General features: G+C 47.8%; 1 protein-coding gene across 1 annotated transcript; it reads right to left on the reverse strand.

The window, feature by feature from the left end:
- Positions 1 to 15,927: 15,927 nt before the first annotated feature.
- On the reverse strand, positions 15,928 to 58,814 carry NDUFA10 (NADH:ubiquinone oxidoreductase subunit A10). Its single transcript, XM_075430649.1, has 10 exons — positions 58,672 to 58,814; positions 57,400 to 57,568; positions 56,595 to 56,810; positions 55,742 to 55,828; positions 52,083 to 52,204; positions 49,413 to 49,492; positions 45,231 to 45,285; positions 38,703 to 38,788; positions 30,304 to 30,412; positions 15,928 to 16,385 (listed from the first exon to the last, which is right to left on the reverse strand). Exons 1-10 carry the CDS (start codon positions 58,753 to 58,755, stop codon positions 16,317 to 16,319), a joined length of 1,077 nt encoding a protein of 358 aa, XP_075286764.1. The 5' UTR covers positions 58,756 to 58,814; the 3' UTR covers positions 15,928 to 16,316.
- Between the last annotated feature and the right edge of the window lie 8,872 nt (positions 58,815 to 67,686).

Consider the following 67,686-nt stretch of genomic DNA (forward strand, 5'->3'; position numbering starts at 1 on the left):
ATGAAACAGAGCAAAACTCCCAGCTCCCACCCCACGCAGACAGAGCCTTGCAGCTTCCCTGGACTAGCAATTAAGAAACAAATCAGCCCTGTTTGCTTCCACAGGGGTGAGAAGCACCTCCAAAGCTGGCAGCAATTTCTGTTCCTTCAGACAACGTTCTCCCAGGGAGCAGCGCACAGGGATGGGGCACAGGGAGGGAAGAGCGACCGCTCCATCCGCTCTCCTCCCGGTTCATGGGGTGGATCGCATGCCACGGCGAGATCCTGCCCGCTGCGTTCCTTCTGTTTCAGGGCTGACCGGTTCTCACCAAGACACTGCCCGTGGGCACCTGCTCTCCTCCACCCAGGGTGGGCATAGGGGGCTGGTTTGGGGAGGGTTGTGGAGGTGCTGAAGTCAACTGCAGCACAGATCTGGTCTCTGAAGTACGTCGGTCAGAGCTATTTTGGCAGGATCCTTGTAGCACAAACTATGGAGGAACAGGTTGCTTTCAACATTGCTCTACAGCTGTGACAAGGAGGATTTCATTCCTACTGTGATCACAAAAGCGTTAGCGAGCTGCAAGATAAAAAAGAAAAATCAAGCAAACATAAAACAAATCCCTAAAGATCAAAAGCATTGAAGAGTTTTACTGGGATGCTTCTAAGGGAAAAAACCCCACGAAACCAAGAAAACCCTCACAAGCGGACCACTACATAAACACAAACCCCACCTTCCTGAGCAAACCGAGACCCACACAGGCTCCCAACGCTTAGAGCGCAACACTGTTTGCCAGGCTTTACCCCGAAAGACGAAGATGTCTTCTTCCCAGCCCTCATTTTCAGGAGGGCATTGGGCTGTTTCTTCGCCCCAGCTCCTTCAGCAGGAAGGGGAGATGGGCCGCGTGACAGCCACACCAAGCCATTTGCTCCTCACGCTTATAGAGGAGCAGTGCAACGCGTTGCCTGCTCCCTGCCCTCTGTGCTCTTTCTGTTCAGAGCCACGAGTTTCAACACGTTTGGGTCCTGGAGCTCCAACGGGAGAGCAGGGCTGGGACACAGCCCAGAGGCAATGAAAGCGTCCAGCAGCATCACTTCCCTGCTCAGCATCTCCAGTGCACGAGTCCTCTCCCAAGCTAAATCTCGCTGCCAGCATCTGCTCCTGCAAATGCTGCAGCCAGGCTGCGCAGCATGGCCTCAGCTCCTTGGGGCTCTCTCCTTTGCTCCTCCTCATCTTGGCCATGTCTTCGTGCAAGGAGTAAGCTCCATAGCCCAGCCAGTGCAGCACTGACCTCCAGTGACACTGAGGAGACACTCTTCTGTCCCCACAACTTGGGGGGGGGAGGGGGGGGGCGGGCACAGACATGGCCACAGACTGCCACGAAGGATGGATGTCCTTGTGTAGCATGTCCCAGCTAAATTGGTGGGGCCATTGCCACATCTGGGTGGCACTGCCAGGCCCTGGATGGGGAACAGGGTCCCCATCACCGTGGTCTGGTGTGTCCCCCAGCCTCCCTGCCACCGATCCATTCCTCACAGCTCGGCTGGAGCATTTCTCCTCCTGATGCCCAGGGGCCTGTCAACATCCAAGGGATAGAGAAATTTATGAGCCATATGTTGCTCCTCCAATTAATCGTGCTGTGGTCCCGTTTCACTGCAAGGCAGGCTTCCCTTTCTGCTCAGGCATGTCAGCAGTGGCTCTGGAAGGGATTTCCTCCTGGATACCCTCTGCTGAGCAGCCACTGCGTCCCCAGCCCACCCTGCCCTGTGCTCCTGGCTGAAGGATGCCTGCACATGTGGACGCAGTGCCCAGGGACGCTTAGACCCTCAAGCAATTGCCACAGCCCTTGCTAAGCAGCCAGGGACAGCGTCAGGGGACGCAGCATCCTTTAAGCTGTAGGAGATGAGCACAGGCACTGGAGCGGGATAGAGCATCTCAGCTGGGGCAGCCATCTCAGCAGCAGGGAGCAGCTATGGGGACACACCAAAGAACGGGGCCAGGACGTGCATGGAGCAGGCTGTGTGCCCCACAGAGCATCCACGCTGCAGGGCTCTGCTGGGGTGCTCAGGGGCTGGTGCCTCGCTATGCCTGGGGAGCACTGCTGGACCTCGGGGGCATCAGCAGAGTGCTCGGGCTTCCAGCTGGGTGAACAGATACAACGCAGTGCGAAGCAGAAAGGACAGAGCAGCCTGGGCTACAGAGGAGGAACGGGCTGAGGAGGCAATGAGCATAATACCAGCCCCACCACCCCTAGCCCTTGCTCTGCCGCTGGTTCCCAGGGACTTTCGCAGCACTCACACTCACGCGAGGGTAGAGGCAGGATGGGGTCACTGCTACGCGAGTCCAGCAACACAAAGAGGACTTCAGAGCTCTCCTCGCTAGAGCTGACTGGCTTCCCTCCTCCCTCCAAGTGGGTCTTCTCTGTGGCTCTGTCTCCATCTTGCTCTTGGGCCATCTCCTGGATCAAGCTTGTTGCACAAAGCCAGAGTAATTGCCCTGCCTTGGAGGGCTCTTCTGAAAATCAGCGCATTCAAGAAAATGTGTCTTTGAGGTCCTCTGGTGCCCAGCATTTGGGGCCATCCTGGTCCCAGGGACAGAGCTTGTATTCACGCTCTGCAAACAACAGGGCATTCAGCAGAAATGAAGAGACAGTAAATTCAGAAGTGATGAAAAAAAAAAAAGCATCTTTTCACATAATTTGCCTTGGGGAACTCAATGTCATATGATGTGGCCAAGGGCAGGGACTTGTAGGATCAAACAACTGCTGAGCTGACCCTGGGTATTTCTGTTATTCACACCAAAAAATAAGCTACATACAAATGGGGAAAGCCTGCTGAGTGAACCACACGCAAGCACCAACATCACTCGGGCTGTTTTGCCCATGCAGCACCATGCTGGAGAAGACTTCCCAAAGAGAAACTACTTTTTGTGGGAACAGGTCCTGGGAACAGCCTGGATGTGGGCTGCAGGACTTCTTGCAGCTTTCCCTGAGGTTGCCGTTACCAGCTGATGCCACCCTAGCCGAGTCAGAAAAATCCTTTCCTAGTGACAGTGGCAACCAGTGCTCCCACCACAAGGATGGGTATCAGGACTTGCCCCTTCCAGCCACTCCTGGAAGATTTTCCTTGAACCCAGCTTGATTCCTTGAATCCCTGTACCTTTGCCGGGAAGATCTTGGCTGCTCGTCTCTGTACCTGCCCTACAAGGAGCTACAGCCAGCGTTCAATCGAGGTGCCGGGCTCGGGTGTAAGGGCACCTGCAACTCCAGCCCACGTCCCAGGGTCTCTGGATGGCACCACCAGCTGTGGCTTGAGGCTGTGGCCTGGTTTGGTCTCTCCCTTTACTGCAGATGGTCCAGTAAATGGGTCTACAGCAGTAACGCGGTTCATGATTAAAAACGGCACTGGAGGAGGTGTGAAAAAACGTGAAGATGGGAATACACAGAGTCAGGATAAAATCTGGGCTTAGAAAGACCAACTTTCTTCCCAGCCCCATTTTATGTCAAGGGTTTGACCTTTTGCTTGAGGTGCAATGATTTCTGAGATCCTAAAACATACCCAGATTCTTTAATAAAGTACAGTTGGCGAGAGGGACAGAAGCTTACACTGGGAACTTGTGGAAAAAAATAAGCCACATGTCTTTTCCCTTTTAAACTGCAGAGGGAGAATGCAGGGAAAGGTTTAGATGAGAGGCTCGGCCCTGGAAGAGCTACTGCATTGAAACGTAACCTGCAAAAAAATCCTACGCCAATAAAAGCCCCCAAATCCCTTCAATTATCGCAGCTTTCCCATCAGTACTTACAGTAGGTTGACCGTTCCCTCGGGTGCCAGTGCCGCAGACGCTGGGGACCCGGGAGCACAGCCTGGAGAGGACTGGGGACGCTGCCGGCGCTTTCCTCGCTGGGTCGAGCCGTCCCGCAGCGAGCCCTTTGCGAGCTGCGTTACCTCGGCTCCCCGGCACTGCAGAGGAGCCGGGGAAGCAAGAGCCCAGGGGAGGTCATGCAAACCAGCTCTGCATCACTTCAGGTTGGGGTTGTTTTTTTCTTTTTTTAAAGCTGGTCAGATAAATGTTTTGAGAAGACATATTAAAGCCGTGACTGCTTTCTCCAGGGAACTATCAGGATGATTTTATTTGGCCAGAGCACGGTAACAGGGTCAGGCTGTCAGCTTCTATTAAGATTTGGATGTGCGTCACTGAATGGAAAGTGCTTGGCTATATTGCTTCTCATTAGATTCCTTTATGATAAATCTAAGCATTAACTTACTACACTTGGCTGATCTGAAGGTTATGTGCCTGGCTCTGCAGCCACCCCAGCGGGCTGCAAACCAAATGCCTTCCCCCGGGAAGGGCAGCTTCACCACCACGGTGCCCGCTCCGCAGCGGCGAAGGTCTCTGCAAAGCTCACGACACTGGCATGGCCTCTCCCGCCATCCCCATTTCCCTGTCCCCCCCATCACCCAGGGGAATGTTTTTGGGTAACTAAGGGGTACTCACTTGCTTAACAGCTCGGCCACACGCCACCGGTCCACACCTCCTTCCACAGCCCCTCACACACGGGGCACGGGGCTGGGCTTCAGCACTGCTCCAAGGGCATCGCCGAAACCAGAGGTGAAAGCCTCCCCCTTTTTCTAAGCCAGGCTGAGCAGATCACTCTTGCACACAGAGCAAGCTCCTTGTGACCCCTCCTACAGCACATCCAGGCACTGAAACCCCACCACAGCCAGTACCTGCAGGTGTAAATGGGGTTGCTGGGGACCCACACTGGGACTGACCCATGCCAGCACAGCGAGCGCGTGCTGCTGCGCGAGAAAAAGACGAGACCAGGATGCCATAATCTAATCTGGTGGCTTTCTCCCCAGGAATTTGGGCCAAAGGTCTGCCTCTCACACTTTGATATGCCCAAATCAGGGACTCGCATCCTCCATCTTCACTTAAAGTCACAGAGCAGCTCTTGAAACTCCTCTGACCACCTCCTTGGTGGGCAAATGGATGGGCAGAGAAGTCCAGACCAGCCACAGTTCTTCCCTCCTCCTCTCCTGAGGGCACCCCAAAGGACAGCCAGCCGAGGACATGGGAGCACGCTGCAAACCTCTGATCAGAGCCAAGGGTGACTCAGCTCCCCCAGGGACAGGCAAGGGACCAAGCCATGAGGCTGCCGGAGTGACCGTGCCACCACCACTGGGCAAACGCGTAGGACCCACTCAGCAGCTCCCCAGCCCTCAGCTCCCACAGCAGGAACGGGGGCCTACAACGCACCCCCAGATAACATTCCAGAGCTGGGAAGCTTGCTCTCCATGCCTTTTGATTGCATTTTTATTTTCTGGCCAAGGCAGGGGGCCCCCTCTCCCTCTGCAGTTCCTCTGGATGCGGAGCTTAATCCGCTCAGGCCAGTTCCAAGCGTCTCTGCCTTGCATCCCATCAGCAACAAGGGCTTCGCACGAGCACTTCCCCTCCTCATTTGTTTTTATGATCTCATGAATTTATCAAAGACAATTAAGCCGCCCCTGGTTGAGGCATCCCAGACAGACTGCTGGAGTCCTCCTGCCCTTCCAGAGCAGCTTCTCCAGGTCGGGAAGGGCTCCTCGACGCAGGGCTTGGTCCCGTCAGCCCGGGCAGACCCTCTGCCTGGAAATGCAGCAGCAGCATGGCCGCAAGCCGCCGGGTCTGTCACCGGAGCCCGCGCCACACTCCCCACCCTGGGATGCACAGGACACCAGGCTGCACCACCACCAAGGTCCCCGCTGGCTAGAGATCAAAGATGCAAATACAAACAAGCACTAAGTGCATTCTGGAAGGTGTTTCGGGAGCTGCAGCAGGAGGGGTCCTGCTGGCAAACGCAGAGCTGTATTTCGAGCCATTCATTATCGCCCGTCTCAAAAAGACATCGGTGGCTCCCGCACACGATCAGATCTCCAGGTCCTCGCTGAATCCCAGCGCCAGCCAGCCGCCTTCTAACACGCACAGCTACAAGACAAGCCAGTTAGCTGAAGTTTCCCCTCCCAACAAACTAGGTAAAACTTAAACGGGATTAACCGTGCGCCCCTGGGAAGGCCTGGGGACAGCAGGACGCGCCCGCAGCCTGCGAGGTGGCCGCAGGGGCCCGGAGGTGACACGCAGCATGGGGCACGCGCTCCTCCGGCTGCAGCAGACCAAGGAGGAGCGAGTCCTCCCCACCCACAAGCCCACCATCTCTGGGTGCATCAGGATATATCTGGGCAGAGAAGACACCCAGGGTGGATCTGAAGGCTCTCCTGGGATGCTGCGGTAGTTTCCCATGCCTGGGGCTCTCCCTTTTAGGGGTTAATTACAGTCACAGCTAACAACCTCTGTCTTTGTTTACACTGGAGGCTGGCACACCCCCAGTCACTGGGAACGGGGCGGGTTTGGGCCACTATCACATCTAAAACCACACACAGAGCTGCAGCCACAGACAGAAGGAGCAGCCTCCCTGCTCCTGCTGGGCTGCTCCCCTCCCAGACAACAAAAGGGCTGGTAAGCAGTTCAAAGTTCTCCCCAGTACAAAAACCGTCTTTGAGGGTAATTTCTTTCAGCTCGAAAGCAGCTGAAGTTAATTACACAGCAACGAAATATCACACTTTAGTATTACTTAACTCCCCTTGGCCAGGCTGCCCTGAAGTGCTGCTCTGCTTGAGATCCGGACCCAGGCGCTTTCTGATCTCCAGATAACGTCCTGGTCAAACAGGGGAGAGGCAGGTAATGGGATGCAAGACCCACCAGCGCCCGGGAGAAGGGGCGATGGAGCACGTGGGGACACCCACCGTGCGCTCCCTTCGAGCTGGGTGGTGGCTGGGTGCACCCCCAACCCACTGTCGGGTCTTCCAGCCCCTCGTGCTTTCCCCGGGGGGACCCAAGCAGCCTCCAGCCTCACGCTTTGATCTCAACTCCTGCTTGGAATTCAGGCATCTCCTTGAAACTACCGCAAAGGGCGCTCACACAGGTGGATGCTCTGCGTGGTCTGTGAGTAATGCTGCCGTCTGGCCCGGCGGTCGTCCTGGGAAGTCCCCTGGCCATACCCGGTGTGCCTGCCAGCTCTTGGCCAGATGAGCTCTTTACTCACCCATTTCTTGAGCAACAACTTGAGCGCCCTGGCCAAGGGCATTGCAAGTGTCTCCCTCCATTCTCTGCAGGCCCAGGAAACTCTGCTGAGAAGGATGGAGAGCAGAATTTTTGCCCTGTCTGAAGCTTGAGCTGGGGCACGGTCTGCAAGGCAGGCGAGTGCCTGGGGGCTGGCAGTTGCCCTGCTCGCTAGTCACCCCAGAGAAGATGCTCTGTGCCCCTCTTGCCCTGATGCCACTTGGGCACTTTGTCCTGTCACCCTGCTTGGAGATGACATGGAAAAAGGCAACTGGGAACACCAGGCTTGTGGACAGGACACAGAGGCCAAAGCACTTGCAGAGAGAACCTGTGCTCCCCAGGCAAGAGACAGGGCTGGCCCAAGGATCCCCACAGCTGCCACATGATACAGGGCACCGCAAAGCCAGGAGGATGGGAAACCCCAGGGTTGTTCTTAGTGTCAGCAGCCAAAGTGGAGTTGAAGCAGTTAAGTGCCCTTCCTATGCGCTCAGAGCCTTGGCTGCCCCAGCCCACCCCACAGCAGTCCACAGGCCCCAGTCTGAAGCTCAGCTCCCCCCAGGCAGGCTGAAGCCCCCTGCTCGCATCCTCCAGTGCTGCACAGAGGAACAGGCTGCATTGCCACCTAATGGGATGTGCTGGGAAAGCTATATGCATCCTCCTGGAAACCAGCAAGACCTGCGTGCTGGAGGCTCTGCAAGCAGAAGAGATGCTTACCCAGCTCCCCTGCCCCGGCAGAGACCTTCTGGTCAGGCTGCCTCTGGCACTGTAACATAAAACAGAGCAGGGGGCACAAATCAAAGGGGATGGGAGGATGCGAGCGGGTTTGTGTACTCAGAGCTGTGCCAGGGAACACCAGCGAGAGGCAACCGGCTTGTGACCCAGCGGTATCACAACCCAGATCTGAGCGCACAGGCAAAAGGTTTATTGGGTAGCAAAGTCGTTTTCCCCTCGCCGCCTCCACAGCTCGTAAAAGCTCCTGCCAGCAGAGCAGGTTTAATATTCAGCTCTTCGAGGGAGCAGATACGCTGTCCAGTTAAACATGCCTCCTTGCCAAAATGCTGCATGCAGACAGGCACCGAGGGGAAAAAACAAGACCTGCAGGGACTCCAGCAACAGATGTTGAGTCCGTGGCGTGGCTAGAAGGGGGGACAGCTGGGCCGTGAAAGCGCAGGGCCACTCAGGCAGACACTGATGCACTGATGTCTCCGCTGCAATCCCAGATTGGCTGCGTGGCTCCAGGCAACTCGCTTCATCCGCCTCCATCTCCCCGCGCCCAAGAAAACCAGTGCCGCAGGAGGCTGGGAAGCAGCCCTCCCGCTGCATCTCCCAGCAAGGAGCTCAGCGAGCCCACCGTGTCTCAAAGCAAGAGAGCCGCCAAAACGCTTCCTGGGAAGAGCCTGCACCGCTCGCCTTCAGCAGCGTTACTGCACGAACGCCTCGTGAGCCGGAGCCTGGGGTGCAGAGCCTGCTCTCCTGCCTGCAGAAACCACTGCCTGCCCCCTCTGCCTCCCACTAGAGACCTGCACTGGAAATAGCTGGGCTGTGCTTCACCCGACTTCAGCGTCCCGAAAGGAACCAGAAGGTTGCGAGGGAGCAGACCCAGGACTCGCCAATCTGACCATGCTTTGCACAGGGAACACTTGGGGCTACCCATGGAACTGGCAGCAGGGTCTGAAGCCGCCAGCAAGATCTGGGAGCTGCTCTTCTCAGAGATGCATAGTGGCACTTGCAGGTCAGCAGAGAGCTGTCAGGCACACTGGCGCAGGTGAGGAAGCCATACTCACAAAACTGAACATACCATCTCCACCCTGCTGCTCTCCATCACCACCTGGAGAGCAGCACAGCTCTGATCTGCCCCAACACAGCAACAACTTCTCATGGTCCTTCCCGGGGAATTGTTGCAGACAGCGAGGATCCCATCTCTTGAACTAATACACTGGACAAGGTCACCTGAAAGCGATGCTTGAGCTGAATGCCCTGCTCATCTCCCTAATCCTGCCTGGGGACTGGTGGCTGGTCTGTATCACCAACTTACAACCCAGCACAACCCACACTGTGATAAGCAAGCAGCAATTAGAGCATCAGCTTTGATGCCTCACTCCAGTTTAGTCCCTTGCCTCCCTTCTGCTCTGTCAAGCCACGCCATCTTTCTCACACGTACTCAGAGCAAGCACCCTAGGGAGAAGTCAGCAGGGATTTATGAGACCTGTGACTGTGGTGGCTTTGGTTTCCCATTCTCTTTGAAGCACAGCCCCTGCCCACACCAACCTGACTTCCAGGACCACCTCAGCTGGCAGGGCAAGCCTGGCTCATCCACCTCACCTCCCAGAGAGCACTGCACAACGGAGGGAGCAGGCAGAGTCAGTCAGGGCTGAGCAAAGGTTAAAGCTGTGCCACAGTTTTGGCCGTAACCTTACCATACACAACAGGCCAGAAGTCCAAAACCCAGCTAACACAGGCTCCAAGCCCACACCTCACTTTCACCCTGTCCTACCGAGGCAAGTCAGGCCTCAGTCAACCTCCCAAAGGATGCCATAACCGCTTATTATAACCTTTGAGATCTCTCTTCCTCCCAGTTCCCAGCAATGACCCCAGCAACAGGCAGCTCTCAGAACAGAAGGCCAAAACCATGTCTACGTATCAATGTTAACCCTCAAAGGAAAACAGACCAGTTGAATAGCTGCTGCGTTAAGTGTTGTGACCAGGACTGTTTATTCCAGGAGTAGGAAACAGCTTCTGCAGCAGACAGGGCTTATATGAAGGCAAAGGCAGGACAGACAGACTCTGTACTCCTGTCTCGGCCACAGAGCTCAGCAAGGGCCTGAATTTTACCTGCATCCAAAGATAAAAGCAGCAAAGGATTTCATCAGGTTCCTTCTTTCCTCCTCCTTCAGTGGTTTGGGTCTCTCCTGTAAGCAGGCAGAAACCAGAACCCGAAAGCAGCAAATGGAGTCTCTCTCACGATGGCAAATCCCACCCTGCTCAATGGTGGCTCACACCAATTTCTGAACACCGTCACACCTCTTACAAGATGACAAAAAAATCTACTTTGTCGCTCAAAACACCCAGAGCTGACAGCAGGCACCAACAAATGGGCACAAACTGGGGGCTGACATAGGCCACGCCAGGGCCTAACAGGTCATGGCTGCTGTATCTCAGCGCTGTTTTGTGTACTTTTTTTTGCAAGCATCAACTTTTATACAACAGAAACTCTACTGTGAACTTTATACGCAAGAATTTGATTCCCAAAGAGGAAACAAGGTTCCACACAAAGGAGCAATCTGTCTGGACCAGTCTTCTTGTAAGCAAGAGGAGGAACCAGAAAAGAGCAAACCTGTACATCAGTGGCTCGATAAATTCTGCTTACACCCCATTTGGCGATACGCAGAGTGGCATCGCCGCGCTCTCCTGGCACCCTGACGCAGCACAACCCCGTGCCCCCAAGCGCTGGTTCTCCGTTTTCTGCCAGAGCCCCACGAGCGCTGAAAGGAGGACGCCTGCAGCAGCGAGATAAGGAGCCCAGAGAAACCAAAACCCGTGCTGTGCCACAGCTTTCAGCCCGCTGCTGGGAGAAGCACGCTCCCACTCGGCGTTGCCCACAGCCCCACGCCCAGCCAGACACACCAGCGATCCCCGGCCGCACACCCGCGTTTCCCTGCCTCACGCCGGAGATGGAGCCGAGCGCTGGGAACGCTCTCCCGCGGGCGCAGCAGCCCGCACGCCAGCTGGCAGACGCAGCCTTTCTCCCCCACGCCAGCACCACTGTCTGGGATTGTGTCTCCAGGCCATGCTCCGTGAACTGCTGATCCACGAGCAGGTGGAGGAATGAGGCGTGGTGTCTGCCTCTCCCGCAGGGAACCGCAGCGGCTGCCACAGACTCAGTGCCCAGCTATCTTTGAAGACACTTGGTATACACTAAGCTAATAGAGACGAAGTTTTCTCAGGCAGGCAAGATCTAGGTATCATTTGTACCTGGAGTTTTTCTTTGGGAGGGTGGAAAACATCAGCAAGAATCAAACAGTCAGGAGTGGTCCCATCAGATAGAAGCAGCTAGGCTGGGCTCCAGCACCTGCAGAAGAATTACACAGCACCAGCAGGCAACGTGCTTGTTTTGATCTCGCTCTGAACACTTATTTGGCAAATTAAGACTTAAAGCTGGGAACCAGAGCAGAACCTGCAAGTCTCATGCCATCCTGCCACCTGCGATGCTCACGCGATGATGCTATCTGAGCAGCAGCTACATAAAGAACACTGCCCTCGTACCAGGGTTTAAAAGGTCAGAGCAAATTAAGTGCTTCTGAGTGACTACGAGGGGAAAGTTTCCCCTTCTCAGGAAAGCTCTCTAGCACAAGCTCCTTTCTCTAGCATGACAGGACAGCATCTCCAACCCAGGACACCAAAGCTGGAGCAAAGCCGTCTCCTCTGTGGCCAGGCTTTGCTCATCACTGCAGTGAGACTGAGACATAGAATCATAGGTTGGAAAAGGCCTCAAAGATCATCAAGTCCAACTGTCACCCCAACACCACCGTGCCTGCTAAACCATGTCCCAGAGTGCCACATCTACACGATTTTTCAACACTTCCAGCGACAGTGACTCAATCACTTCTCTGGGCAGCCTGTTCCAACGCCTGACAATGGCGCCTTCTCACCAGTGCAGCAGAAAGACAAGCTGGGACCACAGAGCTGCACCTTTCTCCCAGGGAAACCTAGATCCTACCTCGCTTCAGGCCTAAGGAAAGCATCAGAGAACACAATTTTGAACATCTATCCCATCTTTCAACCAGTGTTTTCTAAAACACTCATTTCGCACATGAGCTAAGCAGGGTCATGGGAAGCAACGCTGTCAGATGGGCTCAGTTTTGACCAACAAGGATGGGAGATCTCAGGGCCATGCACCTCCAGGAAGCTTGCCCAAGATCACATGAACATATGGCAGAGTCCTTTGGACCTCCTTTTCCTCCAAGACCTCCCGGAATGCAGATAGCTTTTGAGCTTCTCCATAAATGCTCAGCTTACACTCACCCTGAGCAGGTACACTTCTGGAGAGCAGCCTGTCAGGTTGCGGTGTGCCATGCCATCCCATCCCCGCTCTGCTTTGGTTGCTTCCATTAACTTTTGCACAAATGATTCATTTCGCCCCGTCTTCTGTAAACAGCATTCAAAGCCAGCTGGAATTTGCTGTGCACCTGTATTACACTCACTCAGCAAGCTCCTCCACAGAAGGGATTCATCTCAAGCTTTGCCTGTGGCAGGGGTACAGCAGTGCGCATCCTTCTCTTTCACTGCAGCAGCTCTTTCCTTTCACAGAACTGAAGCAGCATGGTTAACATCTGAACATCACCACTATTAAAACATGAAAGTTACACCTTGAAGGAGGAAGGGGAAGAAGAAACTCACTGGATCTCTTAATTGCAGCCCTGGGCCAAACCTCCCTGCTGAAGAGCCCAAGGTGGGTAGGGGCAAGTGAGGAGTCAACACCTCAAGCTGAAGTGCAAAGCACAAGGAGGCTCAGACACACACAGGTATCTTCAGCAGAGACTGATCTTACCACACCCCGGACAGTTTCAGTTGTCCCCCAGCTGACGAGGAAGCTATTAACGGACACACTGCGAAAGCACAAACACTCACCAGTCAACCACAGCAAAGGCCAGAGGGGATGGGTATGAGACCAAATCTGAAACGCGGTAAGCCGAGTTTTTAGAGTGGGACAGGTGTTGGCACAAAAATCACAGGCACTTGAGGCTGAGAGGCAAGCTTCACCACCTCATCTGAGGCTGCAGCGCGTCCAGCATTCGTTTTGCTGGCCTCTCTCTTCATCCCTCTTGTGCAACCAAAAAGTGAACCCAAGGGGGAGTTAGCTGCTGGACTACTGGACAAGCCAACCGCAGACATCAGCAAGACGGTGTAAATATGGTCGATGGCTGTACGTGAAACACCGCCATTCCCAGTGAATCCGTCTCTAAAGTAGGCAGAATCGAGCACGGGACATGACAGGCAAGAGGCAAACTTCCCCATGCATTAACATAGGCAATGGGAACTCAGGGTAAGAGGACAGACTGCAGATATCACATGCGCACCTACGCAGAAGTGTGGAGAGGACTTGAGCCATTTTATCTGTTCCAATCCAATACAGAACTGGAGATAGATTCATCCAATTGGCACAGCATAGTCTTCAAAAGCCAAAATCTTTACAGCTGGTTTGCTAAGAGACTTTTTTGAGGTGTTGGGAGTGGGAAGGAGGCAAGAGAAAAACACAGCTAACGCTCCTTCCTACAGCGGGGGGAGAGAAAGTTATTTCCTTCACAGATTTAGTTTATAAACAGTTTTACTTTTAGAGCAGAGTTAAAACCAGGATAAAAAAGTATGCTCAAGATGCATTTTGTCATACCACACTGCTTGCCAGTGAAGCCAACATTGCTCTTCCGGACTGGAATTAAACTCCTTTACATCCAAAGCTCAGCCCAGCTCTCAGCAGACAGCAGTTTCACCAGCACCACACACAGCAAAAGGCCTTTCGAGGAGATCCAACCACAGGTTGCATGACATTGCCAGGTGAGTTACAGCACCTGGACAACACAACCATACTGAGATGGAGGACAGCTGTAAAAATAGATCTGGACTACTCCAAAGGGCACCTAAAGCCACAGCAGATGTTCTTTTCATCTCCGCACTCATTACTCACTGCTGCAAGATGGCACTCTGGACAGGTAAAGAGAAGCAAACACTAATGGTTCAAGATCTCATTGCATAGGAGAAGACAACAGTGGCTTGGGCTGGCCGGTCCTCAGGCATGAGCGCACCAAGATACACCTTCCTGGGGGAGTCACGGATGAGGAAACACACTGCTGAGCTGCAACACGCACAGGTCCAGCACCCTGACAACCAGCCTCTGGAAGGTGAAAACGCACAGAGATCTTGCAATGGTTCAAAAAAAGAAACCGCGCAGCTCTGCAGGACTACCTATACCAGTGCTGCTGCATTTCACCCAATTCCGAGGCACAGTGCTGGCCTTGCACCCCAGCACTTGCTTGTCATGGTGAAGCCACCAGCCACGTCAGAGCAGGGTGGCACAGCAGCAAAGTCCTCTTGTGACCAGAGATGAACCTCTAAAGCCATAAAACATGGAAACAAAGAGCTAAGAGATCAGTGAGAAGAGCCACATTTCTATCTATTTTGGTGGATTGAGAACTGGCTGAATGGCAGAACTCAGAGGGTTGTTATCAGCGGCGCTGAGTCTAGTTGGAGGCTGGTAACTAGTGGTGTCCCCCAGGGGTCAGTACCGGGCCCAGCCTTGTTGAACTTCTTCATCAACAACCTGGATGAAGAGTTAGAACGTACCCTCAGCAAGTTTGCTGATGACACCAAACTGGGAGGTGTGGTAGACACACCGGAAGGCTGTGCTGCCATTCAGCGTGACCTGGACAGGCTGGAGAGTTGGGCAGAGAGGAACCTGATGAGGTTCAACAAGGGCAAATGCAGGGTCCTGCACCTGGGGAGGAACAACCCCATGCATCAGTACAGGCTTGGGGCAGACCTGCTGGAGAGCAGCTCTGCGGAGAGGGACCTGAGTGTCCTAGTGGATAACAGGGTGACCATGAGCCAGCAGTGTGCCCTGGCTGCCAAGAAGGCCAGTGGGATCCTGGGGTGCATCAAGAGGAGTGTAGCCAGCAGGTCAAGGGAGGTTCTCCTCCACCTCTACTCAGCCCTACCGAGGCCCCATCTGGAGTACTCTGTCCAGTTCTGGGCTCCCCAGTTCAAGAAAGATGAGGAGCTACTGGAGAGAGTCCAGCCGAGGGCTACAAGGATGATGAGGGGACTGGAACATCTCTCCTATGAGGAGAGGCTGAGGGAGCTGGGCTTGTTCAGCCTGGAGAAGAGAAGGCTGAGAGGGGACCTTATAAATGCCTACAAATATCTGAAGGGTGGGTGTCAGGAGGATGGGGCCAAGCTCTTTTCAGTGGTGCCCAGTGAGAGGACAAGGGGCAACGGGCACAAACTGAAGCAGAGGAAGTTCCGTCTGAACATGAGGAAGAACTTCTTCCCTCTAAGGGTGACGGAGCACTGGAACAGGCTGCCCAGGGAGGTGGTGGAGTCTCCTTCTCTGGAGATATTCAAGACCCGCCTGGACAAGGTCCTCTACAACCTACTGTAGGTGACCCTGCTTCGGCAGGAGGGTTGGACCAGATGACCCACAGAGGTCCCTTCCAACCCCTACCATTCTGTGATCCCACTGCTCATTCATTTCAGTATCTAACCAGGCCCCTAAGGCTCTTGTTAAAGAAGTTTCATACTGGTTTTGATACGGGAAGGAGCATGGGCAAGACTGGGCTGCTTAATTCAAAGGCATTGCCCTGAATACTGGAATGCCTGGCAGCACTTTCATTCAGTGATCGAAGCAGTTAGTCCCTTGCTGGAAATGCAGAACTACTGCAGACTATATCTGGACAGCACTGCTTGAACCAGTGCCAAGGTGCCTCATTTGTGTGACTAATACCAAATGAATCGTTTCTTTTAAAAAAGAACCCCAACTTGGACTTTCAGGGACTTGCAAAAATAATGATTATATTTGTCTTTGATACACAAACATTTTCTTCTGTAGTGCCCATTCAAGGGAAGAAGCTATGAGTACTACTGCTGGCAATTATTTTTAGTATTTTTTTATGCTTCTAAGCACAGATATTTTGCTGTTTAAACTGAGATCAACACTTGTTTCCTCTCAGTGAACTTTTTTATGCTTGCTTGGACGCCAATGTCCAGTAAGAGGCTTTCAGAACATGATGCAAGCGCTTTTTTTAGCATGAGCACTCTTCTAATGAAACTAATAAAACACCATGCACGCCAGAGCAAGAAATTAACTTTGAGAGAGCCAGGAGGATACAGGTTTAATTTCTCTTGATTCAGCAAAACCACAATAATCCTGTGTAATAATGTGCCACAGTCTTGATGAAGAGAAAGTTTAGCATTGATCTTAAGTCTGCCCCTGTAGTACCAAATCACTTTGCTACCACATGTTGACTATCAAACATCCAAAGACAAAGCACCCTGAATTCACCAGGGAAGAACAGACCAGAATAAAGTGATTTGCCTTCTATGAGTCTATTCTCATATGCTGTAGCTGGAAGATGACTTAACCAGCATTTTCCTCATGCTACACAACTGACGTGGAGCAGGCACGCTGAACTTGGCTGCTTCTTCACTCAAGTTCTGTGGTCCATCACGGTCAGGGCTCCAAGGGGAGGCAGATTTCACTTCAGCCAGATCCACTTGTCACCAACATCAGCATTGTAGCCTTGCCTAAAATTGCGACCAGGAAGCTAGAGAAAGCAGAAAGTTTAGTCAGAAACATTTATCTTTTCACTCTACAGAAATTTTTACATTGTTCACAAAGTGCCTTGTGGTATCTGCAGCAGTACAATGTGAAATTTTTTTTTTTTTTTTACAACATAATGATTGATTTGCACTCATAGAAAAATCAGTCCCTCTGAGAAATTTGAGCTGTGCAGCTCAAGGGGAGCCCCCACAAAAACCACTATGCCATAGTATATATAAAAAATAGGCCAATACATCAACAGCACAAGAGTATATTCCACCTGGATTCATCCAGTTCTTCTCCCCTACACATCCATCTGCCCAGTTTTAGTAAGAACTGACCCCTCTAATCACAGCATGTAGCAGAGGAATTGAATCAGCCAGTAGAATCTCCTTCCAAAACAGGCACACATTATTAAATACATGGAATATTTCACACATGAAATACTGAGTTAATTACTACATTAAACCGTTCAAATAAAATTGCATATTTAGCTTTCCAGAGCTGAACTTAACTTCATTAAAGCAAAAGCAGTATCTGCCTGTCCTCAAAAGCAAAGCCAGAAACCACTACTTGCTGGAAAAAATGAAGCTTCTCAAAGTCCACACCGGTACCCTGGGACCTAAGCAACAGCCTTCACGTGCTGCCTCTGAACCTTGCTGACCTCTCAGGCTGCAACTCTTCTGCACAGATCCTTACTGCTGCTGGGAGCAGCCTCCGCCGAGGCAGCTCGGACACGCAGGCTAGCCTGACCGACCCTTCTGTACCTGTGGTTCCTTGATCAGGGCTCGGGAAACAACAGTGGTGCCACACAAAGTCATGGCTCTGTACAGTTCGTTGCACACCACTGTACATGGGAGAGCAGAGGGCTGGGGACAGCAGCAGGCAGCCTTTCCTTCTGATGGCATCTCAAGAGCTTGGGCTAGCTGTACAGGCCACAACAGAAAACAAGGAGCGGTTCGAGCCTTGCGAACCGGGGAACGCACTGTAGGGGCAAAGGCTGGATGGACTGGAGTCTACAGCTACATCAGATGTAGTAGGAACGCTGGAGGGTCTGTACCTTCACCAGGGAGGGAAAGCAAGCTATTACAGAGAGCAAATGGAGATGAACAGCAGTTGTGTCTAGACCTAGAGCCGAGTTTGTGAGACCACGTGCAAGACTGAAGCGCACAACACCCTTCCTGGTAGTGCAATCTAACCAGCCCAGATGCCCCACAACCAAAGCCTCACGTGAGGGTTCAGGAAGGAGAGATCCTGCACAGCTGTGCATTGGGACACAAAGCCAAGCCTGGCCCTCTCCACCTGCTGCCACATGCAGCCACATTGCAAAAGCACTCAGGCAAGCATTACAGATGCAAAAATTCATTGGCCAAGCCGTTCTGCTTTCAGCTTTAAAGATTTGGGAAAAGAGGCTGTTTAAATAGCAGCCATTTTAAGTAATTACAGAGGCAGCGCACAGGACTACAAGAGAAAGCCTGCCAGTACGGTTAAAATAGCAAACTCCCCTTACACAGCACACGTGCTCTCTCTGCGGGCGAGGAAAGCGCTCCTCCAGGCAAAGCAGGCTGCACCAGGTCAGGAGAAGCACGTCTATGTGACAGAAGACTCACCACAAGCGTGCCAACAACGCTGTCATCAAATCCGACTCCTACCAACTTGCTTTGCAAAAGCAACACAATTTTTTAGTGCAGTTTCAGCCTGAATAAACAAACCAGGCTCTGTACCCGCTAGATAACTAAGCCACAGGAACAAAACCTGCCAGTGACAGCATCAGTGCATAAAGTAGCTACTTTAGCCATTACTCTGAACTGAGTCATCCTATGGAGGAATCGGCTGAAGCTACATTTCAGCCTCTGAGTCTCAGGTGCTAAAGCAGTCCCCTTCAGTAAGCACAGACCGTGACCTGAAATGCCAGAGACGGTTAGGTTCCAGCTCCAAAAGCAGAGTCTACCTCCTGAACCTCTCTTCCTATCTCCAGGAATGAGAGAGAGGCAGAACACAGCATTCATCTTTGAGATACAACACTGGAACGAGAAAAACCAGCTATTTAATTCAGGATGAAGCCTGTTGTTTTGAGAAAGGGAGGAGTATTTGGCTTTATTTTTTTGAAGGTCAGAAAATAAGACACTTCTTTCCCTAAAACATCAAGCTAACAGAAGACTTCTACCTCCTTCATGAGACATTCCCCACCCTGCGTTGCCATTCATGATTGGTTTTTGTAAAGTTTTTCATTTGAAGTTGTCTTTAATGTCTTGTCTAAATATCAGAAGAAACCATGCAGTCCTGTGAAGAGTCACTCCTGCTGAGCAAAGAGGAGAGGTGAGACGAAAATAAATGATTACTATCTCTGCCCTGCAAATTTACAGTGGTGAGCTAGGGAGGACATCAGACCTGCTGTGACCAGCCTGCATCTATTAATTCTAGCACAAAACCAGCTCTCCCTGGTCCTCTCCAGGCAGCACATAATTGGCCCTTTGATACTTCAAGAGATTCCCAGATAACTAGATTATTAAAGCAACAGGAGCTCTCTGGGAAAATATAGAAGTTTACAGTTTCATTTCTGGGTAAATCTGCCCTCTAAAAGATACAATATCAGTCCCAACAGAATTCAAATTCATTGTCCAAAACAAATTCCCCATGTGCCTTTGGTTAAAGGCATGCAACACATGAAAGCGAATTCTATAAAAAGTATTCATTCATACTCCATTGTTCACAGTGGGCCTTGGCAAAAGCAGTCAAGTTTCGGGATATGTTACAGCCAGGCTTTCAAAATAGCCCCCCAAAAATGGGAAGGGAAGGCAGAGTAAACAAATCCCATATTACATAGCAAGCAGAATAATGCAAATTTATGTTCTGTGCACTATCTGCACCAGGTACAGGTAAGATGACTGCCTGACAACAGGCTCTTCAAAGCCCACTTACCACAGCCGCATCTGAAGAAAAAAAAGGTGCACAACTAGGAACAAGGTAGGTCTATCCCAGAGGGGAGGACACTGGTGATCTTCTAGCACTTCTTGAGCATTTGGAAAAACACCGGAACAGGAGTCATTCCTGTTCTCACGGTCTTCTGCCTCCCCCCCAGCTCCTCGCATGCCCACCTCCTACCAGAAAAAGCATTTGCTCAACGTCATGAGGAGCCTGGATTAAAACAGCCAAACAAAACGCGTTGCAGCGATGCTGCACAGCATACCTGAATGGCCTCAACAGCATGACACCAACAAGGAAAGGTCCTACAGTACACATCCTCTCATCTCTCTGCTGCACAGCCCAAGCCAGCTCTGCAGCTTTGCTGGATCCTTCCACAAGCTCCATCACCCCCTCGCCCAGCGAGACGCTAGTCACTCCCTCGGCTGGGTTAGTTCTCGGTGACCCCGCAGCTCAGTCAGCCAAACACCGACCAGACCCTGCAAACAAGAGAGGAAGGGAAGATCTGGGGATGCAGGGCAGGTGGTAGGATCTCTTTTTTTGGCGCCAACAAATGGTTAAGTCAGCACTCCAAACTGCACCCAGCCGAAGTTCCCAGCCTGTTCTGGCCACAGCTGCTTAGCCAGCACAAGGGCAGGGATGGGAACACGCAGCCAGCCCTGAGGCTGCTGGCATTGCCGCCAGAAGAGGTAAACCGTCCAGCCTAGAAAAGAGATGATGGAAGGGAGATAGGACAAAGCTCTCTAACTTGCCAGTAGCTGGGAGAACACAGAGAGGGACTGAATATTTATCATCTCTTCCAGTACAAGATACAGGCGCCATCAAATGAAGCCAACGGCTTGAAGGACTCCTTGCTGAAGAATAGATACTGCTGACAGAAAATTTAGAGGGTCTCGATGGGAAAACAGGCAAGTACCTGGCAGTGACTTCCATCTTCCACAAGACTTGTGCATTATGAGTAAGTTTCCCAGTCAGAACAATAACGAAAATCAGCAAGGCCACATCATTTGCAAGTGGCTGGCATAGTCACAGGAACGCTCCACATGTGTTACCTTCAAATCACACTTGAGTAAGACCAAAGAAAAGGTGTGACTTAATGGCCACATTAAAAATAATAGTAGCACATTCTATCACTGATTAATTATTAACAACACGTTTCCATAGGCAAGTAAAAGGAGTAGCATACAGGGTCAAATACTCACGGACCCCCCTGCCTTCGAGAGCCCTGGCCCACGGGATTCCTCCCAGTAGCTCCTTGAAGAGGGCAAAGTCAGCCCTCCTGAGGTCCAGGGTTTTGATCCTGCTTATCGCCCTGCTTCCTCCACGCAGGATCCTGAACTTGACCATTTCATGGTCACTGCAGCCGAGTCTACCTCCGACCTTCACATCCTCCACCAGTCCCTCCTTGTTTGCTTATAAATATCTGCAGGGTGGGTGTCAGAAGGATGGGGCCAGACTCTTTTCAGTGGTGCCCAGTGACAGGACAAGGGGCAATGGGCACAAACTAAAGCAGAGGAAGTTCCGTCTGAACATGAGGAAGAACTTCTTCCCTCTGAGGGTGACGGAGCCCTGGAACAGGCTGCCCAGGGAGGCTGTGGGGTCTCCTTCTCTGGAGATATTCAAGACCCGCCTGGACGCGGTCCTGTGCAGCCTGCTGTAGGTGACCCTGCTTCAGCAGGAGGGTTGGACCAGATGACCCACAGAGGTCCCTTCCAACCCCTACTATTCTGTGATTCTGAAATAAATCCCTTTGAGCCCTCTGAGGTCCTTCCCCAGCATCAGCCCAAATAGACCTGTGGAGCCACCGACAGGTTTGCCCAGCACCAATGGCAGAGAGAGCAGTTGACCATCACACCAAAGCTTAACCATGTTGCCCAGGACAAGCAAGAAAAGCCCTGCTGTTATCACAGTAGCCATCTAGACACTTTACAACACAAGAATTAAGTCTCTGCTCTCAAGAGCTGAGGACTGAAGCGGCACTGGCCAAGCAAACGGGATCAGAGATCCCATGAGACAAGTCCAACAGCTCACACGCGTCCCCACAGCAGGAGGTAAACGCAATCTCCTGCAAGGTCACTGCCAAGTAACAGATTCTTCCTCTCCGTGGAAATGGATGAGACAAAATCAAGCCTTAGTCTGCTGCATTACACTGTGCAGAACTTAGAAGCTGGCAGCAAGGATTATCTCAAGAAGTGTGCGATAAAATCCACCACACAGAGCATGAAACTAATGAAACAAGCTGTACCCAACAGCAGAGCACGCTCAAAAGAATGAAACTGCTCAACTTTAAAAGAGCACCAGTAAAAAGATGAAAACAAGATCATCTCATCAGTTAAATTAAGAACCCTGCCACAGACGTGTCTGTCAAAACTATAAACATGATGAAAAGCCCTATAAAGTGGTATGGGCTGCAGAGTAGCAACAAACAGCTTCAGCCAGCTGTTTGCTATACACTGCGGCTGCACTTCATAGCTCCTCAAAATAATTTCGAGCCAGACATGTACAGGTAGAGCTCTGGAGATTTTTAACAATCCAAGAAGGTCTACATCCATCAGTTTAGAGTCTGCCTTGTTTTCCAATGTTTCAGGAGCAAAAATAATTACCATTTTTTCCCCTTCTATTCCCGTGCTGCTTTCTAATGGCTGGACTTCACAGCTAAAATAGATCTATAAATAGCACGTTTTGAGCAGCGCTGATCAAAGAGCACTTAAAATCAGAGTCATTACTCCGCAAGCATGCGCTCATTCATCAATACCCAAACCTTTTCATTTAGTGGCTGTTTATAACAAGCACAATAATAGCACCTTCCATCACTGCTGTTAGTGAAGACTGCTGCTTTTTCCAGTAGAAATCTTGACTTCCAGAAGTTTATTGTCAATGTTTGTCGTTGGCAGACAGCTAAAATCTGAGAGAATCTAAAAACATGTAGCTTCAAATATTGGCTGTATTCTGGAAGGGTTTGGTTGCTATGTTCCAGAGCAACACATAAGAGAGGAGGGAGGTACATTTCCCCCCAAACACACACCAGGGTGGATATGGTTTGGTTTCCAAAGGACTGGCATAGACAGATGTTTGTTTACAGCTCGACTCCTGCCATTCTTCACTCAAAGTCCGTAATGCTGTTAACCTTTATTATACCCCAAGTAAAGGCTTTACTGACTTGAGGTTAAAACAATTCCAATTTGCTGAAATTGTTCAATGAATGTTGTCCTACCCTTCATTCATTCATCAGACAGACAAGACAGTAGAAATCTTTTGGAAAGAGAAGCGTCCGTAAGGAGGACACAGCATACTTCTTCAAAGCTGAAGTAGTTTATTTCAAACAACATAACCGAGTTTAAGCATGAATCTGATTTTGTAAAAACTGATGTGACTCACAACTGGAACATCTACAAACACCATAAACAATCTAATGTGTATCTCTAGCCTTGCTGTTGCAGGACAGCCAAGAATAAAAAAGCAGAGTACAGCTATGTATATTTTGTTGCAGCTCTTTTCCACAGTGCCTACCTGCCCTAGTGACTATTCTCCATAGCGGCAGAATAATATCTACTTTAGTTTTTCCTCAGCAACGAACACGTTAGAAATGCCTGTTATCCACTACAGAGTGCAAACCTACCATAGGAAAAAGCCAAGTACCTATATCCAAGCTGGATAAAGTGTTTCAGTAGCTGTAGACGTGCTTTTCTAACCGGACAGGTAAAATACAAAAAGCCTCTTATGATAGCTCTCTATCTTACATTACCCAAAATAGCAGCAGGTCTTAGCAATACCAGTTCAATATCAAAAAGCCCAAAGGCACTCATCAGCAGAAAAATCCTATCAGGAAACAAGGACGCTAACATAGTAATGCCATCCCAACCAGAATGGAACCACCACACCTGAACAGTTAAACACCCCAAACTGACACTATTTCACAGTTTAGCCAGAAATAGACCCAAGGATCCTTCTTACAGATTTGCCAAAACCATTTCCTGATTTAGAGCACGATTTTCAATACAAGATACCATGAAGAAACTGTCCTCTGCGGGTTGGAATTTTTTTAAATTAAAGTTTCCTTGGAGTTGCAGAAGAGCAGAGTGGGAGCAGTTCCCTTGCAACTTTTCTCCGTTTTGCTTAATCACTAACAAAAGATCTTCATCCATGCTATCTTCCTTGGGGGGTTATTTTTATTTTTTTATTTAGGAGAGGTCTACCCTGCAGATGACATCCCTACACGGGTATGGGATTGAGAAGGGTTTGGGAGAGGGAGGATGTACTCCCACAAAAACATTTGTGTTTCCTTTCATAGGGGTCCATGGCAGACTCAAGTTTGAAATGGATTACTTCAATGCCAGTGGGATTTTACTGTCTTTTTGATTTACACAGGCACCCAGTGCCTGGGAAAGCATGGTTTGTCACCTGAAGCAAAACAGATGCAAGTACCAAGACCTAGATTTGAGACACTCCCAAGGTCTCTCAGATTCCTTCCCCCCCATATCTGGGATAGATATCCCTGCCAATTGCCCGTGATATTTTTCAAGGGAAGCAGGGTAGAGAAGATATGTATTTCTGAAGTAGAAGAGGGGCTGAACAAATCTCTAATGCTCTTGCCATACGTGCAAGATTTGCAAGAGTGGAGGAGGAGTGGGGAGACTGAAAGATAAGCAGATCACATGCCTATTCCCACTTCTTTCCAGGTACTCTTCAGGAACAACTTTCCCATTACTTGGTTTTAGTTATTCTTCAGGTTTTTCTGGCCTTACCGATATTTAGTTAGGCAACATCTTGTTACTTGAGAAAGGGCTAAAAATATTTTTGCAGATATAAAGCAGAAAAACCTTAAATTAAGCCTTTTCCTAATTTATTGTGTGTCTGTTTTCATTCCTTCCTGTACTCAAGAGCAGACAAGGCTGGGCATTACAGCTGTCAAACACCTCCATTAAAATAAGAATTAGGAAGGGAAAACTTGATCCTAAAGAAAAACTCCATCAAGCCAAGAAAAAATGTCAGGAGAAAGAAAACAGAAGATTGTATCAGAGAGACGCTATGGTAACAGTCACAAACACAGAGAACAAAGATATCCTAACCTCCCCACTTCTGCAAGGCAAGAGTACTATGGAAGACAACTCATGGCTTAGAAAAGGCTTATTGCAGCAGCTGTACTTTGTATGTAGGCGTGGGTAATGTCCTCTGTGCATACAAGTAGAATTGGTCAAAGGGTTTTTTTAGAAGCTTGTAGCTTTTCTTGTAACCCAAACTCTGCAGTCAAAGGCCAAGATGTTGAGGACCCCACCACGCAGCATCACCACGTTAAACCTCAATGCATCATTTTGACAGAAACACTCCCTGTTGCCAATCCAGACTGGCTTCATGAAAGCTTAAGTATTCCTTTTGCAGTTCAGAGTATTTCAAATGTAGGATTTGTGTGTAAGTCAGGAGTACTCTGCACCCTCAGAGGAGATGGGAAAGCTAAAGGATTTCCAAGTTCCCTTATTTGCCAGCAGCCATTTTCAGCCCCCTGCAGCCAGAGCTGCCAGCCAGGGTCAGGGCTGCACTTCACATGCAACCTTGGCCAGTCAAACCTGGAGAAAGTCTTCTCTTAATGTTCCCCCTTTTGGGCTAGCTATGGTCTTCACATTGTAAACACATGTTCTTACAATATTCACGGGGTTTTTTGGGTTGTGAGGCTGAGTTGACTGATGTGGCAGGCTTACCCTCCCATCACTCAAAAGCTCACTGTGTTACAGTTGTTATCCTGCAGCTATCTAAACTAACCAGAGGCAAGGCAGACATCCCACACTTCAGGATTTACCCTCCCAAGGCTGCATCCTTACAAAACAAAGAGGGGAAACAGAGCCTGGGGCAAAAGCGTGGGACTCCCCACACCTCCGATCTGTTGCCTCTTCTCTACTTGCTGCTACAGAAGACTACAAGGGATTGCAAGTCACACACTCCCCTTTAGTAGGGCAGAAGGGAGGAAGATGAGGAGAAAGATACAGGGATGCAGCTGACAAGGCAGCCAAGCTGGTGCAGCTGCTGTGGAAAGGCAGCCACGCCATCCCAGTCACGCTGCTGCTACTTCCCCTTCCACAGCTCCGGTATTCACCTAACCCCAGCAACCCAGTCAGTCTGGCAATCTAGCCTAAGACTAGTGCAGGAATGAAGAAAAAAATAAATCCTTGCTAGGTTAACAAGCTGAAGGGACGTGCCAGAGAATTATGGGAGCTGGATTGCACCTTGTAGCAGTAGTTAGGTCTGACTAGCTCAAGCTTTCCTTGCCTCCTGGTCAGCACACTCTTATTCCAAAAGCAGTCTTCCACCAAGGGAAAAGGGCAGGGAAAAAAGAAAACGAGAGCCTTCTCTTACCTTTCAGGGTCATATTTATTTAACTTTCTTGATCAGTTAAGTGTTAGACAGAAAAAAATCTGAGCCACCAATTTTGTCTCTCCTTAATATGGAGCTGCACTGACAAGGATGGACAAAGCAGAATCATTACTAATGCCAAGAAAATCCCTGCTTTCCTCACATTGCAAATGTGGTACACATGGAAAGTCTGTCTCACTGCAGAAAGTGATATTGAACAATTAGATCGTTCAAAGGAAGACAATGACCACCATCCAGGAAAGAAGCCAAGGAATGGAGGTTGAAGTGTGCCAGGATCAGCAAATAGCCAGTGCACGGTGGGGAAAAGCAGTAATAAGGTAAAGCATGGAAGGGAAATATGTGGCTCACCACTTCCATGCAAGAGCAGAAGGACACTTCAGACTGAAAGATGACCACTAAAACTGATCTAAGAAAGCCTTACACACAGGCACATGCAGCCACTGGAGCTAGATGTCACATTGGGACAGGAAGCGTCTTTGAAAGCAGTTCAAGAGTGGAGAATGAATTCTTCAAAGAAATCATCACAACTGTCTGCTTCAAGGGTAAGGTACACAGCCCTGACTTCCTTTTTTCTAACTGTGTAAGTTTGGCTAAAAAAAGATACAACGTTTTGATATGGGATTTGCCTTAGTATAAATGGAACTTCTAGGTGCCTAGGCCTGTCTTGTCTGAAGAAGAATCTGTGTGCCAAAGCATTTGGTTATTTTAATATACACACATACTTACAGAATCTTAGCAAAGTCTAAAGAGGATAGGATACCCCTCCCACTGTGCAATCTTACACCCCGGAGAAAAGATAGCGTAAAAAACCCCAGAACAACCCTAGGGCATGAAATGCCAGCCAGTTTTCAAGCACACTATTGAAAATAGCCCTTTTCTCCTTCAGGGTTTCTTAGACTCGTGTTTAAAGCCATTGGTGCAAGCCATTGGACAGAGGAGCTGGGTTACCCGAACCAGGGTCAGAGCACGTGGGCTAGACAAATGCTTTCTGTTAGGGCTGGTGACACGAGAACGGAGACTAGGTTCTAACCATTTTGCTTTCACCTGGAGTGAACAGCAAATGCTTTACTCTGGGCTCTGGTACACCTTGTGATAAGCAGCCCACTATAAATTTTTTTTGGTCGTCTTAAACACAAAGTTTACATCAACAAAATACTGATCATTTCCATACAATATGCAGTGAAGGGAGAGGTGGCAAAGACTATTTTAAAGTTCTCCAGCTTTGTTTTCAGAGGTAAGGATGTAGCTGATGGCTTGAATATGAATCTTAGACAGCTGTACTTTTATGCATACAGAAAAGAGCATGCACGTAGAAGAATCCTTTTTTCACCACCCCTAGGAGATTCAGCAGGACTTGCCAACAGTATTCAGGAGTGTGAAGTACATAAGTACATTATTTAAGTACACTGATTCCATTAAACAGAACCATTTGTTTTCGTCTTCTCTGCAAACACATCTGCCTAAGTGCTCCAGCTTCACAGGGCGCACATGGAGTTTGGAGCATTATCCGTGGGGATCATGCACGGTTGGAAGAAAGCAGAGAGATACAGCAGTTGTTAAGAAAAAAGAAGTGTAGTCAAGTCTTTACCAGTCTGACAGTTCCTAAAATAATGCTGCTTCCCTTAAGAACAAACATGCTTATCTCTGATCTACAGAACTCGACTAAAAGGTTACTTTTCCCTTGCCAGAAAAGCATCTTTAGAAGTTTATGAATACCTGAACAAAACAGCTGAACCCTGCCAGATGACTTTATGGTAAGAGGAGGTGGCAGAAAGCCACCTCCGCACATGTGAAAAGAATGCTTACAGAAGAAATGTAGAGGATATACACAAAAAAGCAAGTTTCTAGTATTGAGAGCTGCATGTGGCTACCCCATTATTTTGCGGAAAGGAATACATACTAAAATCTTGGACTCTGAAGAGTGTTTCCTTCTCCTCCTCCTCCTCAGTTGCTTCTGACTAATGAATATTTTGAACAAAAACCAGCTTCTGCCTGGAATTTGCAAATCCCCGAAAACCACCATTATTAGGCAACATGAATTGTGTGCATGCAACTCTGAAAAGCGCAGCGGTTAGCTGCCTAGTGGTGTGATCAAGGATTTACGACTAGTTACAGGACTGCCGAGGAAAAAATCCCCTACGCAAATCATTGTATTTATGTGGTAAACATCATTACACTAACTTTAAAAGCACGTATTTCCCACAAGGAAAAGTTAAAGTTCTGTAATTATACTGTAATTAAGTCTTTACTTACAAGTCATGTGAGCCTAAAATCTTTATCTGTCTTCAAATGCAGAAATGGTAGTACAGCTGGAGTCACCTCTGCACAGACATGGGCAAGCTAAGGGTCAGAGCCTGCAACCTCAGCCAGGATTTGTATGTCTAAAAGTTTATCTGCTTTTTTTGCCTACACTGGTTGGTCTCCTGCTGTATCACCTCTGAATATAAGCCTTGCCTTACAAAGAAATTCACGCCTTCATTTGCTAAACAAAGTTGGAAAGAAAACCACAAATCTTCAAAGGTTCAACACAAAGAATTTAATTCGTAGAACATAAAACAGCAGGTGGGGCTGGCTCTGTGCTTCCCTTTCCTACGGGAAGTAGGTAAACTCAGCATCTTTGGCATTGTGCACCATTGCCATAGACCACCTCCATCTCCAAAGGAGTACAAATATCTAAGCATTCAGAAGACAGAAAAAGAGTAGCTAGTACTGCCTGAATTTAACAGAATGCTTCATGAAATGTACAACTCCTCCTCATTCCAAAGGACATTATCACTTTCCTGAATCAGGGCCTAAAAGCATGCTTGCAGAAGGGAGATTGTGTTTTGGCAATTTTTTTTTTTGCACTGACAGTGCTCAGCTTCTGCTGTCAACTAACTGGCATCAAGCAGAGCAATCCAAGAGCCCAGCTTTGCTTCCCAGGTATTCACATTCCTACTCCCAAGCATCCTTTCGCTACATCTGCAAGGCAAGTCACAATTTTTCCTGGAAGCCAGCTATTTGATGAGCCAGAGCATTCTCAGTTTCTTGTCAGCACAAAGAGGAGTGTGCTGTTGTACAGTTAGAGAAAAAAAGGCTTTCAGAAGTATTACCCCTGGTTCAGAACTATTACCACCGAGGTCACATCTAGCTGTGTGTCAGGCAGCCTCAATAATTCCCAGCTCTGCTGCAAAGTGACATTTCAGCAAAAAACCCCTATCATCTTCAGGAAGAAAGGCACCATCAGTACAGATGGATGCTGCACGCTGGCGACAACTCATGCAGCAGATCCTTCTGAAATATGTGCTGCACACGCGCAGGCATCTCTTGGAGTGAAGGACTCCAAAAATCCTTAGTCTGAGCTTGAAGCTTTGGGCTTAAACATGTGAGTGATACCAAGAAGCACAAAACTCTGATCGCAAATTTCTCAGATGGATCAGGGAGTTTTCAAGCCCATTAGACAACCTCAAGGAGTACCGAGATGCTTTCTGCTGCTTTAGCCTTTAGCCCATTTTACAGGCTGGAAAGGCTACATCTCAAATGAGGCAGAACAGCGTGAATCCAGGAGCCTCTCCACTGCATAGTTAGCTGAGGAGGAACAAGTTATGTTGAATATTCACAGGGAATTCTGAACTGAGTACTCCAGAAGAAAACAATGGTAGTTAAGAGTTTCCAAACAAGTCCACAACCTTGTATCTTGCATTTTAATTTCAGGAAAAGACTGTATACTAATAGTACTAGAAAAAAGATAGCGTCCTGACTATGAAAATCACGGTTTACAACAATTTATACAATCTTTCACCTTCAGTGATTGCTTGAAAAAAACCCAACAACGCAGTGGCAGAGATTTCAACCCAACTTGAAAATACAACCTCACCTGTAACTTCAGTTTGTCTAATCAGTATTAATTGCCATCAGTTCCGCAATTTCTCTAATGAGAATTTACAATACCTGGGCCTTACGAAAACACTGCATGGTGCAAGAGGACCCCATGCCAGCTAAATAACAATAAGCAATAGGGCTAAATGCTAAGTCAATTGGAAGCTGTCGTCTCCAGAATCAGAAAGGCAAGCAGCTAATTAAAACATTGTGTGGGAGCCTGCATGAGGTGTAAGAGAGCGCTGGGCCACAACAGGCTTTGGATATGTGCCCACATACAGAAACACACTATTTAAAGCAATAACAGTTTTGAGAAGCAATGTAACATTCATACCTCCTCAGCCTACTCCAGAAAAAACACCCCCTTCCCTCAGAGCGTTTTATAAGCGGTCTTCTTTATAGAAGTCACCATGGGTTTCCAATTTTCTTGTTTGACTCAAAGGATTATTTTAGATTTCAGAGGTCAGAGACTAATCGGGGCAGGAGAAACAAAACCAAATGAAAACCACTTATTCTTTAGTCCACATCCAAAGATCAAAAAAGAAAATCAGCTTACGAAACGAACCATTTGCTTCATTATTCCTCTTGTGGGGAATCTAGACTTCAAAAAAGGTGGGGATCTGGGCAAAATCCAGAGCTGACTTAGAAACGTGTATCCCTGTGCATGAGATCGACACCCAGGCTGTGCGCAGGACGCTTACGAACACGGTTACACCTTGGCAGGGACGGTTGCCTGGCTATCACACAACTGCTCCCCTTCCAGTATCACTTACCGATCGATACTCGTAATAGATTTTATCATATTCAGTGCCTCCAATTGTGATTTCTGGAATGAAGACAGGGATGGCTGTAGGATCCAGCACTCCATCCTTGTCCTGAACACTGAGGGGAAAGAAAGAAGGAAAAAAGAAAAAAGGAGGAATTAGTCCATATCCTGCCTTGAAGACAGCAACATCAATTCCGAGTTTGACCAAATATTCAAGAACCACTCTTTTGTTAAATAATACTTCCACAGGTTTTGGCTCTTTTCCGGTTATGATGAATACATAGTTCTTTTCCTCACACAGTTCCTGTGGGTTTTTTTGCTCCTGTTCCAGCTTCTCCCTGCTCCTCCATTCCCTCCCCCAGGTTTTTCCTCCCTGGCGACGCTCTGTCATTCCTGGGAACCTTCTCTGTAAGGCATCTCTAGCTTTTTCTTCTCCTACATAAGCCAGTGGTTTTATTGAATCCCACACACTATCTTGCTATATCAACTTCATTTAATTGCCTCCTGTTCAATCAGTTTTCACAAACAAACCCTCACAGTGATTAAAGTAAGGTTGTGCTCTTCCCCAAATCCCCATCCTAAATTGACTGACATCAAGGCAATCACAGGGTTTGCAAGCAAGCAGTGCCTCTAGCATCCTGCCTGGGAGTAACTGGGGGAAGCTTGCTGCAGCAGATATCAGGATCCACCAAAACCCATGCTGCACGGCACCAGAACTTTCAAACACCCCAAATTTATAATGCCTGAGAAACTGCTAGAAAGCCTCCTTCTGCATACCAGTATGCTACGTAGACCAACAGTGACACCTATAGGCAGTTGGGGAGAAATACATCCATTTGCAGCAGACAATGACCACATTCTACATTCAACACTCAAAACTCTGCAAATTGTGTTGTTTTCAGCGAACTGCATTTCTTTACAAATATTTACATACACATAAAGCATATGCTCTGAGCAAAGCAAAGTTAATAATCGTTAAGCAATTAATTTTTTTCCCCTAAATCACAAATTTTGGGACCCTACCTCACAGCACTGAACATTTTCAAGTAGTAAACTAGTCTGCTAACCTATCTTGACATGCACACTGTAAATTATCCTACTACAGACAAATTAGTAATAAAATACAATAATCTAGTAAAAGCTGAGATGGCAGAAGGTAAGGATAAACGCCCTTTTAAAGGACCAGGATGAACACCCACGATGCTTCTTATGAACTACATTATCTATCTACACATACATTAAATGTGTAATTCACATGCTGGAAGCCAGGACAACAAGCCCTCCTCTGCCTCCTCACCGACACAGCAAGAGCTCTTTCCATGCCATGCCACCACCAGCCCTCCTGTGGGCCACCCCCAGCCTTCCCGCTCCAGGACAGCTTGGAATAACCAAGCTGGGACAGAAGAGCTTGTCCAAAATGGTGATTGATGATGCAATTGGCTTTATTTCTGAATCCCAGCATACTTCCAGAAAAGCACCTTTGCACCTGCCAAGTCTCCTCTCTTGGGGTTCTGCTGAGAAGGAATCAGTTCTAATATCCACTGCTAACTAACCTGGAATTAAAATAAACAGACCCCAACAGCCCTTCAGGTACCAGCTCTTCACTCCTTCAGTCCAGTCCATGGTGCAACCACCCTTGTAATTAGTACCAAGGCTACAAGCTTTAACCTGCATTTTCATTGTGCAGAAAACAGAGACAGCAAGCTATGGATTTTGATTTGCACAGCACCACGTGCAGGCAGTGTTTAACGACCTTCTGAGTTCAGGCTTAACAGCGCAGGCTATGGAAGATCCACTCATCTATCAGCAAGTAAACACCTCTCCCTTCTTCCTACAGAAATGGGACAAGTCCACTCTCTGCTGAGTAGCAGCAGAAGTTCCGGACCTTACAAGCCTGTAGAAGAAAGCAGACAAAATTTGTCTGGGCATACATGAGGTATAAATTGACACAAACTGAGTCTGGTAGTCAACCAGTCTACAGTTAATCCATTCCTTCACTTATTGCAGCCAAATGGCAATTGTAGACGACAATTCTCAGGCACAATTTGACTTAGTAGCCAAGATGGAAAACCTGCTGCTCTTCAAAATTCTTTACTCTCAAAACCACTGCCTCCAAGGAAACCACTGCACAACAAAACACCCATGCAAACCTAACGCTACCAAATATGACTTCTCCAGCTTCACCTCTGCTCCGTACCTGAAGAAACAACTTTGAATACCAACTGAAAGCACCACCCAAAGACATCTGCCACAACAACCACAAAACCACATTCGCTTGCCAGAACTAAGTCACTGCTCAGCAGGAAGCATTTAAAGACACCTTTGTTGTTTCCTTAGTCTTCTCTCTCCCCCAGCACAAAAGTATCACTATTTATTATTTTCTGGCTCTTAATATTTTCTTAAAGCAGCTCTCATCATGTGTGCTTTACCTACCCATACGATTATCTGACATTTCAAACTTAACTGAGAGCATGTAAGTGACCACATGGTCCTAATACTGTAGGAACGTTAGATTTTAGCTCCACAGGAATTGCATTCATGACCATGTTACAGCAATGGGTAGCTCAGCTCTTCTCCAGAAGCATGTGTTACACGCCTACTTCACACATGTCCAGCACGACATGCACAAGCAGGTACTCAGGAATCAGGACTGACACTCCTGCCTTTCAGAGAAGGAAGTCCTGCTTCCCTCACAGGCAGCTTATAGCAAGCACACAGAATCACAGCATGGTAGGGGTTGGAAGGGACCTCTGTGGATCATCTAGTCCAACCTCCCTGCCATACACAGATTTTTGAGGGAACCTGCAGAAACCTGATGACACACAAGTAACTTAGCTCTTTTCCTCACCTTTGTACAAAACAAAGTCCCAAGATTGCCAACCACAATGAACATTAGAAAGTCTTACAAGCATATTTGCTAAAGGTGTGAGGCAGAGTAAAGGAAGTAAGGCTGCTTGGAAAAAACAAACTAGTCAAGCAAAAACAAAAAACCCTGCCTGCACAGCCTGAGCCATTATTTCTCAACTGATGCTGGCATAATCACAAAAACTGAAGTGACATACACAGTATTAGAAAACCACACTTCCTACCTAAAAGCATTCACTAGCCTAAGAGGCTTAGAGCCAGCAACACAAAAGCATCCCCAGTTAAAATCCGGGCTTATACATAAAAGTAACTTGAAAAACAGCAGGTGGATCCCACTGGAAAACAGATTTTCTTGCACACCTTGAAACAAGCTTCTCACCAACAGGTTACTGTGTTTCAGGTTTGAATCTGAGCAAGCGGGTGGGTGGCATTCACTCCTCTGCTATTCACACACTTGTTAACTCGGCCAGGGCTCCTCAGCCCCTGTTGTGGTCAGCTTCACTGCCTCCCATGGGCAGGGCACAACACGAGCCAGCCAGCGAGCGTGCGATACGCTCACGATTTTGCCCATGCTTGTGAGAGCAGGAGAAAGGAGAAGTGCTCCTGACTCATGCCACAGGCAGAGAGCTGGGTGGGAGAGATGGTTCCAGCATCCAGCTCTCACTGTACTGAGCTCCTGCTCTCCCGTACTCATTTAGCAGGCACACAGGACAGCCGTGGAATGCATCCCCCACCAGCCTTTCCTTCCTTGTCATTTCTTCCTTGCCCATTTTCTCCACAACTTGGCAGAGGCAGGGCAATGATGCGCAGACCTCCTCCTGCCAAAGGGACTCAGACTCTGCTGTCTGGTTCGGGAGAGCAAGTATGCAATGCTTAATGTGAACCACAGCCACTCCCTCGGTGAACAAATGCTCACCATGAATGCCAAGAAAAAAAAGCTTCCCAGGAAAAGCAGGTCTGCAGGAGAAGGTGAGAAGGTGCAACAATAGCTCTTCAAATCGATAAAAAGCCACTGCAAAGAGGAAATTACAAAGAATTGTTTCAACTGAAGCAAGAGAAAAGCAAGGTACCAAAGGAAGCAGTTTTTAATGGTGCCAGAAGTTTGAGATTCTCAAGTCTCACAACAGAGTTTCAAAGCCAAGTCCAGGGCACCTCCTGCAAGCACCTCTAGCCCTGCTATTTGAAATCAGACCAGCCATTCAAACATGGACACTTCCTGCCTTGGCTAAGCATGCTCGATTACACTGTGAAACAGGGCTGAAGGGTCCCTCTCCCTCATTCACTCCCGTGCTTCCTCACTGCAACATTTCATTCCACCAGAGTAAAATGAACAGAAAGGAAACAGGAGCCAAGCTCTGGGGTTAGCAATAGATCCAAGAAGTTAAATGAATGTTAGGAAAACTTAAAAAATTATTAGTTACTGCACATACAAGGTCCTTCAATAACAACCTCAAAATACGCCTGATGTCCTATCAAATACAACACCGGAGGATTTGCAACACAGGGTTTGGGGCACACTAATAGTTATTAATGAGCATAATTGAACAGATGAGTGGCAAGCTATTTCACCACTAGATTGTTTCCACATGGAAACAGATCCTCTTTTCATCAAGATAAAAGAAATGCCAACACCTATCTTTTAAATGAAATTAATAGTAGCTTAAAAAAGCTGAAGATATGCCCATACAAAGTGTGTTCTGCCACAGCAAATTCTGAAGGAGCAGCAAGGACGTGACAGATTTAACTGCGGACTTGTCTGATGAAACAAGTCAAAGCCAGCCAGCTCCCTCCACCAGCTGGTAAAGTAACACAGGCGATGCTACACGAACTACAGCGCTTCATTCTGAAAACATTACGTATTTTGCGATGCATGCAGTCACAACTTCACTGGGAAGGGCACAGATAAAAATATGTTTGAGGTAGCGCAGTGGTGACAGAGGAACTCCTTCAGACATTGCAAAAAGCCAGCAGAATGGTTTGTTGGACATAGTGCTCAGGGATGAAGGAAAGATGTGGAGAGCATCCTCTGGGAGAATCCTCCAGCTTATGTACACACAAACCTACATGGTTTTTAACCAAGACGTGCCTCAGTCCCACAACCACACTGCTCTACTAGGGCAAGGGAGAAAGGACTCAAGGGCAAGGCAGGGAGATAAAAGGTATCAATGTGCAACTGATTTTATGCAGGGGCAGCTCACTGGCTTGATTAGCTTTCTTATTTGCATTACCAAAGCAGTCAAAGGCCCTGCTGAGGCTTCTGTACATCAGAACTCATACACCAGAAATAAAATGTTCTCCTCACCCCTGCCCACCGATGCCCTTCCCCCAGACACACTGGTACAAGTGGAAGGTGGAAGAAGTGAAAGTGGATCCGAAACAGAGCGGGCTGCACATAATGCTGGGAGGTCAGCGAAGGAAGCAATTGCAGATGGAAAACCAGACAAAATCCCTGCTGCAGCCTTCCAGAAACACCCACGAGAGGGCAGCGTGTGCCAGTATACGGCCCATGAGGAACATGCTAAAAAAACCTCTTTCCAAAAGGAAAAATTAACACAGGCATGGGACACCTGCAAATCTGAGGAAGGCTGGGTACCACAAGCTCTCCTACTTGGGCACTGGAAAAAGCGAGGAAAACAGCAACTTGAACACTCACAAACCAGCACCCGAGCCTGGCATTTGGTGCTCTGAGATGCAGTTCCAACCCTGCAGACACGCAGCAGGCTCCCTGCAGCGTTTGCTCGGTCGTTACACATTTGTCCTCTGCCTGGCACGGGGCCTGGCATGTTTTCATGAGTGAAGACAGTGCAGGCTGTGATGGCAGACTCCTGTCTGTCCTGTACTTCCGGAGTTAATATGAGAAAAGATTCTGTCCAAACCAACACATTTTCATAAAAAGTTATACAGGTGCTCTCCCCAGGTCCAACATATGGCCCACGATTTCCCCATTCAGCTGAGCAAGGCATGAGCACGAAACTGCCACAGGATCTGTTACACATTTGATCAGTGCCCTGATACCCCAGCAGCAAATCAAGATTCAAAGCAAACACTGAGCACATTCATCAGATGTCTGAATGCAAACGCTAGCTTGACAATGCTGTTCTGAAGGCAAGGGGAAAGAGCAAAACTCAAACCATAAGAACATTTAAATTAGCAGTTTGTTGCATTGTAAGATCTTAAAACAGCCACATGCTGCCAATAGAATAAATAATATCTTACGGTCTACAAGAGCCTTGTACAGGAGACCCTCTTGCTCTCCCCCAGGGTTCAATGAAAAATTGAGTCCTTAACAAGGCAATTCTTTCCTTTCTGCAGCCGCAAAGTAGAATTTTCATACAGTATCTTAATACACTGCTCTAATTGCCTGCTTTCCTTTAACTCACCCCTGCACCCTGCAATTAATAATCCTTTCTTAATACCTGTACTAGTGTGAAGCTATAGGAAAACAAGCAACCATATTTTGTCTTTCAAAGGAAATATGATTTTCATAGTTTTGCAGGGTCTAAGTCACCAGATGCTATCCTTCAATTACTACATGAAGAAACCTCTTAATTAACAGGCACCTGAAGTCTGACTTGTTTCTCTTAGACACCAATCAACACCCCTTTTCTGAGATCTATCTTCACCCCTTGATAGAACAGCCATACAAAAGGAGCATTATTCGTAATTTTAGGAGGCTTCTGAATTAACAGCACAGAAAACTACAGCAAAGAATATCAGAAGTCTGCAAAAAAGTTCAACTTGCTATTCATATTCATATTATTGTCACAATAAAGACAACAATAAAGAGGCAGATATTCAATTTTAACAACCCCTGTGTTTCTATTAACCTGTAAGATAAACTGAAATTAATATGACAAGAATATAACTTCTAAATTTTGTTTTAAAAAGGCAGTAACTATACCGCACTCACTACCTGCACGTTCAGTCTAAAGATGAGGTTCTAGGAAAGTGGGAAACCGGTCTCACTTCAGTGCAAGGTTATTCCTATTAATATTCTTCCAAGTGTAGATACATTCTTTATACAGGGTTATCCAGAGAACATTTTGTTCATCAACATGACTTCAGAGTGGCACTCCTAATGCTTCATCTGTAACGCTTGGATAAAAGTGTAGGTCTGATCTCACTTCTTTACATATACATCAATGGTTTGGTTCAACATTTCTCTTTTGAACATTGCTCTGGGGACACATGCAATCCCACCAGTAGCACTCCACAGCTGAATCAGAGGACAGATAATCAGAGAGTACTTGCAAAGAATTATTATAATCAAGTTTGATTTCTATTCCAGCAAGGTACTTTCCACCATCCAAGTTTGATCTCTTCACATCCAACTGGACAGACAAGGATCTTAAATAAAAAAACAAAACCATCCTTAAATCACTGTGCTTTACAATCCCCCTTGTTATTAGGGAGAATGAACACCAGAATTGCAATACTTCATTCTATGAACGAGGATCAAAGCTTCTATTTACGATTATTTACTGGGAGAGAGTCCAGCAGAGGGCTACGAGGATGAGGGGACTGGAGCGTCTCTCCTACGAGGAGAGGTTGAGGGAGCTGGGCTTGTTCAGCCTGGAGAAGAGAAGGCTGAGAGGGGACCTTAGAAATGCCTACAAATATCTGAAGGGTGGGTGTCAGGAGGATGGGGCCAGACTCTTTTCAGTGGTGCCCAGTGACAGGACAAGGGGCAATGGGCACAAACTGAAGCACAGGAAGTTCCATCTGAACATGAGGAAGAACTTCTTCCCTCTGAGGGTGACGGAGCCCTGGAACAGGCTGCCCAGGGAGGTTGTGGAGTCTCCTTCTCTGGAGATATTCAAGACCCGCCTGGACGCGGTCCTGTGCAGCCTGCTGTAGGTGACCCTGCTTCGGCAGGGGGGTTGGACTAGATGACCCACAGAGGTCCATTCCAACCTCTACCATTCTGTGATTCTGTGAAAGGAGGAAAAAATGACTTCTTGAGCAGTCACCCAAGGTTGCTTGACTCCTTTTTCCCTCCTATACTTTGTTCAGCCAGCTTCTTGGCTGCTGGGAAGATTTAAATATCAGACAGCATAAGAAATTGGACTAGTTTTGGAAAACCTAAACAGCACCACATACCAAGCTTGCTACAAGGTCAGTCTGTCAACAAGCTTTGCTGAAAGATGTCTGGCTGCCAGGGCAGCAGAGAAACCACCACACCAACTGTGTAACTGCTCTGTTTTAAAATGAAATGCTTTTCTATGATCACCCAGAAACAGAAGTGCTCACAAAAAACACATTTCAAAAAGTAAGAGCCACAGTTCATGGCACTTAGGAAATGTCTGGAGAGTCCCTGTGCTTCATTAACGGAATGGGATCTATTTGTCTGGAGTCTCTTGCCTAATCAATTATCAGCAGCAGCAAAATTCCATACTATACTGCAGTGCTAAGCACCAATGTTGCTATCACTGCTGACATCTGAGAAAAAAAACAAGTCAGAGTGAAAATATAAGGCTTTAACCATTTTTCCTGAGATGTGAAGCTAAGTCATGCTCGTTTACTGGAAGACATCATACTTACTAAAGTCTCAAATGATGGTAAGAAACATCATCCTGCTCCAGCCATGGGCCCTTGTCAAACTTCAGGTACTCAATGTCTTCAATCACCTGGAATCAGACGATAAAAATCACGCTAAGACATGGTCTGAAAAAATCAATGAACACAACACCCTAAATCAATGAAAGAATCAAAATATATTATTAAACAACTCACACAGCAAAAAAGTTTCACTGATAAAGCTGTATCAACAATGCAAACGTTCAGAGCTAATGTATCATCTCCCGGTCATATTTCTGGAGGTCATGGCCCTGCCGTAAGCACAGGGCAGACATGTGAGGCCCAGCTCTAAAGCTCCTGGTGCTTTCAGCCTTGGTGAGCAGAGGATGGCAGGGAATAAATTGGCTGAGAAGTGCCTTGTTTCCAAATTCTTCACTAATACAAGACTTTTCGTCAGCCTGCTGTTGGGGCCGAAAGGAAGCAAGCAAGGTACAAACCCACTCCTAAAGTAGAACAGGAAGAAATGGAAATAAGTCTGAATTTAACCATCATGCTACATAGGAAGCCTTAGGGTTGTTTTTTTTGGGGAGGTGGGGTGGTGTTGGTTTGTTGTGGGTTTTTTTCCAGGGTGGTGGTTCTTTTTTTCCTCAAAAAGGCTCAGTGACATAAAAACAGAGACGGGCTGAGAAGCAATGCTACAAAGCATTGTGGCAATTGTCTCTGGCTGTTGCTGTGCGCAGTTCGCATCAGAGGCACACTTTGCACTGGAAAACTCACACACACTTCAAGTAGCCACAGTGTCCATGTCCAAAGGCTCCCAACTGGATCAGTCATCAAGACCTACCCATGCATGCACGCAAGCCGAGCAGACAGGAGGGGTAAAACTCACAGCTCAGCACCCAGAATCATTCAGACAAGTAACACCAGCTCAGCAAACCACTCCTTCAGCATCCCCAAACTTATCAATCTCATATTTGAGCTTCATTTACAGACTGACAGATCTTTGCTGGTCCACTGGGTAACTGCTGAACACATGCCTGAGGTTATCACACACGACTGACTAGATCTGAAGGAAACCTGAACTAGTGTCAGAAGGATGCGCCTAAGGTGCATGATGAGGTGGAGGTTGTACCTTGAAACTGCTTGGGAAGCAGTGGATCTTTACAGTTCCAAACACCACTTTTCAGAGCCCTTTTCCAGAAGGAAGGGATAAAGCTATGAGGTTAGGACTGAAACCCTGATGACACACTGTTGACCAACCAACAACAAGCAAGCAGATGCCAGTAATAAAGTGTGTGATAGAATGATAAATGAAAAATGCTTCTACTCTTACTCTTTACTGTTAAATCCACTATAATTGTTCCCTGCAATCACAGCAAACACTAAAACCCATCTATTACCACTTAAAAGGCAATTAAAAAGTGCTATTACCAAGTAGTTTAAACTATAAAGGTCCACTCTATTACCAATGTTATGTTTCCATGGTAAGAAAAAATGGCTTAGAGATACAACTGCACAACCATTTTCCTGGAGGCATTTGTATTTCCTAAAGACTAATTTTGCTGATAAAGACTTAAAAAAATACAGTTGACATGACATCACCAAAGCACGTTTAAAACTTCAAGCAAGTTTAGATGCTCTTTAACCATTTCTGATCTCTTACAAAGAGCCAAAGTTGGCAACCCAGATACTGTAGCTGACAGCATAGGAAATCTACATTTCACATAAAGAAAAAAGCCGATAACAAATCCACCTGCTGATGGAAAAAATATTTCAACCTTCAAAAATCACTACAGAAAACTGCACAACAGGCATTTAGCAGTTTTCAAAACTGTATTTAGAAACAGCTTCTTCCTAGTAAACTGCTGTAACATAGCTCCAAGATAAGCATTCAAAGATGTAAAGAGAAAGGTGTATGGCAAGTTAGTTCAAATATCCATTATTTATTTTAATTATTTAATTTGAAAGCTGAACCTCCACCATACTTCCCATAAGCAATTGCTTTTGCATAGCAACTCTATTCCACAGCAAAGCTTTGGAAACTCCCTGCTATGGCTGATAACAGGACTAACAATAGAGCTGCTAACAGTAGGGCTCAGAATATGTTGCAGGCAAAAAGAAATCTGTATCCAAATTAGTTCTGCACACTCCTATTATCATATCAGAAGATCTCTCTCCCAGCAGCTCATTAACAATGGTATCAGCCTCCTGACCAGGCTGAAGAGCAGCTTCTTAATTTACAAGGAATGCCCTGGGAATTAGCAGCAAATGATTTACACCTGATCACAGCACAATTTGTAATGGCATCCAAGAGAGATCAGATCTTAATATACTGCAGGGCATAGCAGGATTTAGAAACAACCATTTCAATAATGAGACCCATTCCCATAATCCTTGCAACTAAGCCAACACAAACAGCTTACAACTTCTAAGCTTGTTTCACAGTGATCTGGTGAGCAAGAGCTAGTGGGGTGGCAGGCAGCAGAAGGTGACACTGTCCTTGTTCATATCATTTCTGGGGACAAGGACATCAAGCCCTGAAGGGTTGCTCTGTCAGATGACTCCTCCCCAAACTCCTTCCTCACAGGTTGTTTCTTTAAACAAGAGGTGGACACAAGGAGCAAGGCAGGCTACAACCCTACCGCTTTCAGACCAGAGCTTGCAGGAAGGAGCTCAGCCCACATACAGCACCTTTAACTGAAAAATTCATGCAGGCTAGCTCTGGAGCATTTCACTTCAGCACTGGCAAAGGACACTGCTCACAGCTGGTCTGCCAGCAGCCTCCCATCTTCATCTTCTCCAGTTTACACAAGCTGGTGACACTGAATAAAACTGACACAGACAAAACACTGTCCACAAGCACAGAGGAACTGAAACAAGTTTTGAGTTATTTCATTTCTACCACCACCCCTTTTTTTAATATCCAGGGCTTTAAAAAATTTTTTGAACAAACACATTAGCTAACTTACTATTCTCAGTTTTCTCCTCATGTAAAAGCAGCCTGAAACATCGTAATGAAGAACATTTCAGCACTTATCACTCCTTTAGCCATAACAACCAATGTTAACGACAATAGGAAACCCCAAGTGATCTTTTTAAAACACACTTAGGAAACAAGTAATTTCTAAGTTATGTGTGACTGCTATGAGTAAATCAAAAGCCATTAAACTATCAGGTCATAAAAAAGCTTCCAAATCACAAATAATCTGTAAATTGAAGCTAACAGTTAAACATTGCTGTCTATCAACAGGATACACCTGTGTAAACAAACACACTACAAGCCAAAACCAAATCCCTCCTGCAAACCCTTATTTCCAAATTTCAACTATTTCATTCCAAAGATAAACTGAGTCTGAACAGCAGAGAAAAAAACAACTTTATTCTTTGAAGTGGAAAGAGTACCAATCTCCATAGTCAACACCTCAATGAAAATATGATTATCATCTTGTACTTTGACTTCAAAATAATAATCCTTCCTCTAGTCTACATTTGTCCAACCAAATTAAGAGGTACATCACTGCATACTGATGGCCCCATCTACAGTGGTGACAAGATTGCTGAACTCTGTAGACTCTCAACTTCAGCAGTAAGAGCTTTAGATTGACTTTAAACCCTGATTTACAGGATTAAAATCAAATCTATAGCAATGGGTTTTACCACAAAAAATCTAGGGAGGAAACAAACTGGTTGATTCTGACCACTTCAAGACATGCTCAGAAAGAAGGAAGAGGAAGAAACAAGCAAATAAACCCACTGTCCCAACTTCATCTTATTTCTTGTACCAACCATCTGTGGCTACCTTCTTGAAACACTACGGTTCTCAAATCTTATCCTTTCTTTTATGTTATCCAGAAATAAACTAACTATAATTGCTCAATATTCTCATCTACACCCTGACTTCAGTTTTTCATTCATTTCAGCTTCTTCCCATTTCATTTATTTTCTTCCCTTAAAAAAAATAATCTAAAACCACAAGAGAGCATATCATTCCTACGATGTTGATCCTTCTTGCTACAGAGGATGCTTCTCACTGCAAAGCAGAACGCTCATGTTGGCTGCAGGTGTGCCTACCAGTTGCTATGTGCCTTATCCACCACATCAGCAAGGGCACTCCTCCCCTGCTAGCACTAAAGCAACACTTTTTTTATGCACGAGAACAACGAGGCAGTGCACTCGATTTTTCACAGGTGTACTCACAAGACAAAGCTCAGAGATTCAAGGGCTATTTGGAAACAGCAATTTCAGGACTAAGATAAAACATGAAGGTTTACCCTCTTCAGTAACTTCTTCCCCTTCCCTAAAATGACACAGAAGGATTTGTGTCAGTTGTCAGCTGATAAAGACTGCAGGTAGTTATCTGCATAAATACAGTTGATCTCAGAACAAAGGGAAAGACCTTTGGGTTTAAGCTTCCAAAACTATCTCATTTTCAGATATTTTAGAAATTTTGTACTACTCCAAAGGCAAGCAATTGCCTCAAAGTGTGATTTCACAGTGACTTTCTATTCATTTGCTTTCACCAGTAGTTTCAACCACTAGTTTGGAAAAAACCTCCCTCCCTGTTTTATTGCTAACCACGACATTAGATGGTGTGGAATACCCCTTTGGACAGCCCAGGTTAGGTGTCCCGGACATGTCCTCTCCCAAGGCTCTGCAAACCCCAAGCCGAATTGGAGAGGGAGAGCAAGAGCTGTGCAAGCACTGCTCAGCAACAGCCAAAATACTGATGCATTGTCAACACTGTTTTGGTCAGCTCTAAAGCACAGCACCATAGGGGCTCTCGCAAAGAAAATTAACTTGATCCCAGCCAAAACCAGTCCACCAGCAAGCCAGCACAGCAGTAATAGTCTGCCTCCTGCAACACTTAAATGTTCAAATATGCTTTTTTTTAAAAAAAAGAACTCCACAAAGGTAATAAGCAGTGAGAAACCTGCCTTGCTATGAATGCCAAGTTGGGCTTAAGGATCTTTAGTGCAGCACTGACTTGGAAGCTTAGCTAGGAAAGACTCCAAGATTGTCCCAGAGCAAGACAGAAGCGCCCCCACAGAACTACACACAAACCTCTGCAGTAAGATGGCCTGCTACCTGCTGAATGTTATGCTTTCCCAAACCTCTCCCGTTCAAACTAGTAAGTTTTCCATCTCAAAGTAACCAACCTGCCACTTCTCTCTTCCCAGCTGATTCAGGAATTAATTACATATTGCTGTGTAAAAGCCTGGACCTATTTCCTAAGGCAAAAAAGCAATATAACCAGCCTCTATTTCCTTTCCCCTCTAACAGAGGAAAGGAGAGTGTTAAGTGGACTCTAGAAAGATTATCTGAGCTTTCAAACAAAACACAGAGGATGAAAATATTAAAAAAAAATATCAGCAAAACATATCTGAAGACATTTTTAGTGCAGCTGAGATCCTTACTGCTACTATGGAATTCAAGCGAGCTTTGAGGGATTCACTGCGTAACTTTCATCCCTAGAGCTGAAGTGGGCCCACTACAAACCTGTCCAGAATTACAAAAAGCTGATTACTCTTTCCAGCAGGGGACAGCAGCTACAGAGGAACGTTAACAACGGGGGAGGAAAAGGCTTTTGTTATCCCGCTAGTAACCCTCCATGAGCAAGAACGTTTGCCGAAATCAGGCAAATATTAAACCTACTCCAAAAAATAACACAGCTGAGTAGGAGGAAGCAATGATCTCATGTTAATCCTGTCACATAAGAGATGGCTTATTTCTAGCAATGAGAAGGCAATTTATCTGGCTTGGCCCAGGGCTAATGTGTCTGGCAAAACCATTTGGAGAAAAAAATTGCAGTTTAGGTACCATGTGCTAGCTCATCCAGATGAGTAACTCAGGGCGACAAAGCTTATAACAGCTCTGGTTATCCATCTCTTTGCTATAACCAAATCATGACTAGCTTTTAGAAAACAGCAGCTATTTCATCACATAGGAACCTGTGCACCAACCTGGAACACAGGAAGCTGCACAGTGGCAAAAGTCAACAGACAGAGACCTTACACTGGTAGACAAAGTCTCAGCTGAATGCTGGGGGTGACTTACCTCTTGGTTAAAGCCCCTAGTTCCCAAACTGAGCTATGCAGAGCCTGGCCCATCCCACCGCCACTTCAAACGGGGATGCTGACTGAACAGCCAAGCTCTGCACAGCCCAGCAGCGACTCAGGAAATGCTGCTTCCACCCCCCTCACAGGATTTGCTTGCAGAAACAAAGCAAATTTGTAACTTATGCCAGGTATTTCCGTTAAACAAGAGACAAAAAAAATTATTAGTGATAATCACATGGCCTATATGGGGCTTTGCTTGCTCAGTTAGCCAGGTATCTTGGCAAAAGGGATGAGATGCAAGATTGCCACTCTCCTGACAGATACTCACTCATCAAAATATTCTAGTACAAATGCAGCCTAGATCTTTGCCATAGCAACAAACACTAAATACATTAAGTAGTTAACTAAGCTTGTTTATCTAGGACAACACTTTCTCTTCATATTTCAATCCTGGAAGTTTAAAAAAGATAAATAAATATATGCAGCAAACTCTTACCTTCTCCACATCCTCCGACTCAGTTGCTGTGTACTGCAGAACTTCACTGGTCTCGCTGCAAAGAAGAAAAAGATTGAATTCCCCTGATAGAACTGCTATACCCATCCTCTCCCGCCCCGTGCCAAAATGAAGCAGAAATGAAGTTAAAAGGCACAAACATAGAACTAGTCATTACAATTTTTTTAGCGTGCTTACAGGAATTCTGTTGCCAGAACTCTATTAGATCTGTAAGTTGCTTCTTTCCTGGTGGAAAATTATTTTTAAAGGGCAAATGGCCTGTGGTATCTATATAGTTTCAGTTCACAAAAATAAGAAAATCCCACCTATGAATTTGTTTCCATCTCACTAATGTAGATACTTGCCCCAATTACAATTGCCCAGTCTGAAGCCAAGTAAAATTTTCAACCAGTCTAACCCAAAACTTCAGCAGACCTTCCTCTTTACAAATATACTAATACCTGTGGGTAATTTTTAGGAGAATACATTCCTTCATAATTATTTACTAAGACTGAGCTAACTGAACCAACACAACACAGGCAACAGGATCTGTAAATATGAAACTATTCAAGGCAGGTAATAGCTTCCTGGTTACAAGACTGCTTTCTTATTCATACTGCAGCATTCATGGGGACCTTATAAATGCTTACAAATATCTCAAGGGTGGGTGTCAGGAGGACGGGGCCAGACTTTTCAGTGGTGCCCAGCAACAGGACAAGGGGCAATGGGCACAAACTGAGGCAGAGGAAGTTCCAGCTGAACACGAGGAAGAACTTCTTCCCTCTGAGGGTGACGGAGCCCTGGAACAGGCTGCCCAGGGAGGTTGTGGAGTCTCCTTCTCTGGAGATATTCAAGACCCGCCTGGACAAGGTCCTGTGCAGCCTGCTGTAGGTGACTGCTTCGGCAGGGGGGTTGGACTGGGTGACCCACAGAGGTCCCTTCCAACCTCTACCATTCTGTGATTCTGCGATTCATAGAAAAGTCACATGCAGAGCAGGGCCACTATGGGAGTTCCTAGACGAACATGTTTCACTACTACATACACACAGCTGCCCTCGGTAACAGTTGTTCCCAGACCTGCTCCAGCTGCCCCAGAAGACCTTTCCTTTAGCTAACAAAAACTTGAGAGAAAATAAAATGGATGCCCAGTGTGCACGGTATGTCAAACACCACAAAAATCTGAGGAGCATGGAGAAGAATTTGCAGACTTTTTGCTTAGCACAACCACATCCAAGTTTAATCAGGATTAAGGCCGGTAATCTAAATTGCTCTGAGTAGTCACATCACCAAAATAATTCATAACCGCAGCAGTCCAACCTAGTTCCTGGTTTGCATTAACACTGGTCAGTCAAAACAGCTCTGGTAATAAAGTTCATTTATGAAATGCCTTTTATTCATACAAAACCCCAAGCTCTTACAGTCAGCCATTCATCTGGTGTTCCTAGTAGGGGAACAACTTAGAGAGTTTCTTCGACTTGAGAACAAAGCAGAAAGCCTCACACAACTTCAGTCACAGAAAGAAAATAAGTGACCTCCTTTCACAGGGAGCTGCTATGACAGCATAGCACACATACTCACATCTTCAGTATCAACTGTCAGTAACCAAAGGGAGAGGTCAGACTTCACCAGAGTCTTATACTGGCAATGGCATTAATGCAGATCAGGTCACTTGATACTATACAGACTATTAGGGCTTTGATTAAGGGAAACAGCTGCTCAGTGGAATCAGTATTGGATATGAAAGAGACCATTAGCAATCTTAAGGCTTTGGTCTGGGAAAAGGAGAAAAATCAAGCAAAATCCAAAAGATGTCTTTTCAAAATCATGACACAGTACCTGCCACAGCACTGGGCTCACAAATCACTATCAAAAGAAACATTAAAAGACATTCATAAACACAGACTAGAAAGGAAGCACCAATTTTAAGACAGCCAAACATCCACTATAAAACACACCACTTCACGGAGCATCAAGCTGCTCCAATTAAATGGAACAAGGAAAAAGAAATTTTGCTAAGTAACAGACTATTTTCCAACTGCGTTTCAAGAAAAGCAAGAGAACAAGAAAACACAAGCTTGAACATGGAAAGTATGCAGGAGTTTGTTCAACAGTCTATAATAACTTTTCTTAGCCTCTGTGAACAAGATTTTGGTCATCCTCAAGAGTTGGGAAACCAAATACTTCATCTGCCTACAGACTAACAGCCAGACTTTAACACAGTTCACTGCATCAGCCTGCAAGCCAGCAAACAAACAGTTAAAGATAGTTGAAGCTTCTGTATATTTATCAAATACACAAGCCATCAGTGAGGTCCAGAGATGCACAAAGCTGAAGTTTCACACATTCACAGCTCCCCCACATCAAGGGGACAGAGTGTCCTTCTTCAGAGCCAAGCACAAGATTGATCTGACAAGCTATTGTAAGCCCATCCGCTGATGAGGATGCCAACTGCAGGGCGTTTGCTTAACAAGTGTACTGACCATGTACAGACAAAGGGGAAAGAGTTGAAATCACAGCAGGACCAGGTCTAGGATTTAGCCTCACTAAACACCACGGTATATTTCTGGGGCTCAACTTGATCCAAAGAGCAAGCAGCATGTTTCCCCTCAGCAAATTCAAAACAGTTCTGCCCTCAGGTGGATGACAGTCCTAAGACTTCCCACCCTCCCTCCTCAGACCTTGTTTCATTCCGAGAGCAGTGTGCTGGTCCCTAACCTGCAAGCGACACACTGGGAGGCAGCTGACCATGTATCACACCAACAACATCTGCCCTGTATGAATGACAAGTTCAATATGAAAGTTATTCAGTTCAATTGCTGACAGCGCAATTACGCTGATTTACCCTGGGAGATGGAGCAAGCAAGCAAGGGGAAAGAAGCAGATTATGATATACCTGAAGATCTACTCTGACTTAAATGTAACTCAATAATCAGTTTCATGCACACACTGAACCTTGCATGATTAGAGATTGCCTTGATGTAAAGTACGCCTGGCTGCGACCTTTGAGAATTTCCCTTCCAAAAAGCTGTTTATGATGGACCAAGACTGCTTACATTCACACGCTTTTAGATTTTTAGGACAATTTGATTTTTGATATAGAGCTCTTGTATAACAGTTGGGATAGCTGACAAACTATAATAGTCTCAGCTCAAGTTTACAGCACACACATTCTTGCCTCCCAGCTAGAGAAAGCCAGAGCCCAGAGAAGCACACCTTTAGTCTCTCCGAGCAGGTAGCAGTGCAGTCTATTTACCAGCTCAAACAAGTCCACCAAATACTTCTCAAATGTGGAAGGCTCAGGTGCACGCCTCATGAGGTGGAGAGACAGAACTAGAAAAGGGAACACTCCCTTACCTGAAAGCCTTCCTCCTCTGCCTTCGTACCACTATCAAGAAACTAGCCAAACCTATGGTAACTGAAAGGAGTTTTTAGGAGAGAAAAATTCCAAACTCTCCAAAAAGGCCTAAGAAAAGCTTATATTGCATCACATTCTCCTCAGGTCACGCAAACACACAGCTATAGCTAAGGCATTTTGGACACCACTCCAAGAAAGCACTCCAACCACTGTTGCAAGCTAACAGAAAGAGAAGCAAAGGTGTCAATGCCAGTCACATACTGAATACTGTCAGAAAGGGAGACAGAACTTGTTTTTGCACAGCAAACAGACCAGATCCCCGGCTTTGCTCCTGAAGTGCACTTTTAACTGAAAAAGTTCGTGCTTCCCTACATCTGACTCCATGACCAAAGCTGCAATGCCCCAAGACAGCAGGATGAAAAAACCACACTGCAGATCAGGGCTCACGAGCTTTGCAACATACTAGGTAGGTCAGTTAATGAAATCCAATTAATTTACTCTTGTACAACATTTCACCCACTCTGAAACCATCAAGGGTCAAAAAACATTGCTTTACAAAGCTCACACCCAAACAGACTTCATTTTTAAACTTCCAATATTCTAACACTAGCATCCGGCTTCTCCGATGCCAGAGGTAACTACACACAAGTACACACAGTCGTTACACCACGGACGCAGTACCCCATCATTAGGGCGTAATATTGTACCACATATCACAAGGAGGATTTCTCACATGTCAGGATTTTATTTGCTTATATTGGCAGAGATCATTGGATTTGCACACATTTTTACTCAAAGGCTTAACAGACAAAACATTTTGGTTTGCTAACCTGATCTCTGGTAAGAAGGTTTTCTTGTAAGCATCCTCAATGCTCTGGAGATATAAAGGAGACACTTTTTTCTCGTATGGCTAAAAATAAACAGAAAACAGTGTTGTGAAATGAGTTTTCTTTCTTCTCCCACCAGCACAGATTCCAGTCTAAGGAGAAGGCACTGCTACAGTATCTACCAACGTATTAACAGTCAAACATTCAAGTGAACCACATGCACATCAATGAAAGTTTCAAGAATTAAGATATTTTGAGCATTTAGAATTTCCTACGTGGCATTAAATATCTAGCATACCCTAAGGAACAAGCCAGTCTGCATTAATTGCTGCTTTGCCCTGTACTATTATGTCCACGGCTTTAATGATTAGCCATATAAGAAAGATTCTTCTGATATGCTAGTGAATCTAGAAAGAAAGGGAAAGGCAGGTTAAACAGAAGAATGTAAAAGCAAAAAATTTTCTTCCAATTTATTTGTTTGTTATGGGAACCACCTAATTTTCCCCGAGTTCACATAAGCTAAGAGAACCATACATCAACTGCCTCAGAAAGATTAGCTTTCCAAAGACTGATCAATCCCAGCTACCTGCACATTCAAGGAAGTTTATATATAATCATCCAGATGAGAGAGGATTGTCTGAGCTTGCCTTTTCAATGAGAGGGTGAACGTGCATCCATTTCCACAGTTTCAGACAAGTGCGTGGGCAACCATCCGCTCCAACCACCCCTTCCAAAAATCTCTTTGAAATTTCACAGATACCATACCTGCTGTTAAACAGTTCACCTTCTGCATGGCGTACTTTAATGCTCACATTGGCAAAATGCCAGCAATTTCTCTAATCTACCATGTGTTCCTTCAGTTCAAGGAAATAATTTACATTTTGTCCTTGAAATGTTCATCCAAGATGCCCATTATGTTGGAAGAATCTGTGTGTCTACTTGTTGGGCCCACTGAAGGGCTTTTCTTTTTTCCAGTGCCGGGCAACAACAGCGCACTGAATACCACTGAAACACTCCATCCGCCAAGGAGGCGGAATTCCCAAAAATACCATCCCCAAACAAGCACTAATGTTCAGCAGTGCCACTGCCCCAAGGAAGTTACACCAGCAATTTCTGCCAGAAGGTTTCAAAAATGCCACTGACCTTTATGCTCACAAGGGCAAAGAACTCACAGGTTCCCACAATACACTAAGAAGCTTCTAATTCTGTCACTAAAGTCGTTAAAACAAAAAAGCTATGGTTTTCCTATACAGAAGTATCTTGTTCATTACAGTGCAGCAGCACATTCAGTCATGGCCTAAACTGCTGGAGGCCAGAAGGGGAAGAGTCATTCGACCAGCAGACTAACCAACTCGGGCCACACAGGTCACGAAGCACCAAGGGCAGCCTTCCATTTACAGTTTTGAAGTCGCTTCCCTTTAAAAATCATCAGCCTCCTTCCTAAATGGGCAAGAAACTGCAAAGACAAAATGCTGCCAGTGTGCTGGAGTGAGCTAACACGCACACGTGCTTCAAGAGAAGCAGGCATTGTCAAACATTTGAGACATTAATTTTTTAGTAATACATCAAAGTTTTCTTTGAATCTAACAGGCTTTCCACAGTTAAATACTTCACTGACAATGATTTCCCTTAGCCTTTCAACAAGGTACAAGGTACACATCATTTAATCCTCTCATCACACCTGATAACAGTTACAGGCACATGTCCAGATATCACAGGAGGAAGAAAAACCCCAAACCAGAAACCTTATTTAGATTAGTCATTATACCAAAGTATCCTATAGCTTTTCCCATCCAAGACTATCTCAATAACCCAGTAATCCAACGCAGCAATATAACAAGAGAGGTAATTTGAAGACAATGCTACAGAACCAAGTCAGTTTTCCTTTCTTTTTAACAGTAGTCTCCGTCCAATACCATGACTAAAAGACATCTTGGAGAGAAACTGCCACTCTCAATGGGTTTTGATAGCAGAAGTGAGAGTGTCCCACAACTGTCAAAGACCAGCGACAGGCAAGAGTCACATATCGTGACCTCAGACTAGACTGACGGTGCACTAGTGACAAGAAGAAACTGTATTTCTTATCAACTTTACATTAGATTAGCCACATTTTATCTCTCATGGAGTATCTACACGAAATTAGTTTTAAGTTTAAAATCAGTGGCTTCACTGCGTTAATACAAAAGCATCAAGCAGTAATTCTCCTGATTTCAGAAAGTTAACTGAACTTGCTGATCACAAGTGACCCATACGTTAACACCAAGACAGGTTTGAAACAGCAGTCGATGGGGGAAGCTGGAGAAGGAGACAACCAGCTGGGGCCTCTGGCACTCAGGAAGTGCAGATGAGAGAGCATACTGCAAGCAGCACACTACCTGGACACGACTCCTGAAACAGCAGCTACAAGGGCTGGTATTTAAGGCCAGATGATTTCTACAGAACTTCTCATTACAGAAATGACAGCATACTGATGCAGTCAAAAAAGCTGATTTTTGCCTCTTTTTTTAGAGCAGGCATACCAGAATACTCAGACAGTCATCACCAACACACAGTTCTTACACCTAAGAGGATGAGCAGCTTTTCAGAAGCAGAATTCTTGAGCAAATCCCAAGCACACGGGCATGACTACAACAGACGTTAACAGGCAGTAACAGTGGCAAGAGATAAAATTACCTCGCCTTTCTCTTGAATCCTCTTCTGCACCTCTGGGACTGGTACATCTATATAAATAACCAAGTGAGGCGGCAGGAATTCGCAAATGCTGACCTCTTTGATCTCCTTGTAGTGCTGAAGACCTACATAAAAACCAAAACCAAACACATTGGAGAGCTAAAGGCAGCCCAGCTGAACACATATACATGTTGCAGATGAGGACAAGGGCAATAGGAACAACATCAAAGTTATAACCTATCGGTTAATGAACATGCAATCATTTCTTGAGTGTTTTTTCCTGCATTTGCAGAACAAATTCTATTTGCAAATATATCACATCCCCCATCTTTGCATTTGTAGTCTCCCATTCTTGACTGATGTAGCAAGTTTAGAGTAGGCTTTTCCTCAAATGGGATTCAGGAAGTTTTTAGAATAAACAATCTTCCAGAAACAGAAAGTAAAACAATTAAACTAAGAAGTTACATGCATTGAAATATAAGAATCTAACATCAGTTATATCAAAATAGGGATTTATTTCTGACGTAAGTTTAGAGAAACCTAGGGTTTCTCCTCCATCCTTTAGCAACAGCCTGTCAAAACACCAGGGAGAGACTGCAGCACTCAGGTCACCCGAGGTGACCACTGGCTGGGGCCACCTTCTGCCACAGCCTCATACCCAAAATATGCAGCCCTGTCCTACCACAAAGATGACAGTGCGGCAGCGATGGTAATGGAAAAAACTCACATGCTTCAAGACGACTTTGCAAGAAATACTTCATTTCCCACCATGGAGGGAAACCCAAGGATCAGGCAGGCATTTGCCTTGCCTTCCAACACATACACAAAATCATGCTGGGGTGAAGCAAATTTTTTAAGAGGTCACCAACCCAGCAGTGTCCCTCCTTCACGTGTATCGGAGGCATATTCTGCACTCCTGTCACTCAGTAGCTCTGTGCTCTACACAAGCAGCAGCAGACCTCTCCAGAACCACGACAACCAGACTCCACTTGGATATGAGTGGAGGACCTCACCTTCCCATACAAAAAAAATATATCTGAGAGAACTTGGTGAGTTCTGTGCAACTGGGTTCTTCTACCACTTCAGTAAATAACCTAAAGCATTTTCAGGATAATAGTTGGTGATTAGGAAGCCATGCAGGTTCAGGGTGTTCACGTATTCAACATTTAAGCAGCATGAACAGCACAGGCTCCATTTAACCTAGCTCAAGTGCAAGCTTTCCTCAATAAAGACTCACCATCTTAGCCAGAAATGTAGTGCCAGGCTTTCAAATTCAAACAGTTTGTGAAAAAATTGAAGCCTACTGTGTTTGGCAGCACAGTCAGCAGTACCTCTAATCAAGATGTTTGCCATTTAAGGATTTCAGTACAATGCATTACTTGTTGTTGGAATTTTATATTAAACTGTGGGTTGCTGGGCTTCGTTTGCTTCACCAACGCAGAGCAGCAAGACAGTTCACTACAAGCAGCTCTCAAACTCATTCAGCAAGAAGTTGCAACTTAACAGCAGGTGTTAAAAAACAAATACACACCTCCTAAATCTAAGCCAAACCAAACAAGACAGCAGAAACACGAGGCAGTCAGGGAAACAATTATCTTCACCTCAAGAGCAGCAAAAATGCCAAATTTGCTAAGAACTGGCAGAAACAAGAATTTCAATAGCAATTTACTAAGGGGTCAGCTGATGACTGGGCTTTACAGTTATTTTCTACAGACTTTCAAACTTTTGTTCAGCTGTAAGTCTGCATGTTTCAGCTGTGGCTGGTCTCCTGCGTACGTCATATAACTGCTCCATTCCCAGCCAAGGGATGGAGACTCCATGCAGCTGCCCAGAAGGCACCAGCACAGTAACACTGTGATGCTCAGGAGCTCAGCACCCATAACCCCAAACTACAGAATCACTCAGGCTGCAAGGAACATGCACAGATCACCCAGTTCAACCACTCAGCCCAGGATCGGGTCAGCTACAGCAGGTGTCTCAGGACTGTGTCCCACAGTGTTCTGAGGCTCTCCAGGACAGAGATCCCACAGCCTCCCCAGGTAATCTGCTCCAGGGTTTGACTACCGTCACAGCAGAAAATGTTTTTTTGTTATAAATGCAACTTCTTGTATTTCAATTGGTGCCCTTTGCATCTTGTCCTTTCACTAGGTGCCACTGAGAAAAGACTGGTTCCATCCAATACTCCTCCCCATCAAGTATTTATACATGTAAATACCATCAGGTATTTATACGCATCCACCTGAGCCTTCTCTTCTCCAGGCCAAAAAAATCCCACCTCTCTCAGCCTGTCCTCATCCATCGGATGCTCTAGTTTCTTAGTGAGCTTCATGGCCCTTTGCTAGACTCACTCCAGTAAGTTCCTATCTTGCCTCAGCTGGTAGTCCAGAACTGGGCACAATACTCCCGATTCGGTGATCCACTGCCTCGACCTGCTGACAGCACTCTTCTACAGGCAGCGCCCAGGGTGCTGGTGGCACCCTTTGCCACAATGGCACATTGCCAGCTCGCATTCAACTTGGTCTCCATCAGGACCCCCAGATCCTCCTACGCAAAACTTTCTAGGCAGTTGGCTCCCAGCGTATACAAGTGCCTGTAGTTACTCCTTCCCGGGTGCAGGACTTTGCATTCCCTTTTGAACTTCCTGAGGTTACCATCCAACAATTTCTCCAGCCTGTCCAGTTTCCTCTGAATAGCACAGAAACATATGGTGTGTCAACCATTCCCCTACCAATTTTGCATCACCTGCAAATCTGCTAAGGCTGTACTTTGGCACTTACTTTAAACCCAGTTTAAACCTGGTTCGGACCCAGTATCCCCCCCGGGATACACCATTAGTTATTGGCCTCCAGCTGGACTTTGCACTGCTGATCACAACCCTTTCAGCCCAGCAGTTCAGCCACTTTTCAGTCTACTACCCATATATCTAATCCATACTTCACCAGTTTCCCAGTGAGGAGGTTAGAGACAGCACTGAAAGCCTTGCTTAAGACAAATAATATCCATTACTCTCTGCTCATGCACCGAGCTAGCCTTCTACAAAGAGCTGACTTATCAAGTGTTTAAGCACAATTTCCTTTTCATAAAGCTATGATGACTACTGTCCATCACGTTCACATACTCCATATATTTGGAAACCGCTTCCAGAAGGATTTGCTCCACCACCTTCCTGCAGATCAAGCTGAGGCTGACTGGCCAGCAGTTTCCTGGATCCTCCTCCTTGCCCTTCTTGAAGCCAAGAGCAACATCTGTGTTCTTTGAGATTCAAAAGTGAGCTGGCCATCTAAGGCAAGTAGGCCAAACCCTGCCAACCCATTATTTACCTCCCACCTAATGCTGCAAGGTCACAGTCTGACTGAAGAACCTCTAGTCTTCATCAGCATGCCCACCTGCATTTCCAGGGAACTACAGGAGTCTCTGACCAACAGGACACAACTAAGCAATACACAGAATACGTATTCTTCAACATATAAGCTGAACCAAAGCCTTGAAGAAAAACTGGAAGTCTCATGGCTTGAGTCTGGTCCTTGATGCATGGAACAACAAGGTGCCAAGTACCTCCATCTTCCAAGCAGGCCTTTTTGTTTCTCTTAAAAACTAAACTACCACACCTTTGGCTGAGATTATGGCAAAATAACTTTCTCTTTCACATGCAAATAACTTACATCGCTTGTGGATATAGCCTTGCTTAAACATGGCATCCAGAAATACAAAGTCGCTGTAGGGAGAGCGCTCCATCACCACACCTTGTCCTGCAATTGAAAGTAGGTTCCAGTCAGCAAGGCTCAAAGAGACTGCTGGCAGCAACATTTAAAATTCAACAAAACAAAACAGCAAGTTATTGGGTCACACAAAGATACTGGATACAGATGCTGAACATGCCTGTCTCACCCACACATATCCTGCTACTGCGCCTATCACTACAGTAGCTAAGTACTACTGCATTTAAGGAGTACATTTACATTTTTGCCTGGCACTTTCTAGCATTCACATCTTTTCATCTTTTTTGGAAAACACCTGTTAAAGCACAAGCAACAGGTAAATCAGTGTTGGTATAGGACATCTTTTCTCACCAGAAGACATTCAAATTATAACACCACCACCACAAAACAAGTACTTAATGAAATCAAAGACTGAACAGAAGAAACCCTCAGGAGCTAAGTCTAGGGAGAGTTTTAAAAAGGCTGGACAACTCACAGCTGTCTTTGCATGTTTAAAATATCTTTTTGAAAATAATCATCAGGAACTACCACATTTAAAACGAACGAAATTGGCAACTGGTACATACTTCCTTCACTACAAGTGATACAAGATACTGTCCTAACAAAATATGCAGGGTATTTTTCTAAATGGACTGTTAACCTGTACTCACTAAAGGGAAAAATATAAAAAGCTTAACCACATAACAGCCTTTCATTTAAAAAGGCAGATACTAGCAAAGCACTTCAGAACAGCTTACTCACAGCTTATACTCAGAAGCCAATTGAGAAATGAACTTTATTTACTGTGACATCTAACCTGTGCTCAGCAGATGCTCCAACGCATCAGCGTACTGCAAAACGCGGTTACCAAACAGCCAAGCCTGCAGTCGATAGGAGTGTCCGTCAGCGCATTTCGGATCATTGTAAAATCTTTCTAGGTTACAGAAACCATTAAATTTCTCAGGCAGCAATGTTCCATCTCCCGTGATTCTGTCTAGGTAATGGATGTCTGCTTCTGGGAAATATTTCATTCCTGACAAAAAAACCCACAACAGAACACCAATCAAAATAATGAGTTTTGTTTGTTTATAATAAACATCTATTCAGTTTGTTTAAACACACAGCCATACATTAAACAACACTTGAAAAGAGTACATAAAGCCCTTCGGTCAATTGCATCACAGAGGGTAGACAAACCCTAATTTGAAGTATTGGCACCTTTCACCTCCGCACTGAGAGACAAGTTATTGCTTTAAGCAGAACCATTTTGCCACTAATCCTCTAACCGCCCTGATGCACTGCGTACACCCAGGCAGAAAACCCTGCCTCTCAAGATGCTCAGTGACTGTACCAGAGCCAAGACCTCAGTGAGCAAAACAGACCTCGTTAGGAGTGAAATTCCATGCACACAAATCACACTTGCACAAGGATCCTGCAGATTCCCCACCAACATTCTATTCCCCCCAATCTGTAAGCCCTCTACATTAACCATGGCACTGCCTAACTAATAATTTGCTAGTCAAGAATTGCTAGGTTGGTGAACTAACTTTCTTTACGTAAGAATCACAGTTACACTGTTAAATTCTAGTAACTATTGCAGAAATAAGGAAAATAAGATGTACCAAGTTTTTCTGCTATTTGTTGGGCAAGGTTGCTCTTCCCTGAAGATAAGTTTCCCTCCACTGTAAAGATTTTACTGTATTCGGTGAACTTTTTCATAGCTCTGTCTCCCAACATATAAGCCAGCCAACCATACTGCAAATTCTTCCTGGAGCTGATATGAATTCTTGCCTGAAAGAAAACACAACAACATTAGCACATTTTAGTTTTCTTAGCTCAACTAGGTCTGCACAAAGTGCAGCTTTTTCAGATCTTCTGCACATGCAGGAAGATACACACTTGCACATCAAAGAGAAGAAATTTTCACACAGTACAGTTAGCAGTGCCGTTCCGGCTCAGCAACTGAAGCGGTATTTAGGCTGAGTCGTTGTTTACAAAACGCAAGACTGAGAAGACAGAAACCATGAAACAATTTCCAGTATGTTAATGCCTGAAGCAGGACTGCTCTGCCAGAACTCTGCTCTGAACCTACACAATGACTGCAACTTCCCAGACTTCCTGAAGGCCACAGACACAAGATGTGCCCTGTGCTCCCAAGGCAGATCCCAGAGCAGGCTTTTGCTTGCATTTTTGTTTGTTTGTTGGGTAAATATTAACAGCAAACCCTCTCCCAGTCTCTCAGAAGAGTGACAGCTTCATTTCTGCACAACACCGTTCCTGGACAAAGGTGGGAGGAAACACCCACCCAGCCTGTAAAGCTGAAGGCAGTACCTTACTGAGCCCTGCTCAGACACCCTGGTAAAAAAACGAGTAAACCTTACTTTGAATAACATAGTGACCTCACTCCCACATGTGACACTTTATTTTTCTTTAATATTCTTCTGCTTGCACCACCAAAGATCACATTCACATGCTGAAGGTCAGGGGGTCATCATAGTCCAGTCTCAGGTATTTACTTGTGCCTCGACCTTAACTCTCGCCTCCTCTCCGAAGACCCAGGGGGACTGTCCCCTTCTAAAGGGGTAGCTCAGACCGGCCCCCCACCACCCCCCCACCACCCCCCCCCGCGGGGCCTGCCCCAACGCCCCCCGAGCAAGGAACGCTGCTGGGAGCGAGCAGAGGCCGGCGCAGGGGCCCAGCCCGCTCCTAAGGGGCGGACAGAGATCGCAAACGGCCAGGCCTTCCCCCCCTCCCCGCCGCCAGCCCCGCGGGGAGGCCGGAGCGGCCCGGGCACCCCAAGGTGAGCCCGTCCGGCCGCGCTGCGAGGAGGCCGCCGCAGCCAGGGTAAACCCCAGCTGGGCGCAGGGACCTCGCCGCCCCCCGGCCCCGCTCACCGCCGGCAGCACGGCGCTCCCCAGGCAGCCCCGAGAGGCGGCGGCCGCCGCGGCCGGGCCCAGCTTGGCCAGCCACAACGACATGGCGGCGCCCAGGAGACGCGGCCGGCCCCGCCGCGACAGGAAGGCGGCGGGCGCGGAGAGATGACGTCACAGCAGCCGTCAGGGGAGGGTCGTGATGGAGCGGTCGGCCCCGCCTCCCACGCCTGGCCACGCCCTTCTCCCAACCACACCCCCTACGCGGTCGAATCCTGTGCCGGGAGGGCTTATGAGGGAGTGGGTGGCCCCGCCCCCGTCCTTGGCCACGCCCCCTGCTAGGCGGCCACGCCCCCGCGGCGCCATGCGGGCAAGTGGGTCGCAGGCAGGAGCGCGTTGCCTCTCAGAGGAGCATGCCGTGGAGTGGGGGCTCCAGGGGCGAGGGGGAGAGAGCCCTGCTCTTTCTCTGGCGACGAGTTTGCCCTGGGCGGGGGGTCCCGGTGCAGGCAGAGCTGGCAGCGGGGCAGGCAGCACCGGGAGCAAGGAGACGCCGGCCTCCCTGGCGCGCCGTGGCCGGCAGACCTTGGCTTTCTGACGCCTAGAAGGTCACTTCCCCGGCGAAAGTTGTTCCGTCAGCAAGTCCCCAGGCACTGGGAGGGGAACCGATGGTGGGAGAATGACGCCGCTTCCCTGGCGGCTCCTCAGGCGTAGACCCTGCACCTGGGGAGGAACAACCCCATGCACCAGTACAGGCTTGGGGCGGAACTGCTGGAGAGCAGCGCTGCGGAGAGGGACCTGGGAGTGCTGGTGGACGACAGGTTGACCATGAGCCAGCAGTGTGCCCTGGCTGCCAAGAAGGCCAATGGCATCCTGGGGTGCATTAAGAAGAGTGTGGCCAGCAGGTCGACGGAGGTTCTCCTCCCCCTCTTCTCTGCCCTGGTGAGGCCCCATCTGGAGTACTGTGTCCAGTTCTGGGCTCCCCAGTTCAAGAAAGTTGAGGAGCTACTGGAGAGAGTCCAGCAGAGGACTATGAGGATGGTGAGGGGACTGGAGCATCTCTCCTGTGAGGAGAGGCTGAGGGAGCTGGGCTTGTTCAGCCTGAAAAGGCTGAGAGGGGACCTAATAAAGGTTTATAAATATCTGAAGGGTGGGTGTCAGGAGGATGGGGCCAAGCTCTTTCCAGTGGTGCCCAGCACAGGACAAGGGGCAATGGGCACAAACTGAAGCAGAGGAAGTTCCAGCTGAACATGAGGAAGAACTTCTTCCCTCTGAGGGTGATGGAGCAGTGGAACAGGCTGCCCAGGGAGCTTGTGGAGTCTCCTTCTCTGGAGATACTCAAGACCCGCCTGGACAAGGTCCTGTGCAGCCTGCTGTAGGTGACCCTGCTTTGGCAGGGGGGCTGGACTAGATGACCCAAAGAGGTCCCTTCCAACCCCTAACATTCTGTGATTCTGTGACCCTTCAACCAAAATGGACAGGAGGTCTCGCGCCAGAGCCCTGCACACTCCCCCTGCCCACTTGGTCTGTGAGTCCAAAGGAGTGGAATGTCCTGGGCTTGAGCTCCGGGGAAGCAAACCGCGTTTCGCTGCAGATTAACTGCTTATTCCCAGTCCTGCTGCTGCGATCAGATGTGACAGGACACCAGCCGTGTTGTATCCATCATGTCACTTTCCATCAGCTGCCATGCAATCAGATGTGAAGGATGCAGCCCGTGTGCTACCCCTGCCTCTGCCAGACCACTGCTCCCCCTTCCAGGCTGGGGGGTACAACGAAGGCCCCGGTGTCTGGCTATCCACAGCATTCAAGATTTGCAAAGGCAAAGAGGTGGAAATCAAGATCTACCTCCTTCTCCAGCAGCATGGGAGCCTGTGACCTGGGACAGGTTCCCGTTCCCCATCTGAAGCACTTCCTGCCGCGTGCTTTGGGACTTTGATTTAGGTTGTGTTTGCTAGCCGTTGCAAGCTTGGGACAGCATGACACCTTCCATAGTGGCACCTCTGAGTGATCCCATCCTCATCTGTATCCTTACGTGTCTCGCTGTTCTCCTTAGAGAAGATGACAGTGAAGATCCACTATTTGTCACTCTTCGTGATGCCACCAGCTGCTCCCAGCCTGGGGTTGCTTGGCCACTGTTGGGAGAGGATACCCATCGCTCTCTGCAGAGAGAAGGGCACCTGCCTGGTGCTTCTCACCGTTGCTCTCTGCTTGTGGCAGAGCTCCCTGGGCCTCCTTCAGCAGGGATGGGGGTGAGCTACATTGATGGCCTCCAGAACTGAAAGATGGACTGGGAATGGAGGCCACAATGAGGTGGCAAAGAGAGGACATGGGAGATAACTCCCTAATGTGTGCTTCTGCAGTCAAGAGGTGCCCAGCCTGTTCGCACAAACCCCACAGCAGGCTCAGGGTTCAGGTGACAGCAGCCGAGGACGAGGTCCTCGTGCACGCACTGGAGCTGGCCGGCTGCAGCTGGGGCCAGCCCTACCGCTCCTGCCGGCAGCTGGGGCTGGGCGTGCTGGAGGAGGGAGGATGCCTTAACCGTAGGGCAGAAGACACGTCCTGGAAGGCGCCCTGATGCCCACACAGCAGGCAGACGTGGCCGTGGCAAACCTCACTGCTGCTTTTGGAGGTTTCGCTGATCTTTGCCACAAGATGGAGCTGGGTAATGCTGAAGGAAGGCTGCTTTCGCTCTGCCCACCACCATGGCTTGTTCCACGGTGCTGTGCTGAGCACCAACAAGTCCCAATCTCACCCAGGGATCGCTGTAGACTCTGGGAAAGGCTGGTGGCACTGCTGACATCTCGACATGTTGCATTCAGAGCATCTTCTCTGTAGAAGCTGCTCCTGTCTCCGTACCACTGCAATGCTGGAAATGACGTGGTTTTGCTTCCCCTCCTTTTTCGGTTTTGCAGTCCACATTTGCCAACAGAATGCCTGAGAAACTGCTCTGCTTCAGGAAGCTTCCAGAGCAAATTTGCTTTGCGTCTGAAAAGATCCATCTGCCTGGGCAGCCTGACCTCCCGTGTTGGTCAAGGAGCAGAAAACTGCAGAGAAACCTCTGAATGAACTGGAGACTCTGGCTTTCTAACGCTCAGGTCTTGACCAAGCTTTGAGGTCTTGGAAATGCCTTGGTGAAAAAAATGGGAGGGAAGAAGAAGGATCAAGGACATGTCAGAGTGGGAAGGGATGGCTGTGCCCCATACCAAGTGTTTTCCTCATCCCTAAGACCACGCTCCCTGGGCTGGGGTTTCTTTCACTTGCTGGAAAAGAAACTCCTCCAGAAAAGGGAGCAAGTGGGGGCTTAGTGCTGCCTTGTGCATCAGCATGGGCCTTGTCTGTGCCAGGGTCCCCCTTGGCTCTCAGCTCGTAATCTCATTGCCTCCACCACGAGCCCTGGCCCTCAGGTGCTGCAGGGTCTTGCCTGGATCTTGTCCCTCTGCTCTCCCTCAAACCTGCCTGCCTGTGACACCGGGCTCCGTAACTACCCCCAGCCCTGGAGCTCCTCAGTGTTGACTCCCACCCATCTCCCCACCCAGCCTCTGGGGCATCTTTGTGGCTCCCCATCTCTGTCCCAGCTCTAAGACCCCGTGCTCTGTCCCTGTCCTTGCTCCGTGTCACCCTGACATAGCCCCATGGTGACCTGCGGCACCCACAGCGCTTCATAAGGGACACCTCCCTGCATGAGGGATGTTGGTGGAGGATCTGCCAGGGCTCTGCGAGCACCCATGGGTCTTAGCAGCCCCGACCAACCTCACCCTCCGCTCATGGCTCTGTGGGCTCCATTAAGCTCAGGTCCAAGCACCTGGGCTCGGTCTTAGGCTGTACCTGTACCTGTGTCTATCTCTGTCCCTCTCTAACCTCCCTGCACATGGGTGGACCTTGGACCTACGCTGTAGATAGCCTTGTCCCCAGTCCTGTCTCCCAGACAGACCTCGGACCTATGGTGCAGCCTCGTCTCTTGTCCAGCTTCCATCTCCTGCTGCTCCTGGGCTCCCCCAGACTGAACCGTACTCCTTAGCTTGCCTTGCTGGGGCTGTCACCGGAGGCTGCCCATGCTGCCACCGCCTCCTCCCTTGGATGCTCCATTAGAGAGGGCACCCATGCCTCATCCTGCCCCCAGCTCGTGGCTTCTTGACAGGGAGCTGGGATGAAGGAGGACATCATCGCTCTGCTGAGCACTGAGGCTGGGGCACACCAAATCCCCAAATACACACTGGACATGTTTTGATACTAGAGATTAGGTGGGTTTTTTTCCCTTTTCAGCTCGGGCACCTCCATGGCTTCTGAAGTGGATGAGAGGGTTTCCTTTCTGCCACCTCTTGCTGTCCTTGAACTCAGGCCATCACAGTCAGACTGTACCTCTAGGGATGCTCTGGTGCTGAATGGCCAAAAATCAGTGCTCTGCTGAAATCCAGTAACAGGCTTTTGACCCTCGTAGCTATCATGCAAGGGTCTGTGAGAAGTCCTGGAGGTGGTGAATATCATCAAAGACAAGGCAACTCCACCAGTTTTTGTTGGGTGGAGGTTTTCCCCTACGCTGCCCTGTTGGGTTTAGGCACTTTTCTCACAGAGAACAGCAGCCAGCGTCTCTCCCTTCACACGTCACTTATTTCCAGCCCTGTGTTTGCAAGAGAGATGGATAGAGGCAAACTGCTATAAACCCACAGAAGCTCATTTCTGCCTTTTGCTTTGATAAAGCGCGCAGCTGAGTTCCCCAGTTGGTGAAATCTGGAGCCAGGGATGTCCACAGCAACCTTCCCCGTGGCTGCAGCGCAGGCAGCCCATCTCCAGGTGAACTGACTTGTCCAAGTGGGCCAGTTTTGCGGCAGGGACATTATTTTCTTCTGCCTGGGCTGCTGTCTGTTTCAGTGTCTGTATGCTCAGTTGTCCAAATTCCTGCTGCGCCCTGCTGCGAGTGCTTGACCAACACCTCAAAGCTTCCCTGCCTGCTGGTGAGCCCACACGAACAGGCAGGGAGAGCCCCGGTGACGTCCTCCTGCGTTGTTCACCCGCAGGTTCGTGTGCTTCAGGTGACCTCCCTGCTGACTCACTTTGGTGCCTCATGCCTTTCCTGTGCCAGGTGGGCGGTTGGACTGGAGACCTGCAGAGGTCCCTTCCCACCAAGACCTCCGTGAGTTGGTGTACAGCGGGTGAGGAGCAATCCGAGGCACGTGAGCGGGGAGAAAACAGGTATAGCTGTATGGTTTTGCCTCTTGTTCACTACAGCTCCAGGCACCTGATTTTGAGGCCTGGAGCTCAGGTAGGACATTCACAGCCCCCTCCCTACTGCATTCAGCAGTGCCAGAGACACGCCTGGAGGCTTCCTGGTTTGTAGGCTTGACATGTGCAGTGCCCCAAGCCTGACTCTGCCTTGCAGGAGATGCCTTTCTAAGCCAGTGTGCTTAAAGCTGCTTTAGATCTTGCTCCATCTCTGACACTTAGTCCACCTCCACTGGGGTGGAGAGAGGTAAATCAGGTGTTTTTTCCCAGAAGAAATCTGGCAGTGGGTGTAGGACAGCAATGTGGAGCTGCCTTGCAAAGGCACTGGGGTTTGTAGGAGCTGGGGAGGAGAAGTCCGGGAGGAGACCATCACAGGCAAAGAGGGGCTGAGAGCTTCGGCCAAACAAGAGACTGTGTCTGGGCTTCTCAAATCTGGGGGTGTCCCGCGAGCTCTGGAAACTGCCTTCCCACACTCCTGCCGTCCACTGAGACCCCCAAGAGCTGGGCAACCGCCAGTGCTGGCAGCCGGGACACCTTCCTCCCACAGCTTCCCTTCTCCACTTGATGGAGACACCGGAGTGCCATCTCCAGCGCTGAGCTGGATCTTTGCCTGCCTTATTGAAAAGCCCGGCTAAATTACTGGGTCTCTACATACGGTCTAGCAAGGCCATAAACAAATGTATTAACACACTTCCCACCAAACTGACAGCAGCTCTGCTGACCTGGACATTTTTCATACCATTAGCTGCTTCTGCTTTGCCCCTTGGCAAGGAGCGATCGTATTTCATTTCAAGAATTTATGGCTGGAATTTGCTTGGAAAAAAACCCCCAAACTATACACTGTGTCTGGGTCTGTCTTTCTATCCTTAACAGCTCTGTCTGCAATGTGCTGGCACGTCAGGAGAGTCTTCCCAAGTGAGAGGGTAGGAAAAACTCGGCAGTGGAGGCTGTCGGGATGCTGAAGGGGATGGGCTGACTCTCGAGGACCATCACTCCTTTCTCCTCTGTACCTCCACGGGAATAACAGAGCGGTTCCCGCAGCGCCAGGAGGTCACGCTCTGCCACATCGGTGCTGGAAACCGCTGTCTGACACCGATATCCGAAACGGGGTGTGAATCACAGAATCACAGAATCACAGAATCACAGAATAGTAGGGGTTGGAAGGGACCTCTGTGGGTCATCTAGTCCAACCCCCCTGCCGAAGCAGGGTCACCTACAGCAGGCTGCACAGGACCTTGTCCAGGCGGGTCTTGAATATCTCCAGAGAAGGAGACTCCACCACCTCCCTGGGCAGCCTGTTCCAGTGCTCTGTCACCCTCAGAGGGAAGAAGTTCTTCCTCATGTTCAGATGGAACTTCCTCTGCCTCAGTTTGTGCCCATTGCCCCTTGTCCTGTCACTGGGCACCACTGAAAAGAGCTTGGCCCCATCCTCCTGACACCCACCCTTCAGATATTTGTAAGCATTTATAAGGTCCCCTCGCAGCCTTCTCTTCTTCAGGCTAAACAAGCCCAGCTCCCTCAACCTCTCCTTGTAGGGGAGATGTTCCAGTCCCCTCATCATCCTCGTAGCCCTCCGCTGGACTCTCTCCAGTAGCTCTTCATCTTTCTTGAACTGGGGAGCCCAGAACTGGACACAATACTCCAGATGAGGCCTCACTAGGGCAGTGTAGAGGGGAAGGAGAACCTCCCTCGTCCTGCTGGCCACACTCTTCTTAATGCATCCCAGGATCCCATTGGCTTTCTTGGCAGCCAGGGTACACTGCTGGCTCATGGTTAACCTGTCGTCCACCAGGACGCCCAGGTCCCTCTCCACAGAGCTGCTCTGCAGCAGGTCCACCCCAAGCCTGTACTGGTGAGGTGGCTGCGTTTGGTGGTGGCATGAGTCACGGATCCAGGGGAGGATGGCAGGAAGGGGTCAGAGGGGTCTTACAGGACAAAGCGATAAAGCAGCTGGTCGTGGTCAGTGTCGGTAACTGTAAAAGGGATGCAGGTGGGAATATGCAGTCCCACACGGACACATGAAACGAGGGGCTCTGAGCTGCGCCTTGCTGCTCAGGAGCGGTGTCTTGTCCTTGAAAACACCAGCTCAACAAGGATCAAAAAAGGAAAGTGGTGAGGAAAGCTGGAGAGAAAAAAATAGAGGACATCATCTGGCACCGGTACGAACCCACCCACGGTTTTCTCATCGTCCTTCTTGTCTCAGAAAGGATGCTACGGAGGAGAAGGGCAAACAAGGACAATCAAGGATCCAAATGACCACGAGTGGTGAAAGCCAGGCTTTAAAACCAGATCAGAGGAGTTGGGACTTTGTGCAGTGGTGGCTGGGCTGTTCAACTCATTGCCAAAAGGTGCTAAATGTTTACAGGGCTTCAAGGGGAGCCTGGAAGACCAGTACTAGGTAGAAAACATCTGCCCAAGGAAACCTCCAGGGCTGAATCATAGAATCATTAAGGTTGGAACAGACCTCCAAGATCATCAAGTCCAACCGTCAACCCAACACCACCGTGCCTGCTAAACCATGTCCTGAAGTGCTACATCTACACGTTTTTTGAACACCTCCAGGGATGGTGACTCCACCACCTCCCTGGGCAGCCTGTTCCAATGCCTGACCACTCTTTCAGTAATGACATTTTGGCTAATATCCAATCCAAACCTCCCTTGATGCAATTTGAGGCCGTGAAAGTAGTTGGAGGCCAGGAAAGTCCTCAGGGGAGGTATCAAATTTGCTTGCCCGGTCTATAGTCTTCCTGGGGCTTCTGCTGGTGCTGAATACAGGACAGACTCGCATCCCACCATACCACCATTCTGCCATGGCCCATAGCTGCCTATAGCACCGACATAGCCACGAAAGCACATGGTTGTTTACCATGGTTTCCGCCCACTGGGACAGAAACATGCTTGATTTTTAAGACAGGCAATTTATGGTACAAAACAAACCATGGTTAGATGTGAAGTCTCTGTGCCTGTTTTAACACTCTGTCCTTTGTGTTCACGGTTGCCTGCCTCTGTCACCCCTGTTTTCACAAAAGCAGCTGAAGGTGGCTCTTGGGTGGAAGAGCAAAAGCTTTGGGCACCATTAACACAAGGAAACGCAAAGTGAGAGGCAACAGGCTGGCCATTCCTGGAGGGTGACCAGCGAGGAGATGGGGTACTTTGGAAGTAGGGAGGCTTATCTTGCAAAGCCCTGGAGTCATGGCACGCAGGAGTACCCGCAGGATTAGGAAAAAGGGGAGGTTTACTCCGTGGAGCAGGACAATGAAGGATTTCATTGCATCTTTCTGCTCAGTTTTTCATTTTTCATTGGTGACTGCACGACAAAACATCTCGATGTTGAAACAGAGCAGTAATTCAGGTGTCTCTGGTTCTGCGTTGTCTCTCTGGCTGCGGCTGTCGGGCAGGACTGCATCTCCTGGCCTACACTGGCCTGGCTACCCTGGAAGCCACCAGGGCTGGCAGGTGTGTTACAGGGACAACACAGCCACCAAGCATGATGCACAGAGAGCAGAAACACGAGCCTGTGGGTGAAGGTCGTCCTGCAGGTGAAGGCATGGGAGGAGCTCGGAAACTGCTCTGAAGTGGTCAGCTTTTGCAGAACATTAGAGGTGGCCCGTAGGCATGGTGGCTTCCAGGATTTGATGGCCCCCTGTGCACGGTGGTTAACGGGCACAGTGGCCTATAGGCACCGTGAGCATGGTGATTTTTGGGGCGCAGTGGCTCCCTGGGCACGGTGACCCTCTGGGCACAGTGTTTCCCAGGGCATGGTGACCCTCAAGGCGTGGTGGCCCATGGGCACTGTATCTCCCCGGGCAGGGCGGCCTGTGC

Source organism: Opisthocomus hoazin, chromosome 9 (assembly GCF_030867145.1).
Source record: "Opisthocomus hoazin isolate bOpiHoa1 chromosome 9, bOpiHoa1.hap1, whole genome shotgun sequence".
In the NCBI taxonomy this organism is placed as follows: domain Eukaryota; kingdom Metazoa; phylum Chordata; class Aves; order Opisthocomiformes; family Opisthocomidae; genus Opisthocomus; species Opisthocomus hoazin.

Coding starts and splice junctions, on each gene's coding strand:
- NDUFA10 (XM_075430649.1), bottom strand. CDS start 58,755: ATGTCGTTGTGGCTGGCCAAGCTGGGCCCGGCCGCGGCGGCCGCCGCC. Junction 52,205..55,741: donor AGGCTATATCCACAAGCGAT/GTAAGTTATTTG, acceptor GTTTTTATGTAG/GTCTTCAGCACTACAAGGAG. Junction 16,386..30,303: donor TCTATTACGAGTATCGATCG/GTAAGTGATACT, acceptor TGCTTTCTCTAG/CTTCCTGGTCGCAATTTTAG.